Below are 72,089 nucleotides of genomic sequence, written 5' to 3'. Positions count from 1 at the left end.
TTCACTATCCTGAGGAGAAGAGAACGACGCCCCTTGTCACCACCCTTCATCTTTGCCAATTGGACCTGATATGAATGTAAATGCAGATGAATTACATATATGTATGCCTGCATGTCTCTTTTTCTGTTTCAGGTAGAGATTCCAGTTGGGCGAGCCCTGATGGAGTACGAGGTCGTACTCAGCTTAAAGCAGTGGGGTATGTAGTGTACGGGGACTGTAATGCCCGTCACTACAAAAGGGTCACTTGGTGTGCTGTCGTCCCCCCTTATTTATGGGGAAGTTGGTATATATCATCTTTATAAAATGTCATGTAATGTAATGCTATGTATTTCCCTGTTACTGTGAAACTTGCATGTACAGGCCTGCTAGGGGTGTCATTCCAGCTCTTAGTCACTAGAGGGAGCTAGGGAGCCCTAGTTTATATAAGGCCCAGTCAGGGAAAGGAAAGTGAGTCTTAAGTGGGAGTCTAAAGCTGCAGCCTGTAGTCTGAAGCTGGAGCTTAGACTATGTCAGAGACAAGTCCAGGCCTGAAGCCTGCGGACCAGGAGAGGGTATTGCAGTCCCTGTAACCGGGTTCCAGATCCAAGGAGAAGGTTCCCCTCCTGAATTTATATATGCAGAAGCAGAAAGACCACTGTTAAACAGCCTGGGAGTTCAGAAGTTTCTAGAGTCTGAGGAAGCTGAGAGAGAGACAGAGGCAAAGCTCAGAGAAGCAAGAGGTACTCAAGACAACAGGGGAGGTACTTTATAAAGCTAAAACCAAGGATATACGCCAGAGCTAGGGTATTGGGCCTTGGAGAAGATTTTCTATGTTCCAGGATCAGTCAGGAATAGAGTGCAAACCGCCTGTACTGCAAGTCCTGTGTTTAACACTCTGAAGTCACCTTGCTATGTCTATATTGCCTGCATCAAATGTACTGCAACAAACTGTCTGCAAAGGAACTGCGTTTCCAGCTGTGCCCATGTATGATGACTACTAAAGTTTGAGTTCTGCTTTAACATCACGTGGTTCCTCAGTTATTCCTGCTATCAGCAAACGGCGTGCCACTGTTTAATTGGCACTGGCGTCACGAACATTTCCTATCATCCCCTGCCCTTGCAGAGAGTCAGCCGTCTCAGGTTAGTGTCTATTGCACTACAACACCCAGGAACATTATTAAACACAACTTGAGTACGCTGCACTTACACACACTATGCAGAAGCCAAATGGTAGGAGATTTTTAATGGATACTGTTCAGATTGTTAATTTTGCATTTAGGAAGCAAATGAACAATAAAAAAAAAAATTCTGTGAAAAGGTGTCCGTAGTCTTTGACTTCAGTTGACCATGACTGCTATGGTCAAGGTCAGCAGGAACAGTAGGATGTGTGATGTGCCCCGATGCACCAGCTCAGCAGCAAAGAGTCCTTGAAAACTATTTTAGTGTTGGCACGTTGGCATCCACTCCCACATGTGTTTCCATTTCGTTAATTTGTGTCCTGCCGTATTACTCCACAGCAGTGCCCCAGTGACTGTGCAGAACATATTTTGGCTGCAGTAAAGTGACTGTAAGAACAGAGCTCTCATGTGACCGGTGGTAGAGCACATGGTTCATAACTCCTATGTAACCAGTTTTTTACTGAAGCAAATTAATCTGAGCCTGTACACCGCTGTGCTATGTCTGAACATGGCACAGTTAAGGTATACCATCAGCTGGCTGGTTGGTGTATATTCACACTGTGGGTGATTCATGAATTTACTATGTATATACCTCTAAGGGTGCCTTCATACGTTGCGGAATTTTCCACAACAAAATCCACACCATTAAGACTTCCCCTATGTGAACCTACGGGAAAAGTGTCAATACCTGCAATCTGTTCTGCTGCGGAATTAACGTTCCGCAGCGGAACAGAACGCAAATAAAGTTCTGTTGCGGATTTCCTGTGGCTGAATCCGCAACATTATTCACACACAAAATGCGCAGCATATTCCGCAATGAAAACCGCACCTGCGGATTTTGTCGCGGAAAATTAAAATTCCACAACATATGAAGGCACCCCAGGAGCTGTGTGCAGTGTCACAGATAAACAGAAGCAGCTGGACAGCGCCCTCACAACGGTGGCAGCCATGGTTCCCCTTGCAGACATACCAACCTGCAAAAACTCATTTCAGGGAGGTTTTCATTTTTTTTTCTTTCACAAACTTTTTATTACATTTTCCAGACATATGCAGTATCTGCACACTTTGCTCTATGGTGTGGAGGACGGGGCTCATTACCCTGCCCCATATTATCATATTTATGTATATGATTAAAGGGATTCTGTCACCACCTATAAGCCCTGTGAGCTAAACATATGCTCATGTCCAGGGTAGCATTCTGATTTCTAAGGTGGCCTTATAAAAGCTATTTGTGGCTTTATTCTGCGGAAAAACAGGTTTTACTAACCTGTCAATCACTGAATTAAGGTGCCCAAGCAGGGGAGGTCTGTGGATGCATGGTGCCCAGCCGCACCCATCGCCATTCGTGCCCAGCGCTGCCTTCTACTCCTCAGTGCCGCCTCTCCCTCCCTCCCCCGCCTCCCGCTTTGAGATCCCGCGTGTGCGCACAGGCTCAGCCTGATGCGCCGTTGCGGACTGCTGGCATCGGCTTCTTCTTGCACTGTACGCACCCGCCGAGAAGGGGACACTGCTACAGGTTGCCGGAAAGGTTTACTGCGAGTAAACTAGAGATGGGAGGTTCGGATATTTCACATGAATCGGTTCATTTGAATCAGTTCATTCAAATGAACCGATTCATGAATCCAATCTTCGGTTCACTCGCTGAGCTGACAAGAAGCAAATGAACCGAAGCTTAGGTTGCGCAATGCACATGCGCGGATGACGGAAGCTTCCATTCACTTGCTGACTCGCTGAGTCGGCTCTTGGTCTGAGTCAGGAAGTTTATTCTTTAAAACCCTGTGTGTAATTATCTACCCCACTGTAGGAAAAAAACAAGCATCCAGGGGGGTGAATTTCACACTGGGGTAAATAATATAATTAAAATGGAGGGTTAAATGTGTAAATGTATTTAAAAAAATATATATCTCTCTCAATAGTTCTATAGCTACTGAATGAGACAGAAGAAGAGATGCCTTTAACATATATATCTCCTTGAGAAGCCAATTTGACCCTAAAGGGTTAATTCAACCTGTAATCTAAACTCTGTCCTGTCACTTCTCTTATCTCTCTGCTCTGCTATCAGTAAACCTTTTGATATATTGTCTCACATGGGGGTGTCAGGGAGCCGCTATCTAATAGCGGGAGACTCCCTGAACGTCCGGGAGACTTGAGATCCCTGCCCTTGTAACAGTGACAACCACTATTTTGTGACAACCACAGTGTGGTATGCTTTAGTTAGCGGAGGACACATACACATTTGATAATCAGCCACTTACACCAGAATCGGCCGACATTAATCTAATGTGTGCAGACAACTTTATTTCTACCTACATCAGATTACTGTACAGCCGGTGTGCACACCGACCAGAATGCAAATCACTGAGCCAGTAGTAAATTCTGGAAGATTTCAGCTCTAAAACCTACAGACACTGCTGCTCTGGAGTATAAGGCAGACAATAACCCCGCATCAGTACAGGATAAGTAATGTATGTACACAGTGATTCCACCAGCAGAATAGTGAGTGCAGCTCTAGAGTATAATACAGGATGTAACTCAGGATCAGTACAGGATAAGTAATGTATGTACACAGTGATTCCACTAGCAGAATAGTGAGTACAGCTCTGGAGTATAATACAGGATGTAACTCAGGATCAGAACAGGATAAGTAATGTAATGTATGTACACAGTGATACCACCAGCAGAATAGTGAGTGCAGCTCTGGAGTATAATACAGGATGTAACTCAGGATCAGTACACGATAAGTAATGTAAATTATGTACACAAGGACTCAACCAGCAGAATATTGAGTGCAGCTCTGGAGTATAATACAAGATGTAACAGAATCAGTACAGGATAATAGATGTGTGTACATAGTGACTCCACCAGCAGAATAGTGAGCGCAGCTCTGGAGTATAATACAGGATTAGAGATTAGCAAATTTCTTGAAATCTGTTTTGTGTCTGATCCTGCAAAGCTTTTAAAAATTATGATTTGTGTCCGAATGGATTCTACACAAATCAACTATGCTCCAATTGACCTGAAAATTGGTATGACACTTAGGACTCAGATATTTTTTAAAATATATTTTTTTAAAATATTATCTCTTTTTTAAAATGTATTTACAAATTTTGCTCCCCCAGCCCTACACCTTTTAAGGTCTTAAACGTAATGACAGCAATAGCTGTCATACACTGACATACATAGCTATTTGTACACACAAGGTTGACAGCATTAACAAAGAGCTTGTTAAAAAATCCACTATAGCTGTATTACATAGCCTCAGTTTTCATAGTCCCTTTAAATTGCTATCCATTCCTAGCCATGCTTCTTATTTTACTTAATCTATGATTAAAACATGTACAGGTCGAAACGCGTCAGCTCTTATGTACAGGAGAAAACTTTGTACCTTTGCTTTTAATGGAAGAAATAAAGAATTTTTGGATGTTATTCGCTGGATCCTACGTCTGTTTCTGGAATTACTGCAGGGCCTCTTTAAAGGGCCTGAGTACGCAACACGCGTCTCTAATGAGCTGCCACTGCCTGACCTCAAAACAAGACAGGCTCCCTGCTGAGGCGGTCTGGTGCATGGCAAAATGATTAACTCCTTTATGCTACTCTTTACAGAAGCTTTAGCATATGCAAGGTGGAATTCAGCATGTGGGAAAGTCAGTGCAATTGCAGCACGCCAGACCTGCAGGGTATAGCGAAGCGAGGTCACGGTTATAGGCAATCGAGGGTTGCTCACTGTATTAGAGAACCCTGGGCAGGCATGCGGCAGTGAATGAGAGATAGACACAGTTCCTCTGGGGCACACTCTGTATATAGGGACCAGGCCTGATGGTGGATGAGGTGCCCTGGATGTTACAGGTATTTTTAGTGCCTGGGGCAAGGTCCCTGTTGGATTTGTGACGCCAGTGCCTGTAACGGTGGCACACCGATTTATAGGAGGAATAACTGAGTACTCAGTGGATAAACCAAACGTTGCTTTACTTGGTGAACACAGTCCAACTTTGTACATACAGTTACAGGTGATAGGGATGATAATGCAGTCCCTTGAACAATACTTCACAAGCAGGTAGACTTTAAATAGTGGCAGGTATTAATCATGCAAGAAACTTGGAGGGCATAACGGTTGATGCTTTACAGTGCAATGCTGCTCTAACCCCTTCAGCTATACTAGCTGGCTGGATCCCAAGGCCCGGATGCCTAAATGCTGGCTTTAATCCTTGGTATATAAATCCTTCCTCCAGTATTGGCGCTTGCTTTACTTTATAGAACCTCTGCCCATCAGGGTACTTATCTGACCTGGTATTGTCCTTACTCGGCTTGAGGGTAACTGCAGGTTTCTCCCAGGAGGTGCTGTCCTGCAACTGGGGTGTCTCTACTGAGCTAATCCTAGCCTCAGGAGCTTCAGGTGGACGAAGTAACTCCTCTAGTCCCCTGGAATGAACTACCACTCCCCTGTCTGGGCCTTCCTATATATATCTAGGGCTCTCTAGCTCCCTCTAACGTCTGGGAGGCTAAACTACACCCTGACAGGCCTGACACCCAGCTAACACAGGGAAATGCATACATATAACATTACAGGTAATACCAACACATTAACCCCTTTTGTGCAGTGCCCACCTTTACCTAGTGGGACACTACATACCACCACGCTATAACGTTGCCCGTCCTCGGCGCAACATGGAGGGGCCCTGCCTGGCTGGATACTGCAGCCTGAAAGACAAAATGAGAACCGGCATACACGGCAAATATCACAGCAACAATACAAACATTAAACTGAAGGAATGGTGAAAAGGGACGTCATTCTCTTCTCTCAGGATAGTGTGAGGGAACAGGGGCGCTGACCTGGCGCAGCGTATCATTATAACCAGGATAGTCCATAAATGCAAATTGTCCATAATATAACAGTAGAACAATATAAAACGATGTAAAGTTCTTGGAGGCTCAAGGAACAAATATGAGTCCGTACCCAGGCTTGCAACAGAGTTAAACAGGGGTTTCCCGTGAGGGGCTACCTGGGCTCATGATGTAGTCCTCAAACCTCACAGGTGGGTGTCCCCTGGTAGAACGGGTAGACCTCCTTAGTGGCGGAGATTCTTCCTGCCTGAACTCAGGAAGGTCAAGGGAGCCTCTGGAACTTCTTCAGGAACTCTCTGAGGTAAGGTCTCCTGAGACGGGAGACCAACAGGAACAGGAGCAGGAACCAGCAAATTCAACCAAGGCGTGAGGGCCCAGTGGAGTGACTCTTTATCGTGGATCAAGTTCTCCACAGCCTGCATAGGGTCCATAGGTGGAGCCGGCAATTCTTCCTCAGAAGGCTCAGGCTCCATCTCCTCTGCCGCTGGTTCTCCTTCGATACAGGGTTTGAGACGGTTCCTGTGAACGACTTGGGGACCTTTTCCTTCTCTGGAGACCTGGTAAATGTGGGCTGCAGCATTAGGTATGGCAGTGATAAGGTAGGGAATCCTTTCCCATTTGCTGTCCAACTTACTGGTCCGGTGGTTGTTTTTCAACCAAACCTTGTCTCCAAGAGCCAGGGGTCCCGCATGGGCAGTCTGGTCGTAGTCTTTTTGCTGATGTTCCCGGACATTCTCCATGCGTTCTTGCACAATCTCCTTGGCATTAAGAAGACGCCTCTGGTGCTCCACTACCCAATCAGTCCTGGGCAGTGGGTTGATCACATCCGGTACTTGTACCCCCAGGGAGTGGTCCGCAGGTAATCTCCCTTGTCGCCCAAACATCAGGTAGAATGGGGTGTAACCGGTGGAACAATGGATGGTGTTGTTATAAGTGTACATCAGTTGTGGCAACAGAGTAGGCCAATCACCCCTCGTATCAGGGGGTACTGCTCTCAGCATTTCAATGAGAGTTTTATTCATCTTTTCACAGAGTCCGTTACCTTGCGGATGATAGGCGGTGGTCCGGACTTTCTGGCAGTTGTGCAGCAGGCACATCTCATGGAACAGCTGTGACTCAAATGCAGACCCTTGATCGGTGAGGATCCTTTCTGGACAGCCGTAGGGCAGAAGGAAATGTTTCCAGAACGCCTCCGCTGTAGTCTTGGCTGTCAGGTCTTTCACAGGCACTGCTACGACAAACTTGGTGAAGTGGTCAATTATAGTCATGGCATATGTATATCCAGAGCGACTCGGCTCCAACTTCACATGATCAATCGCGACCAATTCTAGAGGAGCTGTACTTACAATAGGATGGTGAGGCGCCCTCTGGTCATGGCGTTCCGTCCGCCCCACAGCACAGGCAGTGCATTCTCGGCACCATTTCTCGATATCTTCTCTCATCCCAATCCAATAGAATCTCCTCCGTATAGTGGCCTCAGTCTTTTGCACCCCGAAGTGTCCGGACTGGTTGTGGTACATGTCCAGTACCAGGCTGGCATCCCGACGTGGCAGGAGAATCTGGTAGACTCTATCACAGGACACTGGATCCAGACTCCTTCTGAGCAACAGGCCTCTTTGAAGGAATAGTTGGTGGCGATGTCTCCACAGTCTTACTAGTTCTGGGTCTGCACTCTTCCTGCGGATTCTCTCAGGGATTTTCCCACTGGTAAGGAAGTCGAGCAGTTCACCGAGGACTCTACTTTCGGACTGGAGCTTAATCCATCTTTCTTGATCGCCTCTGGACTCAGGATCATCTGATGAGGGAGGATCAGCAGCAGGGAGATTTTCAGTACGGATATTATCCTGCTGGGCGAATTTATTGTAGAACGCAGGCATCTCCACTTCTTCCCAGGCATCTTTTAGCTCATCTGGGGCCTCTGTAGTGGGTAGCCGCGACAGGGCATCAGCATTATCATTGGAGCGGCCTGCCCGGTACTTCACAGTAAAGTCATAGTTGGCAAGGCGGGAGGCCCATCTTTGCTCCAGTGCCCCTAACTTGGCCGTGTTCAGATGCGCCAGGGGATTATTGTCCGTGAAGGCAACAAATGGTGTGGCAGCAAGATAGTCTTTGAACTTTTCAGTCACAGCCCATACTAAGGCAAGAAACTCCAGCTTGAAAGAACTATAATTCTGGTCATTCTTTTCGGCTCCCTTCAGGGATCTGCTGGCGTAGGCAATTACCCTTTCTTTGTTGTCTTGCACTTGAGCCAACACGGCCCCCAGGCCTCTTTTACTGGCATCCGTGTAGAGGAGGAACGGCTTCTGATAATCTGGGTAACCCAGAACAGGGGGTTCAGTCAACTTCTTCTTTAGGATTTGAAAGGCAATTTCTCGTTCTTGGTTCCATTCAACAGGAATAGGGGTTTTCGGGCTCTTCTTTGGATGCCCCCTCAACAGTTCCTGGATGGGATCCGCAATTTGTGCGAAGTGCGGGATGAAACGCTTGTAGTACCCTGCAAAACTGAGGAAGCTTCTCAGCTCTTTCACGGTCGTTGGAGTAGGCCAGTTGCGGACAGCAGCAAGTTTATCAGGATCAGGCTGTATTCCGTCGGCACTGACAACGTGCCCAAGGTATTTGACCGCTGGTTTCAGCAGGTGGCACTTGGATGGTTTGATCTTGATGCCATATTTAGCAAGAACTTGAAACACCTCACCCAGGTGCTTTAAATGGTCCTCATACGTCTTGGAATATACAATGACGTCATCCAGATATAAGAGTACAGTCTCAAAATTCCTATGGCCTAAACAACGTTCCATCAGCCTCTGGAACGTTCCTGGAGCGTTACACAGTCCAAACAGCATATAATTGAATTCAAACAGGCCCATAGGTGTAGTGAAAGCAGTCTTTTCTCGATCTTCTGGGGCCATGGGTACTTGCCAGTACCCACTGGTTAAGTCCAAGGTAGAGAAATAGGCTGATGACCCCAGAGCAGTCAAGGACTCTTCAATGCGTGGCAATGGATATGCATCTTTGTGGGTGATTTGATTAATTTTTCTGTAATCCACGCAGAACCTTATGCTGCCATCCTTTTTCCGGACAAGAACTAAGGGCGCAGCCCAGGGACTATGACTGTCCCGGATTATATTAGAGTCTTTCATCTCTTTTATCATCTCTTTCACAGACTGATAGGTAGTAGGTGGTATGGGTCTGTGCCTCTCCTTAATAGGAGGATGAGAGCCAGTGGGTATGGTGTGTTTGATTACACTGACCTCTCCGTAGTTCGTGGAGTGCTTACTGAAAGCCTGGTGGTGCTCCTTCACCAGCCTCAGGACTCCCTCTATTTGCTCTTTTGGGGTGGATTCGTTCCCCACATGTAGTTCTTCCCACCGGGATGTCGTAGGGGTGCTGCTGCTCTGTGTGGTCTGGAACACCTCCGTGGCAGGCAGACGGATTACATCCTGGAAAGACACCTGGAAAAGCTGAGCAACGGGGCAATGTTTAAGGAGAGTAACGGGATGATCACCAAAATTAATTAAGCGGACAGGCACTTTACCTTGAGACACAGTCACCATGCTCTTGGCTGTCCGTACGAAGGGATGATTTTCAAAGGGAATAGGTTCCACTAGGGCTTGATAGTCCTGGCCCTGGATCCCTAACACCGCACGGCACCACAGGATGATCTGGGAGTTTGGAGGCAGAATTACCGGTCGGTTATCCCGGATCCGGACAGTGCAAATTTCTCCTTTCTTATTGGCAAACTTTTGATGAGCACACAGCACACTAATAGTCTTTTGGATAACTCTTCTGGAAGCAGGTGAGGCTGAAGATATAGTTTGATTTAATGCGTCAAGCACTTCAGAGTAACAATTTTTCAGAACGTTAGTCCCTAAGATCACAGGGTGTCCTCCTTTATCTCCTGCTTGTACCACAATCACGCCTTGCTGTGGCAAGGCTATGCACTTTCACTGGCTTACCGTTGCTGGCAATGATATCTAGCCAGGACTCTGGTGGCTGGGTGAGAAGACTTGGATCCCAGAACTTGTCAAAGTCAGGCCGTTGAATGGTGGTGACCTGTGACCCAGTGTCCAGGAGGGCTTCAAAGGGTATCCCGTTGATGCATATATTAATTTTTGGACGGGATCCTACATACTTAGGCATCCAGCTTGGATCCTTTGGACCTACTGTTCTACCTCCCGAGGGGCGGTCCTCTGCCTCAGGGGTTGCCCGTTTAACTGCCAGCACATTGATTCAGTATGTCCATATTTCTTGCAGTGGTGGCAGACAGGCTGCTTTCTGCTCCTGGGCCGGTACCTTGGTCGCCCATCAGGCTCTTTTGGGTATACGTCCCCATATGCAGGTGGGAGCCTTGGAGGAAAAGGACTTTCATCTTCCAGTAACAATGGTCTCTCCCATTCCTCTATCTTTTTGCACACCTTCTCTAGACTTAGAGTAAGATGGTTCACTTGCTCCATGAGGGCTGCCACTACTTCCGTGACTGGAGCTTGGGTGGCCTGACTGACCCCTGCAGACCCCACATTCACAGTCTTGGGCTGACAAGCCTGGGGCTCATAGGAGGCTGCCGGCCCTGGAGCCGGGTTCTGGCCCAATATACTGATGGCCAATTCTTTAAAGTCCAGAAAGGCACAGTGGGGGTGTTGAGCAGACAACATGCGTAGCTGGCCCTTTAAATGCTCATTACTTACGCCTGCAATGAATTGCTCTCTGAGAGTCCGGTCCTGGTCCTCAGCTTCTTTAGGATCCACTTGGACTACCGCTCTCAGTGTCTCTTGTAAGGACAGGGCAAAATCGCGGAGCGACTCTCCAGGCAGGGGCCCTAGGGTCGGCTGGGGATACTCCAGAAGGCACGACTGGGGCCACCTGTCCGATTTCCTCAGGTGTGGACATGGCGTTGCTAGGTGGGTATGGCCCTTTAAATGTAGCAGAGCGGACCGGAGCGGCAATGATAATAACTTTTTTTTTTTGCCAGAAAAGTCTTTTGTCGCTAACGGGGCTCCCTCCGGTGCCCTGGCAGGGGTCGGGAACGTTCCGGTAAGGTAAATAGCAGAGCCGGCAACAGTTTTAAGTTGGTACTCACTCCGGTGGTGCTCGCTCCAAGTCTCGCGAGATGCGCGGCTACGGGCGTCGGACGTCCTGCGTACAGCGTCAGCAGGTGGGTGCGGCCTCTCGTAGCTCCGGGACTCAGGTAGGCGGCACCTTTTTCTTCAGACAGGGCGGCGTTCTTCCTCCTCGCCGGCTGGGTGATGACTCCGCCTGGTTCTTTTCGCGCCAAAGTCCTCTTTTTTTCGCGCCAAACAGTTCACCGGGCGCACTTGTAATCCACCTCAGGTTTAAGTGGCAAAATGGCTGTCTATTCACTGACAGCAAGCGGTGGCTTAAACAAGCAGCAAACAGTCCAGAAAACGTTATCTTCACACCGCTAATTATGACAGTTCTTTGGCCCAACAATTTTGAATAAAACAATAGGGCTTGGTCACTTTAAGGCAGTTTTTAGCACACAGTTTTATATCCGCAATGGCGCAGGAATGTTCCGTAAATCCTGTTCGTGACGCCAATTTATGCAGCACGCCAGACCTGCAGGGTATAGCGAAGCGAGGTCACGGTTATAGGCAATCGAGGGTTGCTCACTGTATTAGAGAACCCTGGGCAGGCATGCGGCAGTGAATGAGAGGTAGACACAGTTCCTCTGGGGCACACTCTGTATATAGGGACCAGGCCTGATGGTGGATGAGGTGCCCTGGATGTTACAGGTATTTTTAGTGCCTGGGGCAAGGTCCCTGTTGGATTCGTGACGCCAGTGCCTGTAACGGTGGCACACCGATTTATAGGAGGAATAACTGAGTACTCAGTGGATAAACCAAACGTTGCTTTACTTGGTGAACACAGTCCAACTTTGTACATACAGTTACAGGTGATAGTGATGATAATGCAGTCCCTTGAACAATACTTCACAAGCAGGTAGACTTTGAATAGTGGCAGGTATTAATCATACAGGATACTTGGAGGGCATAACGGTTGATGCTTTACAGTGCAATGCTGCTCTATCCCCTTCAGCTATACTAGCTGGCTGGATCCCAAGGCCCGGATGCCTAAATGCTGGCTTTAATCCTTGGTATGTAAATCCTTCCTCCAGTATTGGCGCTTGCTGTACTTTATAGAACCTCTGCCCATCAGGGTACTTATCTGACCTGGTATTGTCCTTACTCGGCTTGAGGGTAACTGCAGGTTTCTCCCAGGAGGTGCTGTCCTGCAACTGGGGTGTCTCTACTGAGCTAATCCTAGCCTCAGGAGCTTCAGGTGGACGAAGTAACTCCTCTAGTCCCCTGGAATGAACTACCACTCCCCTGTCTGGGCCTTCCTATATATATCTAGGGCTCTCTAGCTCCCTCTAACGTCTGGGAGGCTAAACTACACCCTGACAGGCCTGACACCCAGCTAACACAGGGAAATGCATACATATAACATTACAGGTAATAACAACACATTAACCCCTTTTGTGCAGTGCCCACCTTTACCTAGTGGGACACTACACAATGGTCAATCGTTCTGTCGCTAAAAGTCCAGGAGAGCGTTCCTCGCTACGTAAGAATGGCTGAAATGTAAATACAGTCTCCTGGACATGATCAGCATCCTATGCAAGCCAGTGTACTTTTTAAAAAAGAGTTGCACGACTAGGTTAATGATGTGCACCATGTACGGGGCATGTGTTATTTCCCATAGGTTTTGGGCCGCCACAATGTTCCAGCCATTGTCGCTGATCACCTTGCCCAGTTGGAGTCGGCGGGGGGACAGCCAGCAGGATGTTTGCTGCTTGATGCAGCTGATAGGCTGTGTGGCTACTACCCAGGCTGATCAGCTCTAACACCACATGGCAACGCTCTACTTTACACCTAGGAGGGATTGGGAGCGACGCTGTGTCATGCTGCTGTTGGGAACAGGAGGATGTCCATGGAGGAGGAGGTGGAGCGGGCGGATAAGCTCCTGGTGTGGGAACCAGAACCATATACAGTTGCAAGAAAAAGTATGTGAACCCTTTGGAATGATATGGATTTCTGCACAAATTGGTCATAAAATGTGATCTGATCTTTATCTAAGTAACAACAATAGACAATCACAGTCTGCTTAAACTAATAACACACTAAGAATTAAATGTTTTTATTGAACACACCATGTAAACATTTACAGTGCAGGTGGAAAAAGTATGTGAACCCCTAGACTAATGACATCTCCAAGAGCTAATTGGAGTGAGGTGTCAGCCAACTGGAGTCCAATCAATGAGATGAGATTGGAGGTGTTGGTTACAGCTGCCCTGCCCTATAAAAAACACACACCAGTTCTGGGTTTGCTTTTCACAAGAAGCATTGCCTGATGTGAATGATGCCTCGCACAAAAGAGCTCTCAGAAGACCTACGATTAAGAATTGTTGACTTGCATAAAGCTGGAAAGGGTTATAAAAGTATCTCCAAAAGCCTTGCTGTTCATCAGTCCACGGTAAGACAAATTGTCTATAAATGGAGAAAGTTCAGCACTGCTGCTACTCTCCCTAGGAGTGGCCGTCCTGTAAAGATGACTGCAAGAGCACAGCGCAGACTGCTCAATGAGGTGAAGAAGAGTCCTAGAGTGTCAGCTAAAGACTTACAAAAGTCTCTGGCATATGCTAACATCCCTGTTAGAGAATCTACGATACGTAAAAAACACTAAACAAGAATGGATTTCATGGGAGGATACCACAGAGGAAGCCACTGCTGTCCAAAAAAACATTGCTGTACATTTACAGTTTGCACAAGAGCACCTGGATGTTCCACAGCAGTACTGGCAAAATATTCTGTGGACAGATGAAACCAAAGTTGAGTTGTTTGGAAGAAACACACAACACTATGTGTGGAGAAAAAGAGGCACAGCACACCAACATCAAAGCCTCATCCCAACTGTGAAGTATGGTGGTGGGAGCATCATGGTTTGGGGCTGCTTTGCTGCGTCAGGTCCTGGACGGATTGCTATCATCGAAGGAAAAATGAATTCCCAAGTTTATCAAGACATTTTTCAGGATAACTTAAGGCCATCTGTCCACCAGCTGAAGCTCAACAGAAGATGGGTGTTGCAACAGGACAACGACCCAAAGCATAGAAATAAATCAACAACAGAATGGCTTAAACAGAAGAAAATACGCCTTCTGGAGTGGCCCAGTCAGAGTCCTGACCTCAACCCAATTGAGATGCTGTGGCATGACCTCAAGAAAGCGATTCACACCAGACATCCCAAGAATATTGCTGAACTGAAACAGTTCTGTAAAGAGGAATGGTCAAGAATTACTCCTGACCGTTGTGCACGTCTGATCTGCAACTACAGGAAACGTTTGGTTGAAGTTATTGCTGCTAAAGGAGGTTCAACCCGTTATTAAATCCAAGGGTTCACATACTTTTTCCACCTGCACTGTGAATGTTTACATGGTGTGTCTAATAAAAACATGGTAACATGTAATTCTTTGTGTGTTATTAGTTTAAGCAGACTGTGATTGTCTATTGTTGTGACTTAGATGAAGATCAGATCACATTTTATGACCAATTTGTGCAGAAATCCATATCATTCCAAAGGGTTCACATACTTTTTCTTGCAACTGTAAATCTGGATGTGTCAAAAGGACCAGGCCTTCTTGCTGCTCTGCTGCCTCATCGCTGCCGTGAAAAATATTGACCCAGTGGGCTGTGAAAGACATGTACTGTCCCTGCCCAAAACAGGTGCTCCAGGTGACCATGGGGCGGGCACCTTGCCGCAGAGTGAGAATTGCAAGGAGTGGCCACGTGACAGTGCAAGGGAGAGATGGATTTTTTTGAGAAATAATGGCTAGGTATCTTCCATTGATCAAAACCGAAAAACAAATTAGAAATAGCTATAACTAGGTCCCTTCTGCAAACTGAAAAGTCAAAACTGAAAAAATAGAACCCTTAAAATATTCTTTATTTGGTATTCTTTAAAAAGACCCTGATTGGTCACCCCTTATTTAAATGAACATTGGGTCCAGGAGACAGTGTGCATGAGGAAATGTCTTGTTCTTTCCCTGCAACGGTCCTAGTTAATCCTCAGCCCGGAGGCATCCCCTGATGGTGGGAATCCTCGTCCCCGTACCTACCCTGGAAAGCCCTAATACGCCCTAAAAGCCAATAAGTACCCTGTTATGCTGACGCGTTTCCCCCCAGCATATGGATTCATCAGGAGGTACATACAAGGTAAAAAAAGAGGGCTAGTAACAAAGGCGTAACTGTCCCACCCCCCACTTCACCAAACCTGTGGAGCACAGGGAACGCCTAGATATGGGGCTGGTTGATGCCTGGATAAATGGTGTGAACATGTGACCGGGTTCCTCACTTGTGTCCAGGTTATGATGCATCCAGCTCCACCAGAGGTGCCGAGATAAAGCGGCCATTTCCTCATGCATACCATCTCCTGGACCCAAAGTTAATTTGAATAAGGGGTGTCCAATCAGGGTCTTTTTAAAGAATACTAAATAAAGGATATATATTTTAAGGGTTCTATTTTTTCAGTTTTGTATCTTCCAGTGAGGCTGAGCGCACGCCATCAGCTCCCTAAAGACAGCAAACTCTACTAAATGGTACGGCAGAGACTACACCACCTGCAACTTGGCCAGTTGAGAATTAAAGGGGTTTCCCGGGCTTTTAATATTGATGACCTATCCTCAAGATAGGTCATCAATATCAGACTGGCGGGGTTCCGACACCCGGCCAATCAGCTGTATGATGAGACGGCCTGTGCAGTACACACGTGCCGTCTCCCTTCTCTCTTCCTGCTCACCGCTGCTCTCTATGGCAGAGCAGCAGTGAACAGGAAGAGAGACAGGAGAGGGCATGTGCACACCCCCGCCGATCTGATATTGATGACCTATCCTGAGGATAGGTCGTCAATATTCAAATCTCAGAAAACCCCTTTAATCCTTCAGATCTTGCACATGGTAATGCTTTTGTCTCCCGACACTGTGCAGAAGAACTGCCAGATGGGAGACACTCGCACAGAGCTAGCGGCAGCCGAGGCTGGCTTAAAGGGGTTCTCAGGGAATTAAGAAAATGAAAATACTTAAATATTACTTTATTATAAATATATTCACAAATACCTTTCATTAGTTATAATGGATCATTTTGTCTGGGGAGCAATCATAAGGGGAAATAAAATGACCGCCATCCTATTAGTACACACAAAACCTGTCCTAATCACACAGGAGGACAAGTTACTTCTCAATGCTAAAGAGCTGCCTCATCCTCCTCTCTGCTCTGCTTGTTAGGGATTATGATCCTGAATACAGTTTAATAAAATCTTCAGCTGAATCTGTGGGAATGGAGAGCATGCTGCTCTGAAGTAACTTGCCCTGCTGTGTGATTAGGACAGGTTTTGTGTGTACTAATAGGACGGCGGCCATTTATTTATCCTAATGATTGCTCCCTAGACAAAAGGAGCCATTATAACTAATGAAAAGTATTTTGGAATATATTTATAATAAAGTAATATTTGAGTATTTTCATTTTCTTAATTCCTGGAGAACCCCTTTAAGTCTGACACTTTTTGAGCCTGAAATCACAGTATCAGCAGTTTCCTAGCTGACCATGATAGAAGCATATCTGACCCTGGCGCTTTTTTTTGGGAGGTTCTGGCGATACGTTGCCTCTGCACTTTATTGCTGCTGTTGTCACCAGCCTCACGCAATTATTGCTATCATCATCCTCACCCTCAACTCCATTGTTGTTGGTCCCCCCCCCCCCAAATTTCATGCTTTATGTTAGTTCCAGGTGAGGAGGTTGCCTCAGGTGGCGAGACCTAGAGAGACAAGAGGGGGCAGTGGCAGCAGAAAGGCTAGGTGCACCCCATTGTGCCACTGCCCCTACCACCACCACTGTGGCTACAAGTGCCTCTACTACCACCACCACCACCACCTCCTTCTCCATAGCTACGCATGGGGTCCCCACCTCCGCCTGAACCTTCTCCTCATGGCATTCCAAACGCTGACTGCTCTCACACAAGTCAACAGGGAGACTCTCTTGACTATCTGACATGAGGGGGTGGTGGGGTTTGGTTTTCTCTTCTTAGGAAAAAAGTAGACACCTCACTAGGAGGGGGCAGTGAAGATAGAGAGAATGCAGCGGAAAGGCTTTTTTGGGGGTTGCAAGATGGAGGAGCAGGAGAAATGCTGTGATCCCTGGCTCCAAGGCACAGTGTCAGAATCAGAAGTGACCTCCACATTATCTTGCTGTGAGTAAGGAGAACTGAGCCATCCAATCCACAATCGTATCCTCTTTGTCCTCAATAATAATGTTGTGCCTATTGGAAGCAAGGGAGACCTGTGGCCTACTAGTAGTAATACTACTACTGGCTGTATGGCTGGGGCTGCTACTACATACATTCTGGGAGACCGAGGCATGGGTCTTTCTTTTTGCACTCTTCCATTTTCCAGACATTTTATTATGAGGCCTATAAATAATAGGTCACAGGTTACCTATAAATGAAAAGTTGTGGGTTTGGTATGCAGATTATTAAACAGTACTAGCTAAATTCTGTAATTTAAAGACAGAGGCACAATTAAATGTCCCTCCTCTTCTACAAAAACACTCCACACTAGTATTGACAATTTACTTTGGTAAAAATCCAGTATTTGCAGTAAAATGTCTTTGAAATACATGGTCTGATGCAGTAATGCATTCACTAACATGAGTATAACATTACATTTTTTGCTGTAAAATGTCTTTCAACTACATGGTATCTCGCAGTAATGCAAGTTATTTGTAATAACAATAAAGTGCATTCGGTAACACAGATATAAAAATGGCATTCCATTATTGCTTTTGCTGTAACTACCTGTTATTTTGCAGTGAAATCCAGCACATTCAGTAACATGGGTGTAATGGTGCAGAACCCCAAACAACCAGACAGAGTTTAAACAATGATGGATTTATTAGATTACGGCAGAACAGTCCAGAAATTATATGCAGGTAATCAATCCAAATAATAAGTTGTGCAGGAAATCTCACAAGGGAACGCCAGACCAGGCCAAAGTTCATATGCACAGAAATAGTCAGTGCAACGTAGTACCTAGGGACAAGACATTTCCAGGGTCCGATCCAAGGTCCAACACAAGACAAACTGTTCCGCATAGAAGTTTCCCACAGGCAGTCTCTAGAGATGGATTGAGGAATTCAGAGGTCATGCACAGGTAGTCTGGAAGAATGTGAACAGCAACATACACCCAGGTTGTCAAAGCAACAGTGGGCCCTGACCAGCCAGGGAGATGTCTATTCCTCATAGGCCATATGATTATCCTAATCCCTGACACTTGTGCGGCCTTGGCTGGTCATTGATAACTTAACCCATGCCTGCCCTCTAATCTACTAGAGTTTATGTACAGGTATATTCCCCGTCAGCGGCCGGCGTAGCGAATAATATGCGCGTACGTTCGGCCGCATAACCCTTTACGAACCTCTTCTCGAGCGTGCACGTGGACGCTCAAGCGGCCCAGCATGTATACGCAATCACGTCGGCACGGACGCTAGAACCGTGTCCACCGCAAAGAAGTCGGAACCGAAGATTCCGCAGGCACATGCGTGACCTGTCCCGCTACTCCAATGGGGTCCACCGCAGGCCAAGCCCCACGAGAATTCCTGGGGGCCCCAGTGGACCGCCAAACAGGAGAGTGCCTTACATTACCCCCCCCACCCTCGAGGAGGCGGCTCGGAAGACTCCAAACGGGCTTTCCCCGGATTCTCACGGTGGAAAGCTGCCACTAATTCATCCGCATGAAACTGGCGAGCAGGTACCCAACATCTCTCCTCTGGACCAAATCCTTTCCAGTCCACTAAATACTGGAGGGACCTCTGGACAAAACGGGAGTCCAAAATCTTATTAATCTCGAATTCAGGCTCCCCTTGAACCTCCACCGGAGATGGAGTTTGAATGAAGGGAGCTGACTCGACTGCAGATTTAAACAGTGAAACATGAAAGGTGTTCACTCCTCGAATTGATGGAGGAAAAGCAACCTTGTAAGTCACCCGATTGATCTTCTGTGTCACCTAATATGGACCAATGAATCTAGGCCCCAGTTTGGCAGATGGTTGGCGCAAGGGAATGTTCCAGGTGGAGACCTACACTGGATCTCCTACCTTAAACTCATGCTCCGCAGTGCGATGACGATCAGCAAATCTTTTCTGTTGCGCCACCGCACTACGAAGATTCCGCCACGCCAACAACAAAATGGGTTGCCTATCCTAGAACCATTGGTCTGCCACCGGTGAGTCAGTGGAGGCCCCTACCAGAGAGGAGAGTCTTGGATTTCTGCCCCTCACGCACCTGAACGGAGACATCTTGGTAGAGGCATGTTCGGAGTTGTTATAGGCCACCTCCGCAAAGGGGAGGTGAGCTGCCCATTCCACCTAGCAGTCTGACACGAAACACCGGAGATATTGTTCCAGAGTCTGGTTCGTTCTCTCTGTCTTCCCGTTGGTCTCTGGGTGAAAACCAGATGAAAATGACAACATAATCCCCAAATGAGAGCAGAAAGAACGCCAAAACCGGGAGATAAACTGGACTCCTCTATCTGAAACAATATCCTCCGGCGCCCCATGTAATCGGAAGACATGTTTGACAAACAGATCTGCCAGCTCTCCAGCCGATGGCAATCCCGGGAGTGGTATAAAATGGGCCATCTTACTAAAACGGTCCACCACTATCCAAATTACCGTACAACTGGAAGACCTAGGCAGATCTGTTATGAAGTCCATGGACACATGGGTCCATGGGGCCGAAGGAATAGGCAACAGAAGCAAAGTACCATGGGGAGCGGACCGAGCCGGTTTACATCGAGCACACATACTACATGCCTGAATGTAGGCTTAGATATAAAAAAAACATCTTAGGCCACCAGACATGACGTTTACAAAGGGACATGGTCTTTTTTATCACCAGATGCCCGGCCGACTTAGAGTCATGTAAATGTTGTATGACTCTGAGCCTGAAGTTTACAGGCACAAACAGCCAACCTTCAGGTTTGGTAGGAGGGCTCTCTGCCTCCAAAGGCAGAAGAAGAGAAGACAAATCCTCCATTATATCTGGGGTGTTCATAGCGGCTACGAAGCACCTCGCAGGAATAATGGACTCAGGCTCAGAGTCACGTACCAAAATGACCTCTGGGAAACAACGGGAGAGGGCATCTGCTTTGACATTTTTGGGTCCCGGTTTGTAAGTTAACCCCGGTTTGTAAGTTAACCGGAAAATAAAACAAGTGAAAAATAATGCCCAACGAGCTTGACGAGAATTTAACCTCTTGGCACCTTCAATGTATTTGAGGTTTTTGTGGTCGGTGTAAACCATAATGGGATGTTCCGCACCCTCTAGCCAATGTCTCCACTCTTGAAAGGCCAACTTAACTCCCAGAAGCTCTCTATTGCCGATGTCATAATTGCATTCGGCTGGTGAGAGTTTCCGGGAGAAAAAGGCACAAGGATGAAGCCTCTCAGGATTTCCAGAATACTGGGAGAGAACCGCCCCCACACCAACCTCAGAGGCGTCAATCTCGAGGAAAAAAGGACGAGAAGTGTCTGGATGAATGAGAATTGGAGCGGAGCAGAAGGCCTGCTTCAGCGTCTCAAAGGCTTCGCCAGCCTCTCTCGTCCACTTTGATTGGTTCGCCCCCTTCTTAGTGAGGTTCGTGAGGGGCACTACCACCGCAGAAAAGTTCTTAATAAATTTGCGGTAGAAGTTGGTGAAACCTAAGAAATGCTGTAATCCCTTCATGTCCTTAGGCGGAGGCCAATCCAGAACAGCTGAGAGCTTGGATGGATCCATCGGCAATCCGCGTTCAGGGACAATATACCCTAGGAAGGGCAATTCTCTCACCTCAAACAGGCACTTGTCAAGTTTGGCATATAGGCGATTCTCTTTCAGCTTCTGGAAAACCTGACACACATGATCCCGGTGAGTCTGTGGGTCCAATGAGTAGATTAGTATATCGTCTAAATAGACGACCACGAATCTACCCGAGAAATACCGGAGGACATCATTAATGAACTCCTGGAAGACCGCAGGGGCATTACAGAGACCTAAAGGCATTACAAGATACCCGTAATGCCCGTCCCCGGTGTTAAATACGATCTTCCAATCGTCACTCTTACAAATGCGTACCAAATTATATGCGCCCCGCAAATCGAGCTTGGTGAAGACTCGGGCCCCCGCCACCTGAGAGAATAAGTCCTCAATAAGTGGAAGAGGGTACCGATTCTTCACCATAATTCGATTGAGGCAGCGGAAATCGATACAGGGTCTCAATCCGTCGTCTTTCTTCCCCACGAAGAAGAATCCCGCTCCTGCGGGAGAAGGAGACGGTCGAATGAAACCCTTATCGAGGTTCTCTTTTATATAATCCCGCTGGGCCTGAATCTCAGGCCCAGTGAGATTATACAGATGTCCTCTGGGTGGCATGGTACCTGGCAATAAATCAATAGGACAATCATATGGCCTATGAGGAGGTAACACATCAGCTCCCTGTGGGCTGAACACGTCCTGGAAGTGATGATAATGTTTAGGTAACACACTCAGAACTTCCGTGGATGCCAGTGGCAACTCCGGACAAATGCACCTAGTGAGGCAATCAGAACTCCACTGGCAAATTTGTCCGGAGCGCCAGTCCACTACTGGATTATGAAGTCTCAACCAGTGGAGACCCAAAATCTTAGGAGTGGATGGCATGTCCAGGGTTAAAAGGTTTAAGACCTCCCGGTGACCATCACCCACCATTACCTGCAACCCGGGTGTCATCCACAACGACCGGCCTTCTTGAAGGGGAGACCCGTCCACAGCGGTGACGGAAATTGCTGCTTCCGGCTTAACGACTGGAATCTGTAACTGTCGATCCAGGAAAAAGTCGATCAAATTTCCGGCAGCTCCCGAGTCAAGTAAGGCGGAAAAAGGATGGTCCTTGCCTTGTCATTCAATAGAAATGGGTATGGGAAGCCGACTTCTTTTAAGAGGAGGCAGCAGAGCACCTACTGGGTTCCCCTCGATTCCCACTAGGCTTTGTCGCTTGCCGGCAGGAGTAATGGGCATCTCTTTTTTTTTTTTATTGAACATTTTATTTATTTTGGTACAAAACAAAATGTGTTTTACAGAACATTCTTATCAGGAATGAACACTATTAAAAGTATTACAGTGTTAACATGGCATCCATATAGCCAATTGGCAACATAAAATATTGTATAATAACAATTTACAATTCTAACCCTACTAAAGTTATTCCCAAACCTTATTGCAACTCAACCCCACCTCCCCCCCATTCCCCCTCTGGTCTGGATGTGCCTCCTCTATTCTACTAAGTCTCATAATCCGAAACAATGTGATAAAGTATCTATAAAACGATGTCCCAACTGTCCTTTGATATGCTTTGTCGGGTACCATTCTGTGTGTTGAAAATTACGCATGAGATTTTGTATTTCTACATTTGTCAGATGTTTGGCAATAAAGATCTGCCATTTGTTTAGGAAGATAGTTGAAATATGGTTTTTCTTTTTTTCTGCTTCCAATTTGTCCATTAATAAAAAGTACTGCATTTGCCCGTGGAACTCTCTGTCAGATGGTGTATGTGGCGTTAGCCATTTGTTTAATAGGCATCGCAAAGCTACCAATAAAACCCTATCTATCAGTCTCGGTATCTTTTTCCCTTCAGGATAACTATGAAACAAAACCACGAGTGGCTCAGGTGGTAGTTCTATCTGCCAAGTCCGTTTGATCCAAGATAATATCCAACTCCAGTAGGTTTGTAGCATTGGGCAGGACCATATACAATGATCCAAATCTGCCCTTGATTGGTTAAATTTTGGACACGCTGTTATCCTTTCGGGAGCCACATTCGAGGCAGGTAGATTAAACGCAAATATTGCTCTGTGTGTGAGCCTAAACTGCGTCTCTCTCCGTCCCTCACATGTGACGGCCTTTCTAACTCTTATCCACCCATTCATCCACTTTACAGAAAACCATTACTTGGTAGAATTGTAGAACGTGACTCTGTGGAAGCGGATATTTGTCCTGGAATTCCGACAGAGACAGGTTCCGAGCATCCTTGTCATGGAGTATATGTTTTAAGGAGTATATTCCTCTAGACTTCCACGTGCGAAACCATTTATTGTTATTACCTGCATTGAATTCTGGATGATTCCACAAAGGTCATATGTTTGGAAGACAAAAATGTGAGCCCAAATAATTTCCTCACTTCCTTCCAAGTCACTACCGTGTCCCTAATCATCACTGATAATTTGATATCTGAAGGTAGAGATGCCAGTCTGGGATGCAATAGAGCTCCCAAGTCCCATCCTGCGGCCAGTTCCTTTTCCAATAAAGTGTTTGAATAATGAGAGGTCTGATGTAGCCAATCTCTACAATGTCGAAAGAGGCTTGCTAGATTATATCTCCTCAGGTCCGGAAATTTAACCCCCCCCCCCCCTTCATCCGATGGAGAACACAGCGTTTTCATAGCTATTCTCGGTTTTCTACCGGCCCATACAAATCCCGAGAATCTTTATCAGAGCCCTCTCAGTAGGGGTAAGACAAGAGGACCCCAGTTCCATGGGTTCCTTAGCCGACGATCAGCGTTGATTGCCTGCTGCTGGATTTCCCCATCTAGTGATGGTGGGGATGGTAGAGATAATAACAAGTCTCTGACAGGGTCAGATAGTCCCAACCGGAACCGGTGCTGGAAAGCGCCATCCCCCCAGTTGGTAAAAGTAGCCCAGCGATGGAACTCTGAAGATAATTCCTCCGCTGGGCGTCGTCCTTGTTGGAGATGTTCCAGCTGGGTCTCAGCAGTACGAGTGCGGTCTGGATCATCATATAATAAACTCATGGCATGAGCCAAACGCGGAACTCCCGCCAGGAGATTAAAGTCCCAATGTTGCGGATCCTTCCTCAATAGGGACATAACAATGTCGATTTTCTGTTTGGTATTCCCTGAAGATGCAGGACGTAATTCAACATATAAATAGCAGGAATCACGGAAGTTGAGAAACTTCATGCCTTTTTCCCGAAAAAAACTCAGGTAGTGATATCTTGGGTTCCACTCGGGGTTCTGCTGGAGTCGGGTCGGGCAACCCCTGAACTACCTGAAGGAGGAGTTTAAGCTCGTCCCCGACTGTTGCCAGTTGTGCGTGGATCTTGTTGAGATTTACAGCAGAGATGTTCATCCTCTGTTGGACCAAGAGATTGGTCAGTTGCATTAATTGCTGCTGGATATTATCCATGAAAACTGGAGGTTGGGGCTCACTGTTCCGTAATGGTGCAGAACCCCAAACAACCAGGCAGGCAGAGGACCTGCCTGCCTACTGACCCCTGATCGGCTGATCAGCCCCTCCCCCAACTTCCTCCTAGGATCATGTGCTCCTCCATTTTCCTACTGCCTCATTGCTTTCCCCACCAATTGTCATAGTAAAATAGTTATTAGTAAGATAAAAAGTCAGAAAACTCATTCGGAAGTTATACTGAGCACATGAGCAGTAATAGGGCCATGTCCATGAACCCTTATCTTTAAAGGGGTTGTGTTATCAGAAATAACTTCCTTCACATGACTGCCGCCTCTGTAAGGAAAACACAAGCTGCTACAATGCAGAACCCACACAGTACAGTACTGGAGGGGTTACATACAGTCCCATGTAGTGTGAATGGAGCGGCAGTGCCCATGCTCAACCATTGCTCTATGAAAACAAGGACTTGGGACCCCCTGTTCTCATAAACACTGGGGCCCCCGTGGTTGGACCTCCACCAATCACAGACAGTTGTCATTCCGGGTTAATATTCACTGATGTGAGAGGTGGGAATGTGACAATGTCTTGAGAAATAAACAACCCTCCCCCACCTTCCCTTCACATGACACAGTTCATGGGTTAGTCACTCTGTTAATATTTACCCGTTATCAGTTGTCACATACCATGGACTAAACCTCTTCCTCATTTTACATATCCGGGGGCCGCACACCTCATACAATATCTCTCTATCTTCGCTCTCGCTCTCTCTCTCTATCTCTATCTTATATGTATCTTCTATCTAGCTCTCTATCTTCTATTTATCAAAAAAAAATGAAAATGGCAGCACCGGGCCAAACGTAGTAATGTGAGGTGCAAACCCAAAGGGACAAGACAATAGCTAAAAAATAAAATAGAAAAAAGGCATCACACTCAAAAAGGAAACTTAAGTGTGCAAAAATTCTTACTAACACATGCTGGATGTGACATTTCGGTTCCATACCTTTCTCTATCTCTCTATATTCTATCTATTTATCTATTATCTATCTTTTATCTATCTATCTATCTCATATCTATCTATTATCTATCTATCTATCTATCTATCTATCTATTATCTATCTAATATCTATCTATCTATCTATCTATCTATCTATCTATCTATTATCTATCTATCTATCTATCTATCTATCTATCTATCTATCTATTATCTATCTAATATCTATCTATCTATCTATCTATCTAATATCTATCTATCTACAGATGTAGTAGGGTTAACACTCATACTTTATGAGACGTGTTATCTAAACTAAATGCGTTAAGTAAACACCTTCAATTGCTTATCAATGGCTTTTGTTTCAAGATAACGCGATGAGTCAAGAAATTTGAGTTAAAGGGAACCTGTCACCATGATTTTGTGCATAGAGCTGGGGACATGGGCTGCTAGATGGCCACTAGGACATCCGCAATATCCAGTCCCCATAGCTCTGTGTGCTTTTATTGTGTTAAAAAATAGTTTTGATCCATATGCAAATGACCTGATATGAGTCCAGTGTCCGGAGATGAGTCCAGCGGAAAGGAGCCCAGCACCGCCCCGCGTCCTCCGAATCTCCTCCTTGCTGGCTGACGTCACAGAGCTGGAGCGCCGAAATCTCGCAATGCGCGAGCTAGCGCATGCGTAGTTTGTTCCCTGTGCTGATGCCAGTACAGGGAATGAACATGAAGCCGACACTGCGCATGCGCTAGCTCGCGCATCGCGAGATTTCGGCGCTCCAGCTCTGTGACGTCAGCCAGCAAGGAGGAGATTCGGAGGATGCGGGGCGGTGCTGGGCTCCTTTCCGCTGGACTCATCTCCGGACACTGGACTCATATCAGGTCATTTGCATATTGATCAAAACAGTTTTTTAACACAATAAAAGCGCAGAGAGCTGTGGGACCTGGGTACTGCGGATGTGCTAGCGATCATCTAGCAGCCCATGTCCCCAGCTCTATGCGCAAAATCCTGGTGACAGGTTCCCTTTAAGAGTTTGTGTGCCAACCCTGCTACATCTGTATCTATCTATCTATATCTCATATTTATCTATCTATCTATCTATCTATCTATCTATCTATCTATCTATCTATCTATCTATTATCTATCTATCTATCTATCTATCTATCTATCTCTCTCATATCTATCTATCTATCTATCTATCTCATATCTATCTATCTATCTCCTATCTATCTCTCTCATATCTATCTATCTATCTATCTATCTATCTCATATCTATCTATCTATCTGACTATCTATCTATCTATCTATCTATCTATCTATCTCATATCTATCTATCTATCTATCTATCTATCTATCTATCTATCTATCTATCTATCTATCTATCTATCTATCTATCTATCTATTATCTATCTCATATCTATCTATCTATCTCTCTATCTATATCTACCGATCTATCACAGCAGCAGCTGCACAAATCTCTCTGCCAGTCGTTACAATGTATCAGTCTGCAATCTGTGTAGCTCACAGAGCATTGTCTACACTGGATACAATTGTATCCACTACTCAGCTGATAGCAGGTCCAGCTGTGTACAAGATTACTGCCTCTGAATGCTCTAGTTTACTGACAGCAAGCAGAGATCTTGAAAATGGTGAATAATGAAAACATAAAGGACATTAGAAAATGTATGTATAGAAAAGACTATTATGTGCTGTCCATAGTGAGACCCCTGCTGCTGCCCCTACGTCCTCCGAACAGCCGCCCTCGCAGCAATCCGAGCGCTGACACATGTGACACTGGGATTATGTTCCTGTTTACCAGCGTACAAGGGTTAATGTTACAGTTCCATGTAAACCCCACAATTAGGGGAACATCGGGGAGTGATGGCGGGTCAGAGTGCCTGCTACAATGTGACGAAGCTGCAGCTGTTGCTCTCAGGATGCAGCCTACGGATTGAGTTTCCAATTTTGCAATAACAAAGCTGAGGTATAAACAAAGCCACATGTCAGAGTCGGAGGCCGGGCCCGGGACTTCCGGCAACAAAGCCTGCCCTATAAATAGCATAGAAGAGGCTGGGAACAGCAGAGAGAACAGCGCCAGCGCAGCAGAGATACCCAGGACAATAGCGCCCAGCACACAGGACCATGCCTTTCCTAGGACAGGACTGGAGGTCTCCCGGCCAGAACTGGGTGAAGACTGACGACGGCTGGAAACGCTTCCTGGAGGAACACAGCAACTTTGTCAGTGACATCAACAGGTCAGTAATGACAACTACAATCCTTCCATCTATAAGAGGTGGATTATCTACGCCATAGTCAAGGACATAGCTCCGTCTATAGATGTAGCAGAGCTGGATTTGTAATCCATCTCTAACGAGCTGCGTTGTTCGTGTATTGCGTAAGACAACAAACAACACACACGGCTCTGCTGCCTCCGATAAAGACGACGCTACTCAGCTCTGCTACATCTAATAGTCGTCTGGTCATCAATTGTCCTACATCGCGCAGAGGGATCGCTCTTTCCATGGTGCTCCTAAGAGCTTACAATCTAGATTGGAGTACAACCCATGTCATCTAGAAGGGCTGTATTAGGGGCATAGAGCCTGCTGGGAGTTGTAGTTTTGCAACAGCTGGAGAGGAGATGAGACTGTTTCAGTTTGGTGCAATGCAGTTACATCGTATCCGCGCAGCAGCAGCAGAATGTCCTGCGACTCTTCCAACTACAAGTCTCAGCATCCTCAGCCCCTGCTATTTGTACGGGGATGCTGATGGGGCAGGCAGTGACGGCCGCCTCCGGAGCGATGTAAACAGTGACTTGGCCGCCCGAGCTTTCTAGAGATCCGTTTCTTCCCTGTGATCCCAGCTATGTTGTTTTTGTTTCCCTTCAGAAAAAGCATGTGACCTGCGATGCCCACTGCCGCCCTGCAGGTGGCGGCAGAGCGACCGCTGACAGAACGCCTGGCACAGCGCCCGCAGGGTGACATTGCCCAGAACGGTTGGCAGCTGTTGTCACCCTCTATGCACACAGGGACGGGGGCTCTGGAACGTAGGAGAGCAGCGCTGACATTGCGCAAATGTTTTCATTGAAGAGAATATACGTATAATTTACGACATCCTTTATGAGCAATAGATTCTAAGCAGTGTCCTCGGCTCACGCAGCGTACCGTATTCTACGACGAAACGCTGCGGGACCCCTGTGCCAATGATCCCAGACATAGGATCCCCATGCGATACATAGGACTATGGTCACACGTCCCATTAAAGGGGTATTCCGCTTATAGAGACTTATCCTCTCTCCCCTCAGATTGGTGGGGGGGGGGGGTCTTCCATAACTTTCTATAACCAGAATACCCCTTTAATGACAATGTATTCCCATTTAGGACGATGCTATATCGTGAACGAGTCGACCATAACCCACGATAATCAAATAAAACAGGAGCGTCATTTAGATTGCAAGCTCTTGGGGTCAGGGAAATCACAGAAATGGTTATACAGTACATCGTATTACAGAGCAGCAACTGTTCGGGGAACTACAACTCCCAGAATCCTCCTTTCACTTCTATGGGAGTTACAAGTACGGCCAAGCAATTGTGCATGCTGGGAGTTGTAGTTTCACAGCAGCCTCAGTGCTGGAGGCTCTCAGGATCCCTAATGGACATCGACATATTCTAAACTGACTCCATCGGCAGAACAGTTCTCTTTCCCGTCCTGATAGTTTGCTACAATGGGTCAGCGCAGTTAACATGGAGTCCAATCACAGAGGATTGTCTAGACTGGATGCAAGGGTCACAAAACCTCAGCTGTAAAAAACAACAACATTCGATCGGTACCGGTATAGATTGTGGATGCGAGCAAGAATGTTTCCATTCGCTGACAAAAGCAGAGATCTTGAAACATAAACTATGTGAGAACGTTTCGCAATGTTTCATTATGCAGTGATAACGGTGATCACCGCCCGTAAATCATTAGCGCCATGTCATGGTCGGGGATACGGGGCCTCATGTATGCAAACTGCCCCACACCGGCATCGGTTCCATAACAGCCAATCACAGTCCATGTTTCATTTTTTGGCAGCAGCTTAAGAAATGAATGCTGATCTCTGATTGGTTGCTTACTACCCTTTATTAGAGAGCAGTAGTCGGCTATTCAGTTGTTGTAAAACTACAACTCCCAGCATGGAGCTGGCCGTGAATGATTTTTTTTGCAGGAGTGGGTATAGTTTTCCATAGGGAAACTACAGTCATAACTCCCATCATTGTAGGTGTCTTAAGGACCAGCCCAGCCGGCGGGGGCAGATCTCCCGGATTCGTCACTTTCTGGCCACACTACATGTTATTTATAGACCTCAGTGCCTAGGGTTGATCCTGCTGGCAGTCCTTGCCTCTGGTGACCTGCCTTTGTGTTGTGTAAGAGATGACGTGTGACAATGACAATGTTAAAAGTGCTTTTTACTGGGAAAGCTGGGTGACAACCACTACGGCTGCCGTCCCAGCGCTCACCCAGCTTTCCTAGGTGCCCGAATGATATATCCCCTCTAGGCAGTGATACATTCCTGATGTCGTCTCATTCACTTAAAGGGGTTTTCCGAGACTTAAATACTGATGGCCTATCCTCTGGAAAGGTCATCAGTATCTGATCGGCGGGGGTCCGACACCCGAGAAGGCACCGGCACTTGCAGTAGCGCCGCCGCGTGTGATGTCACGTTCCTCGGTCACATGGCCTAGGCGCAGCTCGGCCCTATTGAAGTGAATGGGGGCTGAGCTGCAATACCAAGCACTGCCACTATACAATGTACGGCGCTGTGCTTGGTTTGCTGAGAAGAGGCCGCTGATTAGCAGGGGTCCTGGGTGTCAAACCCCCACCAGATACTGATACCTATCCTTTGGGGGAAAAAACTAAAGTAAAAAAACTCTCGGAAAACCCCTTTAAGTGAAAATAAGCTGCAATACCAGACACAGCCTGTGGACAGTGGCGGCGCTGTAAGAAAGGAGCCATGTTTTTTTTTTTTTAAACTTCATACAGACCCTTTAAAAAAAAACTTCACGCCAACTCTGATCCTATGTGTTTCCACCTATAAATCGCAGAGCTGAGCTTTCCCCCTATGCGGGAAAGGCCTATTATGCTACTCATCCTGAGCTTACTGTTTCATGAATAGAATTCTAGAATTACAGGTTGGCTGTTTGCTACCAAACTTACATTGGCGGCACAGCAGAATAAGGCAGCAGGGTGCATAATGGGAGTTTTACCACTAAACCTGAAAAAGACGCCGTTTCGGCTGTGCCCCCCCCCCCCCCCCCCCCGCCCATTCTTTGTGATGTAGTGGATCTGCCTCCTAGTGCTATTGGCCTTGTTACAAAAGAAGGGATAAACCATTTGAAAATTAGGGGTGTCCACAGAATTTGCTTTATGTGAGGGATGTGTAATCCTGTCAGGAATCCATCTGGCTCTGACATATCGTTCCCTCTCTTATGTAACCTATTGTTGGGCAATATTCGGGATAATAGAAGAATTTGCGTGCACGGCAGGAGCGCGGTTGTTGGCCCCCATGCCGCTGTCAAGAAAGGATCCTTTTTAGGACTGTATTCGCAGTAACGATTTATTTATTTATTTACTTATTTATTATTTAAAGGGCATCTCCATATTTATTACATTATATCTATTTATCTAAAGGCATCGTACATGATAATACTTAGGGTTCTGCAGCAACTTGCCGGGAGAACTTAAACTATCTGGAGTCCCGATGCAAAAACTGTACAAGGACCCCACAAGGGCAGTGGGGACACTAAGAGCAAGATGTGATTGCTGGCTCCTCACCCCCTATCATTATGCCCCTGGGTTTGCCCACAGTCAGTGGTACTGGTGCCTGTTGGTACATATCCCTTTAAAAGGCACTATGGGGGATACATAAGCAGCATCTGGTTGCATCTCCCACCAGTGCTTGCAAATTTTGGGCAGGAGGTGCAACTATTAGATTGTCATACCGTCTCTTTAAATCAGCAAGAAATACCGACTCAGCTCTGCTACACCGGCAGGTCGAGGCTTGTCTGCGTAGAAGCATACATTATTACTGCCCTGTATTCCTGTGCTGTGAGTCATTGCAAGCTATTACAGATTCCAGGATTTCGTACCCATAGAGCGCCCCTGGCACCATGCCAGCGCTCAAGGATCCGCAGCATACCAGGGGATTTAAAGGGACAGTGCTTTTGAGCTTATGGAAACAAACACTGTGTGTGCTCTCCCCTCTCCAGTCCCCTAAAAACTAGGAAGTCTTCAAATCCTGCGCAGAACCATATAAAATATGCTAAGATCAGCCAACGTGAATGTTTCCATTCACCGACAGCAAGCAGAAAACTGTGAGGATCGGCATGCTATTTGAAGCAAGTCCAAGGGTGGCTTAGGAACTAGGAGTAATCTGCAGGCAGATCCCCTACACAGTCAGTGGACGGGCTCTCTTACACATTTTACTGTCGCTGATACATTGAAGCAAATTACCAGGGCAGGAAGAGAATTTGTGCTGCCATGTTTAGCTCACAGAGGAAGGCCCTGACTGGATATAGTTATAGCAAACCCTCAGCTTTGAGATGTTGCCATTCACTGACATCATGCAGAGATCTTGAAAATGGCGAGGCACTGAATTTCATAGTTGTATCATTTTACATTATAGAAGGATCAAAGGGGTTTGTGCCACCCGGACAGATGATACGTGATGGATGGTTGGGAGTAGCGGTGCTGGGAACCCCCACCATGAAGACAGCGGGGGTCATCTGAGTGGCGGGACGGTGGCGCATGCGCAGGCGCTACATTCATTTTCCATAGGACTGCCAGCAATAGCGCTGTACTCAGTCCCATAGAGAATGAATGGACAGCAGCGCACATGCCTGACTGTCACGTCATGGGGGGACTCGGGGGCCCCTGTTCTCATGATCAGTGGGGATCCCTGCAATCAAACATTTAAGAAGTTATGGAGGGACAACCCCTTTAAACTCTATTAACCTACAACATGTCCTCCCCCCTCCTCCATATTGTCTTGTATATGGTCCGGTCTGACAGATGGATCTCTGTGTCTTTCCAGCTATTGCCATGTGGAGAACTACGTGGAGAACAATAAGGAGAACCTCATTACTAACCTCAACTACGACAGCGCCGCCAAGAAGAGAAAGAAGGACCTCCTCAACAACAATACAAAGACACGATGTAAGTGACCGTAAAGCAGGGCGCGTCCACCCGTCTATGAGCAGGGTTCTCAGGGTTAGTCATACAGAAGCCCATCATACCGCACTGTATAGGACTGATACATGACTATTATACTGCAGTGTATAGGACTGATACATGACCATTATACCGCAGTGTATAGGACTGATACATGACTATTATACTGCAGTGTATAGGACTGATACATGACCTTTATACCGCACTGTATAGGACTGATACATGACTATTATACTGCAGTGTATAGGACTGATACATGACTATTATACTGCAGTGTATAGGACTGATACATGACCTTTATACCGCAGTGTATAGGACTGATACATGACCATTATACTGCAGTGTATAGGACTGATACATGACCTTTATACCGCAGTGTATAGGACTGATACATGACCATTATACCGCAGTGTATAGGACTGATACATAACTATTATACTGCACTGTATAGGACTGATACATAACTATTATACTGCAGTGTATAGGACTGATACATGACCTTTATACCGCACTGTATAGGACTGATACATGACTATTATACTGCACTGTATAGGACTGATACAGGACCATTATACTGCAGTGTATAGGACTGATACATGACCATTATACTGCAGTGTATAGGACTGATACATGACCATTATACCGCAGTGTATAGGACTGATACATAACTATTATACTGCACTGTATAGGACTGATACATAACTATTATACTGCAGTGTATAGGACTGATACATGACCTTTATACCGCACTGTATAGGACTGATACATGACTATTATACTGCACTGTATAGGACTGATACAGGACCATTATACTGCAGTGTATAGGACTGATACATGACTATTATACTGCAGTGTATAGGACTGATACATGACCTTTATACCGCAGTGTATAGGACTGATACATGACCATTATATCGCAGTGTATAGGACTGATACATGACTATTATACTGCACTGTATAGGACTGATACATAACCATTATACTGCACTGTATAGGACTGATACATGACAATTATACTGCAGTGTATAGGACTGATACATGACCATTATATCGCAGTGTATAGGACTGATACATGACCATTATACCGCACTGTATAGGACTGATACATGACCATTATATCGCAGTGTATAGGACTGATACATGACTATTATACTGCACTGTATAGGACTGATACATGACCATTATACTGCAGTGTATAGGACTGATACATGACTATTATACTGCAGTGTATAGGACTGATACATGACCATTATACTGCACTGTATAGGACTGATACATGACCATTATACTGCAGTGTATAGGACTGATACATGACTATTATACTGCAGTGTATAGGACTGATACATGACCATTATACTGCAGTGTATAGGACTGATACATAACCATTATACCGCAGTGTATAGGACTGATACATGACCATTATACTGCACTGTATAGGACTGATACATGACCATTATACTGCAGTGTATAGGACTGATACATGACCATTATACTGCAGTGTATAGGACTGATACATGACTATTATACTGCAGTGTATAGGGCTGATACATGACCATTATACTGCACTGTATAGGACTGATACATGACCATTATACTGCAGTGTATAGGACTGATACATGACTATTATACTGCAGTGTATAGGACTGATACATGACCATTATACTGCACTGTATAGGACTGATACATGACCATTATACTGCAGTGTATAGGACTGATACATGACTATTATACTGCAGTGTATAGGACTGATACATGACCATTATACTGCAGTGTATAGGACTGATACATGACCATTATACTGCAGTGTATAGGACTGATACATGACCATTATACTGCAGTGTATAGGACTGATACATGACCATTATACTGCAGTGTATAGGACTGATACATGACTATTATACCGCAGTGTATAGGACTGATACATGACCATTATACTGCAGTGTATAGGACTGATACATGACCATTATACTGCAGTGTATAGGACTGATACATGACCATTATACCGCACTGTATAGGACTGATACATGACCATTATACTGCACTGTATAGGACTGATACATGACCATTATACTGCACTGTATAGGACTGATACATGACTATTATACTGCAGTGTATAGGACTGATACATGACCATTATACTGCAGTGTATAGGACTGATACATGACCATTATACTGCAGTGTATAGGACTGATACATGACCATTATACCGCAGTGTATAGGACTGATACATTACCATTATACTGCAGTGTATAGGACTGATACATGACCATTATACTGCAGTGTATAGGACTGATACATAACCATTATACCGCAGTGTATAGGACTGATACATGACCATTATACTGCACTGTATAGGACTGATACATGACCATTATACTGCAGTGTATAGGACTGATACATGACTATTATACTGCAGTGTATAGGACTGATACATGACCTTTATACTGCAGTGTATAGAACTGATACATGACCATTATACTGCAGTGTATAGGACTAATACATGACCATTATACCGCAGTGTATAGGACTGATACATGACTATTATACTGCAGTGTATAGGACTGATACATGACCTTTATACTGCAGTGTATAGGACTGATACATGACTATTATACTGCAGTGTATAGGACTGATACATGACCATTATACTGCACTGTATAGGACTTATACATGACCATTATACTGCAGTGTATAGGACTGATACATGACCATTATACTGCAGTGTATAGAACTGATACATGACCATTATACTGCACTGTATAGGACTGATACATGACCATTATACTGCAGTGTATAGGACTGATACATGACCATTATACTGCACTGCATAGGACTGATACATGACCATTATACTGCAGTGTATAGGACTGATACATGACTATTATACTGCAGTGTATAGGACTGATACATGACCATTATACTGCACTGCATAGGACTGATACATGACCATTATACTGCAGTGTATAGGACTGATACATGACTATTATACTGCAGTGTATAGGACTGATACATGACCTTTTTACTGCAGTGTATAGAACTGATACATGACCATTATACTGCACTGTATAGGACTGATACATGACTATTATACTGCAGTGTATAGGACTGATACATGACCATTATACTGCAGTGTATAGGACTAATACATGACCATTATACTGCAGTGTATAGGACTGATACATGACTATTATACTGCAGTGTATAGGACTGATACATGACCATTATACTGCAGTGTATAGGACTGATACATGACTATTATACTGCAGTGTATAGGACTGATACATGACCATTATACTGCAGTGTATAGGACTGATACATGACCATTATACTGCAGTGTATAGGACTGATACATGACTATTATACTGCAGTGTATAGGACTGATACATGACCATTATACTGCACTGTATAGGACTGATACATGACCATTATACTGCAGTGTATAGGACTGATACATGACTATTATACTGCAGTGTATAGGACTGATACATGACTATTATACTGCAGTGTATAGAACTGATACATGACCTTTATACTGCACTGTATAGGGCTGATACATGACCATTATACTGCAGTGTATAGGACTGATACATGACCATTATACTGCAGAGTATAGGGCTGATACATGACCATTATACTGCACTGTATAGGACTGATACATGACCATTATACTGCAGTGTATAGGACTGATACATGACCATTATACTGCACTGTATAGGACTGATACATGACTATTATACTGCAGTGTATAGGACTGATACATAACCATTATACCGCAGTGTATAGGACTGATACATGACCATTATACTGCACTGTATAGGACTGATACATAACCATTATACCGCAGTGTATAGGACTGATACATGACCATTATACTGCACTGTATAGGACTGATACATGACCATTATACTGCACTGTATAGGACTGATACATGACCATTATACTGCAGTGTATAGGACTGATACATGACCATTATACTGCACTGCATAGGACTGATACATGACCATTATACTGCAGTGTATAGGACTGATACATAACCATTATACCGCAGTGTATAGGACTGATACATGACCATTATACTGCACTGTATAGGACTGATACATAACCATTATACCGCAGTGTATAGGACTGATACATGACTATTATACTGCACTGTATAGGACTGATACATGACCATTATACTGCACTGTATAGGACTGATACATGACCATTATACTGCAGTGTATAGGACTGATACATGACCATTATACTGCACTGCATAGGACTGATACATGACCATTATACTGCAGTGTATAGGACTGATACATGACTATTATACTGCAGTGTATAGGACTGATACATGACCATTATACTGCACTGCATAGGACTGATACATGACCATTATACTGCAGTGTATAGGACTGATACATGACTATTATACTGCAGTGTATAGGACTGATACATGACCTTTTTACTGCAGTGTATAGAACTGATACATGACCATTATACTGCACTGTATAGGACTGATACATGACTATTATACTGCAGTGTATAGGACTGATACATGACCATTATACCGCAGTGTATAGGACTGATACATGACCATTATACTGCAGTGTATAGGACTGATACATGACTATTATACTGCAGTGTATAGGACTGATACATGACCATTATACTGCAGTGTATAGGACTGATACATGACTATTATACTGCAGTGTATAGGACTGATACATGACCATTATACTGCAGTGTATAGGACTGATACATGACCATTATACCGCACTGTATAGGACTGATACATGACCATTATACTGCACTGTATAGGACTGATACATGACCATTATACTGCAGTGTATAGGACTGATACATGACTATTATACTGCAGTGTATAGAACTGATACATGACCATTATACTGCACTGTATAGGACTGATACATGACTATTATACTGCAGTGTATAGGACTGATACATGACCATTATACCGCAGTGTATAGGACTGATACATGACCATTATACTGCAGTGTATAGGACTGATACATGACTATTATACTGCAGTGTATAGGACTGATACATGACCATTATACTGCAGTGTATAGGACTGATACATGACTATTATACTGCAGTGTATAGGACTGATACATGACCATTATACTGCAGTGTATAGGACTGATACATGACCATTATACCGCACTGTATAGGACTGATACATGACCATTATACTGCACTGTATAGGACTGATACATGACTATTATACTGCAGAGTATAGGACTGATACATGACTATTATACTGCAGTGTATAGGACTGATACATGACTATTATACTGCAGTGTATAGAACTGATACATGACCTTTATACTGCACTGTATAGGGCTGATACATGACCATTATACTGCAGTGTATAGGGCTGATACATGACTATTATACCGCAGTGTATAGGACTGATACATGACCATTATACTGCAGTGTATAGGGCTGATACATGACCATTATACTGCAGTGTATAGGACTGATACATGACCTTTATACTGCAGTGTATAGGACTGATACATGACTATTATACTGCAGTGTATAGGACTGATACATGACCATTATACTGCAGTGTATAGGACTGATACATGACTATTATACCGCACTGTATAGGACTGATACATGACTATTATACCGCAGTGTATAGGACTGATACATGACCATTATACCGCACTGTATAGGACTGATACATGACCATTATACCGCAGTGTATAGGACTGATACATGACCATTATACCGCACTGTATAGGACTGATACATGACCATTATACCGCACTGTATAGGACTGATACATGACCATTATACTGCAGTGTATAGGACTGATACATGACCATTATACCGCAGTGTATAGGACTGATACATTACCATTATACTGCACTGTATAGGACTGATACATGACCATTATACTGCACTGTATAGGACTGATACATGACCATTATACTGCACTGTATAGGACTGATACATGACCATTATACTGCACTGTATAGGACTGATACATGACCATTATAGTGCAGTGTATAGGACTGATACATGACCATTATTCCGCACTGTATAGGACTGATACATGACCATTATACCGCAGTGTATAGGACTGATACATGACTATTATACTGCACTGCATAGGACTGATACATGACTATTATACCGCAGTGTATAGGACTGATACATGACCATTATACCGCACTGTATAGGACTGATACATGACCATTATACTGCAGTGTATAGGACTGATACATGACCATTATACTGCACTGTATAGGACTGATACATGACCATTATACCGCAGTGTATAGGACTGATACATTACCATTATACTGCACTGTATAGGACTGATACATGACCATTATACTGCACTGTATAGGACTGATACATGACCATTATACTGCACTGTATAGGACTGATACATGACCATTATAGTGCAGTGTATAGGACTGATACATGACCATTATTCCGCACTGTATAGGACTGATACATGACCATTATACCGCAGTGTATAGGACTGATACATGACTATTATACTGCACTGCATAGGACTGATACATGACCATTATACCGCAGTGTATAGGACTGATACATGACCATTATACTGCACTGTATAGGACTGATACATGACTATTATACTGCAGTGTATAGGACTGATACATGACCATTATACTGCAGTGTATAGGACTGATACATGACTATTATACTGCACTGTATAGGACTGATACATGACTATTATACTGCAGTGTATAGGACTGATACATGACTATTATACTGCACTGTATAGGACTGATACATGACCATTATACTGCAGTGTATAGGACTGATACATGACCATTATACTGCACTGTATAGGACTGATACATGACCATTATACTGCACTGTATAGGACTGATACATGACCATTATACTGCAGTGTATAGGACTGATACATGACTATTATACTGCAGTGTATAGGACTGATACATGACTATTATACTGCAGTGTATAGGACTGATACATGACCATTATACTGCACTGTATAGGACTGATACATGACCATTATACTGCAGTGTATAGGACTGATACATGACTATTATACTGCAGTGTATAGGACTGATACATGACCATTATACTGCAGTGTATAGGACTGATACATAACCATTATACCGCAGTGTATAGGACTGATACATGACCATTATACTGCACTGTATAGGACTGATACATAACCATTATACCGCAGTGTATAGGACTGATACATGACCATTATACTGCACTGTATAGGACTGATACATGACCATTATACTGCACTGTATAGGACTGATACATGACCATTATACTGCAGTGTATAGGACTGATACATGACCATTATACTGCACTGCATAGGACTGATACATGACCATTATACTGCAGTGTATAGGACTGATACATGACTATTATACTGCAGTGTATAGGACTGATACATGACCATTATACTGCACTGCATAGGACTGATACATGACCATTATACTGCAGTGTATAGGACTGATACATGACTATTATACTGCAGTGTATAGGACTGATACATGACCTTTTTACTGCAGTGTATAGAACTGATACATGACCATTATACTGCACTGTATAGGACTGATACATGACTATTATACTGCAGTGTATAGGACTGATACATGACCATTATACTGCAGTGTATAGGACTAATACATGACCATTATACTGCAGTGTATAGGACTGATACATGACTATTATACTGCAGTGTATAGGACTGATACATGACCATTATACTGCAGTGTATAGGACTGATACATGACTATTATACTGCAGTGTATAGGACTGATACATGACCATTATACTGCAGTGTATAGGACTGATACATGACCATTATACCGCACTGTATAGGACTGATACATGACCATTATACTGCACTGTATAGGACTGATACATGACCATTATACTGCAGTGTATAGGACTGATACATGACTATTATACTGCAGTGTATAGGACTGATACATGACTATTATACTGCAGTGTATAGAACTGATACATGACCTTTATACTGCACTGTATAGGGCTGATACATGACCATTATACTGCAGTGTATAGGGCTGATACATGACTATTATACCGCAGTGTATAGGACTGATACATGACCATTATACTGCAGTGTATAGGGCTGATACATGACCATTATACTGCAGTGTATAGGACTGATACATGACCTTTATACTGCAGTGTATAGGACTGATACATGACTATTATACTGCAGTGTATAGGACTGATACATGACCATTATACTGCACTGTATAGGACTTATACATGACCATTATACTGCAGTGTATAGGACTGATACATGACCATTATACTGCAGTGTATAGGACTGATACATGACTATTATACTGCACTGTATAGGACTGATACATGACTATTATACCGCAGTGTATAGGACTGATACATGACCATTATACCGCACTGTATAGGACTGATACATGACCATTATACTGCAGTGTATAGGACTGATACATGACCATTATACCGCACTGTATAGGACTGATACATGACCATTATACCGCACTGTATAGGACTGATACATGACCATTATACTGCAGTGTATAGGACTGATACATGACCATTATACCGCAGTGTATAGGACTGATACATTACCATTATACTGCACTGTATAGGACTGATACATGACCATTATACTGCACTGTATAGGACTGATACATGACCATTATACTGCACTGTATAGGACTGATACATGACCATTATACTGCACTGTATAGGACTGATACATGACCATTATAGTGCAGTGTATAGGACTGATACATGACCATTATTCCGCACTGTATAGGACTGATACATGACCATTATACCGCAGTGTATAGGACTGATACATGACTATTATACTGCACTGCATAGGACTGATACATGACTATTATACCGCAGTGTATAGGACTGATACTTGACCATTATACCGCACTGTATAGGACTGATACATGACCATTATACTGCAGTGTATAGGACTGATACATGACCATTATACTGCACTGTATAGGACTGATACATGACCATTATACCGCAGTGTATAGGACTGATACATTACCATTATACTGCACTGTATAGGACTGATACATGACCATTATACTGCACTGTATAGGACTGATACATGACCATTATACTGCACTGTATAGGACTGATACATGACCATTATAGTGCAGTGTATAGGACTGATACATGACCATTATTCCGCACTGTATAGGACTGATACATGACCATTATACCGCAGTGTATAGGACTGATACATGACTATTATACTGCACTGCATAGGACTGATACATGACCATTATACCGCAGTGTATAGGACTGATACATGACCATTATACTGCACTGTATAGGACTGATACATGACTATTATACTGCAGTGTATAGGACTGATACATGACCATTATACTGCAGTGTATAGGACTGATACATGACTATTATACTGCACTGTATAGGACTGATACATGACTATTATACTGCAGTGTATAGGACTGATACATGACTATTATACTGCACTGTATAGGACTGATACATGACCATTATACTGCAGTGTATAGGACTGATACATGACCATTATACTGCACTGTATAGGACTGATACATGACCATTATACTGCACTGTATAGGACTGATACATGACTATTATACTGCACTGTATAGGACTGATACATGACTATTATACTGCACTGTATAGGACTGATACATGACCATTATACTGCAGTGTATAGGACTGATACATGACCATTATACTGCAGTGTATAGGACTGATACATGACTATTATACTGCAGTGTATAGGACTGATACATGACCATTATACTGCACTGTATAGGACTGATACATGACCATTATACTGCAGTGTATAGGACTGATACATGACTATTATACTGCAGTGTATAGGACTGATACATGACCATTATACTGTACTGTATAGGACTGATACTTTGCTCCAGAATGTTCTTTCAGCTGACTTTATTTTCTTTCTCAAACAGATTTCTACCAAGAGAAGTGGATCTATGTGCACAAAGGAAGCACCAAAGAGGTAAGAACAGGATTGCCGGACCTGCACAGACGCTGATCATCATGGTATTCACTATTTATCTACTCTTTGTGATACCAGGCATAGAACTGCAGTCAGGTTGTATGATAACAGCAGAAGTGGAGTGTGCTGATTTTGTAAGGAGCAGTGACTAGTTACTAAAGTAATTATAGAGGAGGGGGAGGACTATGGTGCAGGTGACAGGAACCATGGCATGAAGTTGGTGTGGATAGAAAATTCTGTGGCTAATTATATCATTGGAGTGATGATGATAACAGCAGGAGAAGAGTGTACTGATCTCATGGGAGGCAGTGACCTGACCACATGATTATTCTAGTGAGGACAATGCTGAATGCTGCATGTAAAAGAAGCAGTGTCATGATATAGGCAGAGATACAATTCATAGCCATCCAGATGAAAAGAGAAATGAAAGCAGCAGGAGAGAGGTGTGCTGATCATGTAGGAGACAGTGACTTTTGTGAATGCTTTAAGCAAAGACTGGGTTGCAGATTGATTTTGTGGGAGGCAGAGACCCATCCAATGACTTGGTTATATTGGAGAGAAGAGGGCTCCAGGTGATACTTTGAGCATCTTAAATTGTGGGTTTACAAATATAGTAGCCTGCTATAAGGGCATAACTAAACAGTAGTTATGCCTCTTTAATGCCCCCTCACAGTAGTGAGCGGGCATGATGATAGCACTGAATTGCACTTGCTGGAGAGAGGACAGGCCATGGAATGAGGCCCAGGTCATAATGGATGATAGACTTCCATCCCGGCCTCACCTTGACACACACATAAGGTGGTAATCGTTATTACTGTGTGTGTGTACTGTCAGGCAAGGTACAGACCTAAAGGCCTGGGCCACCATGCTACTGTCAGTCCTATAGCAGCCGCTGCTACAGCAGTAGCTCCCTTCCTGGCCTAGTAGATAATTGGAATCATAACTTTAAAAGGAGAGGAGTGTGTTGATTTTGTGGAAGGCAGTGACCTGCCCTTTGATTATGAGTTAGGGCTGGACAGCGTCATTGCATATGTAAAGGAAAGTAGACGAGCGGATGTTACAAATGAAGGGCTCATGCACACGACCATATCTATTTTACAGTCCGCAAATATAACAGATGACATCCGTGTGATGTCCGTGTTACATCCGTTTTTTGGGGCGGATCCATTGTATCAATGCCTGTCCGCAAAACAAACATGTTCTATTTCTTTGGCGGAACGGACTTGCAGACACATGGATACAGAATGCCCATGGAGTCATTTCCCTTTTTATTGAGGCCCCTTATTGAAATTAATGGTTTTGCATACGGACCGCGAATATAAACGATACGGACGCAGACAAAAAAATAAGTTCATGAGCATGAGCCCTAATGGTGAAATACGGGACAGTCCAGGAATTTCCAAATTCTTCTCTGTCTCTACAGCGTCATGGGTACTGCACTCTGGGTGAAGCTTTCAACCGCTTGGATTTCTCCACTGCCATCTTGGATTCCCGGAGCTTCAATTACGTAGTACGAGTAAGTATCCATCGGGGGAATTGGATGGCGAAAAATAAAAAAATGTCTCCTGTTAGCAGAGGCATCACTAACCTGAGTCTATAACAGGGCCCCTCCACTTACAAAACTGATGTCTATATATGCAGAAAAGTGGTGGACACCTCAGGGACCAGGAACTGGGTCCAACGGGTAATCTCTGCACCCCGTAGAGTTACACCCATGCCTGCCAGTATGCATTATGGGGACTGAGGAGCAGCAGGGGCATATCCTGAAGTGGCCCTAGCAAAAAATCAACTAATTGATGAGTTTGTTGACTATTCCATTGTCCAAGCAGCCTCCATTATAGACCAGGGGCGACCATTATTTTGCCCGGCACTTTCCATAATAATATTTACCTTGGTCTTGGCAGGCACGGTGGCGCGTGTGCCACCCTAGGAGCATCTGTGTAATCCCACTGAGTAACCAGAAGCTTTGTGTATTCATCTCAATAACAAGAATCCAATGTGTCCTGGCAGCCGCGCCGGACGGGCTATAAATCACATCACCGTGCCCTGGCCGGCCGGCAGAAGAAGCCTTAAGTATAACTTATATGTGGCGCCCGGGCAGGTCGTTATAGGGGTTGGATAACCCCTTTAAGGGGCAGATAATAATCTTACATTAAAGGAGTAGAACTTTGATGGCGTATCCTCAGGAGAGATTACCAATATCTGATCTGTGGGGGTCTGACACCTGGCAGACGCTGCGGTTCTCCAGTGAGAGTGCTGCGGCCTCTTCCTAGACCAGTGACTCTATTGAATGGGCCTAGACTGCAATACCAAACACCACCACTATACAATGTACGGCACTGTGCTTGATATGCTGTGAGGAGGCTGCAGCGCTCATCGGAGTACTGCAGCCTCTTCAAACAGCTGATGGAAGGGGTGGCGGTGTTGGGAGTCGGACCCCCACCAATCAGATATTCATCACCTATCCTGAGGCTAGACCATCAATATTCTACTCCCAGGAAACCCCCTTTAAAAAGCACCGTCATGCAAAACACACATTTTCTTACTCATCGTGAAGTCCGTGTCTCTGAGTTGCAGTACCGAACACAACCTGTGGACAGGTGTGGCGCTGTTATAAGTGAAAGGCAGCCATATTTTTCTAATCCTGCACAACCCCTTTAAGGTGAAGCAGTTTCTGAACTGCAGAGATAACAGCACTCTATCCACCCCGAGGCTGAGGAAACAGGAATTGACTACATGACTCTATGCCAGTTCCCCATATTAATCCCCATGGCACTGGGGAAAACATCTGTGTAAATTTTATTTTTATTTTTAAACGTACTTTTTTGACTGACGAAGCTGAGGTGATGAATCATCCATCCGGTGCGATCCACGAGCCTGTCCACCGTCCACCTCATCAATCTAGAAGCCAGAACGAATCCATCAATATCTCATCGCACCTCTGGATATAATAAAACGGCCATCATCCTCTCCAAGATCCCATTGAAGAGCGCTGTAATTAAATACTTGTATTCCCCATGAACTAACAGTGCTGGAGCCTGTTCTCTCAGAGCTCTGCTTTGTGCCGTCCCTCTGTTATTCCTCCTGGAATTGGATGCCTGACGGCTGGGCAGCGTCATTCCCCTCGTCCACAGGGCACGTCCCTATGCAGCAAGACTGCCAGCACTGCTTTGACCGTATCAGACTCTGTGTGGACACCCCTCATCAGAAGGGTAAATGGTAACACCCATTTGTCAATTTATTCATACAGTTCCAGTAGGTATAACAGAGGAACAGCACAAGTATTGACGAACACAGCTCCTCTTTAGCCACAGGATCCTGACAGGTGCGGGCCCCACTTCTGAGATCTGACATCTCCTGAAGGCCACGTCCGCAGGTTGTCCCCAAGGTTGTGCTTGTGTTCTCTGGTGTCAGTCACAAATCCGGTCGCTGACAACCCGTAGGGTAACGCATTGCAGGAATGTTTTTTTGCTTGTTTGGTCACCGCAGATGTAAGACAAGGAAAAATATTTTTTTTTAAACTCTCATTCTGGTGGGTAGCCGGGGGGATGGGCAGCTGACCGCCCCTGGAGGGAAAACTTGTACTGGCTTGTGCAATGGAAATGGAACCTGATCGTGCACTGAGTCACGGTGCTGGTGTCCCGGTGACAAGTCACATGCGTGTGACTGTGCAGAGTGACGGCTGCAGGTGGACGACACTTGGCGATGGGGCTGCCAGGTGCACACAGGAGCTAAGCCTCTCGTAACGGAACTATTTTCCATGTGACTTTAGGCCGCGCCGGGTGCCCACGCCGTAATCTCAGGAACTTTCAGTAGTAAATAAATAGAGTCCGACGCGTCCCTCCCTGTGTCCTACTGCAGCGTGTATAAGCCTGGTGCCATGTGCCAGTGTTGTGCCGCACTGCGGTGCACTGGGTCACATAAGGTTCAGGGGGATAAAGTTGCTTAATATCATCCGACATGTTGGAAACCCTTTTCTAGCACAAAGGTATACATGGGGGGATGCCAGGGCCCTTTGTGCTTTGGGGAACAAGAGAGGGTCGGGTACTCAAGTGGTGGAATGTGCAATTATAAGCAGATGTTACCCTGAAAATTGAGATAAGCTTCTGTCTATGCCCACCATAAAAGGCACTTGTCAATAAGATCAACCCTTTTAAACCAGGTATACTGCCTGGAAGGGTTGATCCTGCTGATTAAAATGATACCTGTCTTGTAAAAATCGGATGCAGCGTTCCTGAGAAAAAAGACCTTTATTCTTCATACCAACTGGGCCTTTAGTGCACCGAGAGGCGTGGCCAGCACTGGAAAAAGGAGGAGCACTGTGGGGATAGACTCCGCCCCTCGGTGCTCCGATGTCCTCGTTTGTATAAAGAGTAAAAGTCTTTTTTCTCAGGAACGCCACAACCGATTGCCACAAGACAGGTATCATTTTAATCAGCAGAATGAACCCTACCAGACAGTGTGTCGGGCTTAATGGGGTTGATCCTGCTGAAATGTGCTCTTTAAAGGCGTACTTTCCCCTCTAAGATCAGTTGAACCTCAGGTGGGAGAGGCAAGCATTGATTTCGATAGGGAATGTAAACTATTTCAACCTCTGGACCCCTGTCTTATCGATAATTGAGGGTCCCGAAGGTAGGACCTTCACTTACCAGGCATTTACGCCATATTCTGTGGATGGTAATGCCCTTTTAAAAAGCATTTCCCCCTTAAATAAAATAAAAATATATAATTTATTAAATGTATTTTCTGCTTTTTCTTATATGTCTTGCTTGGAAAGCTGGGTGACAACCAAATTGACCATTATTACAGTGTTTGCATGAGTTGTCAGCTAGCTTTTCCTAGCTGTACTGCAACATGCGGAATGGATCACTGCATATGTGACCGCTAGTGTTGAGCGAATCAAAGTATCCGAATTTGATTTGTCACAAAGCTGTATTTCCTCGCGCTTCGTGGTAACAAATCAATTTTTCCTAAAATGGTGGCCGAAAATAAAAAAAAATTATACTCCCCTCACCCACTTGCTCGCGGAGAGGCCGTCTTGATTGAAGAAAACCCGCCAAAGGACCTGCAGTGAGTGTGATGACCTCACCACGTGATCACGCTGTGCGTGCAGTGACATCATCAGTAATGACATCACCGCACACGCCCAGCGTGATCATGTGGTGACGTCATTATGCTTACCGCAGATCCTTTGGCGGGTTTTCTTCAAGACTGGTGTGGACTTTGAGCAAGTGGATGAGGCGAGTATAAATTTTTTTTTTAACCCCTGAAAGGCTTAATGTGAGTCACAGATGCCGCAATCAGCATTGAATGTGGCATCTGAGTGGTTAAATGACAGGGGGGGGCGGCGCGATCGCTGTTTCCCGTCATTGCACCCGCTACATACAATGGAAAGCGATTCGTGACAAAGTAATTTGTAACAAATCAAATTTCTTGTCGAAGTTCAACGAAGACAAGTTTTTCAAAACTCTATTGATTAGATGGTAATTTGTACGTTTGTGATATTTTTTATATTTCTCTCTCCTCAGCTCTTAGAACTGATTGCTAAGTCGCAGCTGACGTCCCTGAGCGGCATCGCCCAGAAGAATTACATGAACATACTGGAGAAGGTGGTGCTGAAAGGTACGGGCTCAATAGCTGCCGGGCTGAAATGAGCGCCAATCGGCAATGCAACGAGCCAATCATCGAATGCCGATCGGTGATGATGATGTAACAGGTCGATCAGCCTGAAAGCGGGCAAATGTTTGTACGATCATTTGTTTCCTTCAGTTTTCACATTGTTGGCAGCACAATCGATGATTTTACGTCATCTTCAGGGAAACCATCAGCAAGTGTTCAATTCCCCTGCAGTGCCCCCGCAGGTGAAAATAAGCATTACATACTGTCCAGTAGTTCTCATTAAAAAGGATGTGCCGGGTCCTCCAGAGCGATGGACACTCTCTACTCTGGCTGATAGATGGAGATCCTGAATCGGGACCCCTTCCTATTAATTCAGAATTTCACAGGACGGTATCTGAATATAGAATTTTTAACCCAGAGAAACCCTGAAAAGAGGTTTTACATCTTTATGTCATGAATGCATTATCACTGCAACATATCTTGTGCTTGAATTAACATTCTAAGATATCTGTTTGCTGTCAATGAATGGGAACATTTTTTGATTGAAAATCCAAACAGACCTTGTAGGCAGTTTGATACAATGTATCAGTGCAGGCAAAATGTATCAGCCTGGTGTCCATGCTGTGACGCTCACATGGGTCTTACCTACAATTGCTCCCGGCCTAAACTTTGCCAGGTGCCTACAGGAGGTCTACCCCTTAGTGACAGGACTGACCTGTAGGAGACTTACATTACATCAGAAGCTCCTACTGGAGGAAGAAGTTACATTTCCTCAAATACTAAATCTTATGCCCTTATTTCATGGCAGTTCTTGAAGATCAGCAGAACATTCGTCTTATCAAGGAATTGCTGCAGACCCTGTACACGTCCCTGTGCACACTGGTGCAGGGGGTGGGCAACACTGTCCTGGTGGGCAACATTAACTTCTGGGTTCACAGAATGGAGGCCATCCTGGACTGGCAGCAGCAGCTCAACAACATCCAGATCACCCGGGTAAGATGGAGATACTAAAATATGGCAGATAGATAGATATGAGAGATAGATAGATAGATAGATAGATAGATAGATAGATAGATAGATAGATATGAGAGATAGATATGAGATATATAGATATGAGAGATAGATAGATAGATAGATAGATAGATAGATAGATAGATAGATAGATAGATAGATAGATAGATAGGAGATAGATAGATATGAGGATAGATAGATAGATATGAGATAGATAGATAGATAGATAGATAGATAGATATGAGATAGATAGATAGATAGATAGATAGATAGATAGATAGATAGATAGATAGATATGAGGATAGATAGATAGATAGATAGATATGAGGATAGATAGATAGATAGATAGATAGATAGATAGATAGATAGATAGATAGATATGAGATAGATAGATAGACAGATACAGTAAGGAACAGAAGTATTTGAACACCCTGTGATTTTGCAAGTTCTCCCACTTAGAAATCATGGAGGGGTCTGAAATTCACATTGTAGGTGCATTCGCACTCTGAGAGACAGAATAGAAAAAAATAATAATTCAGGAAATCACATTGTAAATGCATAAATATTTGAACACCTGAGAAACATCAAGAATTCTGGCTCTCAAAGACCTGTTACTGTGCCTTTAAAAAGTCCACGTCTACTCCGCTCATTAATTTAACTTAGTAGCACCTGTCTGAGCTCTTTAAAGGGAACCTGTCACCTGGATTTTGTGTATAGAGCTGAGGACATGGGTTGCTAGATGATCGCTAGCACATCCGCAATATCCAGTCCCCATAGCTCTGTGTGCTTTTATTGTGTAAAAAAAAAACGATTGGATACAAATGCAAATTAACCTGAGATGAGTCCTGTATGTGAGATGAGTCAAGCACAGGACTCATCTAAGGTTAATTTGCATATGTATCAAATCAGGTTTTTTACACAATAAAAGCACACAGAGCTATGGGGACTGGGTATTGCGGATTTGCTAGCGGCCATCTAGCAACCCATGTCCTCAGCACTATACCCAAAATCCAGGTGACAGGTTCCCTTTAAAGACACCTGTCCACCCCACAGTCAGTCAGACGCCAACTACTACCATGGGCAAGACCAAAGAGCTGTCAAAAGACACCAGAGACAAAATTATGGACCTCCACAAGGCTGGAAAGGGCTACGGGGCAATTGCCAAGCAGCTTGGTGAAAATAGATCAACTGTTGGAGCAATTGTTAGAAAATGGAAGAGGCTAAAGACGACTGTCAACCTTCCTCGGACTGGGGCTCCATGCAAGATCTTACCTCATGGGGTATCACTGATGATAAGAAAGGTGAGGAATCAGCCCATAACTACAAGGGGGGAGCTGGTCAAAGACATGAAGAGAGCTGGGACCACATTTTCAAAGGTCACTGTCGGTAGAACACTACGCCGTCATGGTTTTAGATCATGCATTGCACGGAAGGTTCCCCTGCTCAAGTCACCACATGTCCAGGCCCGTCTGAAGTTTGCCAATGACCATCTGGATGATCCAGAGGAGGCATGGGAGAAAGTCATGTGGTCAGATGAGACCAAAGTAGAACTTTTTGGTCTAAACTTCACTCGTGTTTGGAGGAAAAAGAAGGATGAGTTGCATCCCAAGAACACCATCCCTACTGTGAAGCATGGGGGTGGTAGCATTATGCTTTGGGGGTGGTTTTCTGCGAAGGGGACAGGACGACTGCACTGTATTAAGGAGAGGATGAATGGGGCCATTTATTGTGAGATTTTGAGCAACAACCTCCTTCCCTCAGTCAGAGCATTGAAGATGGGTTGTGGCTGGGTCTTCCAACATGACAAAGACCCGAAGCACACAGCCAGGATAACCAAGGAGCGGCTCCGTAAGAAGCATATCAAGGTTCTGGAGTGGCCTAGCCAGTCTCCAGACCTAAATCCAATAGAACATCTTTGGAGGGAGCTGAAACTCCGTGTTGTTCAGCGACAGCCCCGAAAACCTGACAGATCTAGAGGAGATCTGTGTGGAGGAGTGGGACAAAATCCCTGCTGCAGTGTGTGCAAACCTGGTCAAGAACTACAGGAAACATTTGACCTCTGTAACTGCAAACAAAGGCTTCTGCACCAAATATTAACACTGATTTTCTCAGGTGTTCAAATACTTATGTTCAGCAGTGCAAGACAAATACAATCATACAATGTGATTTTCTGAATTTTAGTTTTTTCATTCTGTCTCTCAGAGTGGGAATGCACCTACAATGTGAATGTCAGACCCCTCCGTGATTTCTAAGTGGGAGAACTTGCAAAATCGCAGGGTGTTCAAATACTTCTGTTCCTCTCTGTAGATGGATAGATAATAGATAGATAGACAGATATGAGATAGATCAACACAGAAACCCTATAACAAAGTATCCGCCAAGTTTCTCAGTAGCTTTAATCTGTGAAATGTGACTAGAAGCAGAGTTTTGTCTTAGAATCTGAGAGCGCGGTGCGGTGTCCTCATCCATTGTCTCTTCCATCTTCAGCCCGCGGGTAAAGGAATGACCTTAACAGATCTGCCCTTGTGTCTGCAACTGAACATCATGCAGAGGTTGGCGGACGGCAGGGATATCGTGTGCCTGGGCCAAGTGTCCTCCGAGCTGCAGGTTCTCAGCGAGGACCGTCTGTTGTGGAAAAAGCTCTGTCATTATCACTTCACCGAGCGGCAGGTAACTCTATCCGCCGGCACAAAACACCTTCTGTCCGTCCTTCACAGCGTTCCTTCCCTCGTTACAATAGCTGCGGTGTCCTGATCCACGATGAAGTCTCCCCAGACACCGCATCCTCGCTAACACTCAGTTTACACTGCCTGCTCCGGAAAAAATGTACCCATCAAAGCAGATGACAATTAGCTGTATACTGTTAGTGCTCAGGGGGCATGTTTTTTTCTCTCAATGGGTGTGCCCTTTTCAAGGGGCATGTCCTTCTTGCTGCAGCTCTCTACCTATCACAGCTCAGGCGGTGTGTCCTTTCTGCTGCAGCTCTCTACCTATCACAGCTCAGGCGGTGTGTCCTTTCTGCTGCAGCTCTCTATCTATCACAGCTCAGGCGGTGTGTCCTTTCTGCTGCAGCTCTCTACCTATCACAGCTCAGGCGGTGTGTCCTTTCTGCTGCAGCTCTCTACCTATCACAGCTCAGGCGGTGTGTCCTTTCTGCTGCAGCTCTCTCCCTATAACTGTCACAGCTTCTAACAGTAGACAGAGCTGGGGGCAGCTAAAGGATGGAACTGGGCATGTGCGACCACCTTAGTCCTGTTACTAAGGTGGACAGAGAAATAAGGAAATGAACAAACAGCAGGTGGTGCTATACAGATAGATTTAATTAAATAACTAAGGGGCTATACTACATTTTTAATTACATGCAATTACAAAAGTATTCAGATCCATGTGCTGGTTTGAAAAATGTAGACTATTTTTCGTGGGACAACCCCTTTAATGAAATCTATGCCCATAGAATGTGATCAGATAGGAATCCGAGCCTATATAATAAATATAATACATTCATATAATATAATATAATATAATATAATACTACTATAAGATGTTTCCTGACCTTTCCTGATACATTTTGCCCTGTTATTTGTAGATACGCAAGAGGCTCATCATGTCAGATAAGGGGCATCTTGATTGGAAGAAGATGTACTTCAAACTGGTCCGGTGTTACCCCAGAAGAGAGCAGTATGGGGACACGCTGCAGTTCTGCCGTCACTGTCACATCTTGTCCTGGAAGGTAAGGTGCAGAGGTGATGATGTCTGGGCGCAGGAATTCAGCCGCAACCGCCACCCAACTTCATAGGCGCACTGCATTACATCATGGCAGATTGTACGATCAGAATAATTACATTTATTAAAAGTGTCCAGGGAGACCACACCCTAATAACTAGAGTGCCCCCATAACAAAGCCAGAGTGCACTTCTAACACTGCCAGCCAGACTGCAAACAAATTGCCAGGATACCCATCTAACAGTGCTAGCCAGAGTGCCCACGTAATCCCAAGACAAACAGACATCTAACAGTGCAAGCTAGAGTGCCCAACAAATGCCAGGATACCCATCTAACAGTGCCAGCTAGAGTGCCTCCATAACAGTGCTCTCCAGAGTGCCCACATAATGCCAGGATACCCATTTATCAGTGCCAGCCAGAGTGCCTCCATAACAGTGCTAGCCAGAGTACCCACATAATGCTAGTATACCCATCTAACAGTACCAGCTAGAGTGCCTCCATAACAGTGCTAGCCAGAGTGCCCACATAATGCCAGGATACCCATTTAACAGTGCCAGCCAGAGTTCCTCCATAACAGTGCTAGCCAGAGTGCCCACATAATGCCAAGATACCCATCTAACAGTGCAAGCCAGAGTGCCTCCATAACAATGCTAGGCAGAGTGCCCCCATAATGCCAAGACCAAGATACCATCTAACAGTGCTAGCCAGAGCACCCACATAATGCCAGGATACCCATCTAACAGTGCCAACTAGAGTGCCTCCATAACAGTGATAGCCAGAGTGCCCACATAATGCCAGGATACCGATAACAGTACCAGCCTGAGTGCCTCTATAGCAGTGCTAGCAGGAGTGCATACATAATGCCAGGATACCCATCTAACTGTGCCAGCCATAGTGCCCCTAAAACAGTACTAGCCAGAGTGCCCACATAATGCCTGGATATCCATCTAACAGTGCCAGCTAGAGTGCCTCTATAACATTCCTACTCGGACTGGTAACAGAGCAGAACCAGACAAAGCCTGAATGTCGTGAAATACTGCCAGCTAGAATGCCCCCCTAGCAGTGCTGGTCAGATTGGTAACATAAAAGAACTAGAGTGCAAAAGTCTCAGTATTGTGTAATAGGGCCAGCAAGAATGCAGTCTAGCAGTGCCAGCCAGTGCCCCCAGAACAGTGCTGGCCAGAGTGCCCACATAACAAAGCTGCAGTGCCTATTTAACAATACCAACAAGAGTGCCCACTTAAAGGGGTTATGCCATGAATAATGTAAAAAATGAGACTCAGACATCATATAGAACATAACAATCTCTTTCTAACAAACCTAGAACCAGCCCTGGACCTCACATGGATCCAGAGATCTCCACATTCATTGCTCTGCTAGATTTATATCAAACTGGCAGCTCAGGGGAGTGTCTGTTCTACTGCAGCTCAGGGGGCGTGTCTCAGCTCTCCCTATCACAGCTCAGGGGCGTGTCTCAGCTCTCCCTATAACAACTCAGGAGGCAGTTAAAGGATGGAACTGAGCATGTGCATTTTATTGAATAGCTCAGTAGCTATACAAAAATTTTAATTACATGCAATTACAAAAGTATTCAGATCCAGGTGCTGGTTTGAAAACTTTTTCATGGGAGAAATCCCTTTAAATGTTATTCAGAGTGTGCACATAACCGAACCAGAGAGCCTAAATTAATAAAACAGCGCCAGCTAGAATGCCCCAATAACAGAACCTGAGTGCCTAAATGACAAAGGTTGAGGATCTTACACAGTACCAGCTAGAATGCCCTCATAACAAGTCTGAGTCCCTATATAACACAGCCAAAATAGCCCCATAACATAATCAGAGTGTCACATAGTGGATCCAGCCACGATTTGATGATTACAGTGCATGTCCGCTAAGTTAGTCACACTATCACGTTTGCAAGCTGGTGTACAAAAGTTTCAGATTTTGGTGCAAGTGCTGCTTTTGCACCAAAATGTGTGAGACTTTTTGCTGTTTTACTCCCCCCTCATCACTCGCCAGTGCTCTCTTCAGTACAGTGCAGATCCCCATTATAAGGAACAGAATGAAATATTGCTGCTTATAATATCAATGCATAAAGACTGACCCCTGCTGGCCAAGCTCTGGTATTACCATTTTTGCAGAAGATAATTAAAAGGGGTTTGTGCCAAGTTTAACTTTATCCCTTATCCACAGGATTGGGGATAAATTAGGCTACTTTCACACTTGCGTTGTTGTTTTCCGGTATTGAGATCCAGCAGAGAATCTCAATACCAGAAAAAAAATAAACGTTTCCTTTAACTCATGCATTCTGAATGGAAAGAGATCAGTTCAGGATGCATCAGGATGTCTTCTGCTCTGTCAGCATTCCGTTTTGTGACCGGACACAAAACTGCTGCAAGCTCCAATGATGACGGATCTGTTTTTTTCACCCATTGACTTTCAATGTATTTAGTCGCGGATCCGTTTTTTTTAAATTTAATTTCACACAACCACATCCTAACGGAATGGATGCCTCCTGATGTGCAAAATCAAAACGGATCCGTTTAATTGCGCTATTGAGATCCTCTGCCGGATCTCAATACCGGAATTAACAACGCAAGTGTAAAAGTAGCCTAACTGATCGGTGGGGATCTGATCGCTGGGGACCATTCCCCTAATCTGATGGAGCAGCAGGTCGAGCATGTGCCCTGCCGCTTCATTCATATTCTGCGGGACCGCAAATTCAGCGGACCTGATGCTCCATCAGATCTGGGGGAACAGGACTCCCATTCTCAAAATGGGTGGGGTTCCAGCTGTCATTCCCCCACCAATCAGTTAGTTATGCCCTGTTCTCTGGATATGGGTTAACTTATTATAACTCTGATAGGTGGGGGTCCGACACCCGGGACCCCGTTGATCAGCTGTTTGAGATGGCACCGGTGCTCGCAGTCCTTCTCTCAGATTTCCCTAGGACACGTGGCCTAGGGCCAGAGGTGCAATACCAAGCACAGCCACTATACAATGGATGGCGCTGTGCTTGGTGGTCTGAGAAAAGGCAGCAGTTGAACCATGAGCGCCAGTGCCTTCTCAAACATCGGATCAGCGGGGGTCCCAGATCCCCAACGATCAGATCAGCAGAAAAGTCTCAGAAAACCCCTTTAAAGGCAAACCAGACTCACCCACCTTTATTCACAGCCACTTACCCTCCTTTTCTCCTCCCTAGGGAACAGAGCACCCCTGCACTGCAAACAACCCAGAGAGCTGCCTGGTTTCCCTGTCACCACAAGATTTCATCAATTTGTTCCGATTCTGAACCTACTGACCGGGACTTACCAGACTGAACTCCTCGGGGGCTGAGCTTAAGCTGTACATAGTGTAAATATGACACTGATCGCTGCCTCTGGAAATGGCGACATTTAGCGTAAGAGCATGTGTGTGAAGAAAAGAAGAACCTGGCAGATCTGGATCCAAGAAACTGAATTGGAGGGGCTTCTCTTTATATAAAGTGCCCCAGTGAATGTGGACCCCCATGAATGAGGTCATAACTGAACCATTATGGGATCTACTCCAAATGGTCCGTTTTTTTTTTACTGTAATCTACTAGAACCCCCATCCAGAGAATTTTTACACTACAGATATTTCTACCTCTTCTTCTCCTTGAATCAACATAACTCACCCCTCTTAGAAAGGACCGAGCGCTCAGGTGTGAACAGGTGACCAACAAGAGACATTTCAAAGAAACGTCGCTGGAAAGAAATTTGGACTTTGCGTCGCCTGTTGTATTTGTTGCGTGGTTGCTCTCACACTACGTTCTGTGGTTTGGACTGTTGCATAGCGTTGTAGTGGTATGCATTTCCTCGGTGTCTTAACCTATTTAAAGGGGAAGCTTTGATTTCCATAAAGAAGAGTTATAGAGCACTTTTTTTTAGCACAAATAGTATGTATGTGTTCACACAAGATGCACTTTTTTACTTTTTTATATTGGTTTGTCTGTAAGCACAGGATAGCAGGTTTATGTATATACAGTATTTGGAAGGGTTAAAGTTAGGATGGTTTAACAAAATGGTCAATAATCCACTTTACCAGGGGGGATTATCAGTAAATAGATATAGCAGAGGTCCTATGGCTGAAGGTTGGGTGAGGCCGGGGGTCTGGGGGCTTCATCCAAGCTTTTCATTGATGCAACGACAAGATAATGCAATGGTGTAATACACCAGACATTACTATAATATATATATATATATATATATAGATTATGTACAAAGCAACTCCATCTAGTGGTTGGTTGTGAATCCAGGTATAGCTTTTGTTCCGGGGCCCAGAGACTCTAGGTTATGGCTTTGCCCTTGGTCACCCCCAGTCTAAGACATGTTGGGGCTCTTTGTTTCCTGCATGTCATAGTCATGAGTATGGTGTGACCTGAGTTCTTCCTCTAGACACCTTCAATAATGGTCTCATTGTAGATCAGATTACAGTTCTTCAGGACTCTAGGAGTAGGCAGCGTCCAGACATTACTGGGGGTGGCTTATCTTCCAGGAGAACAAAAGGATCGGCATTACAATTCAACATGCACCGGACAGGGAAGAGTCAGGAGCTCCCTCGACACATTAGATCATCAGCCAGTCCTTCCAAAAATGGTAGGTTTGGCTAAAAATAGCCTTATGTGTATGGGGGCCTTTAGATTTCAAAAGATAGAGAGTTATTGGATCTTATTAAAGAGACCTAGCGGGTGCATAGAGATTTATTTTCAGGCAATGCTCCATGGGGAAAAAAAGTATGCAAATAATGTCAGCCAACCTAGAGACTCCTCCAAAATGTCTCTGGTTTTGCTGATGAGCCAATTTGCAGACTTCAAGTCACACATATGGGTGAATAGACTCACTGATTGACCTTTAGAGAGAGTGGGTGGTAGAGGTCTTCAAGGAGATAGTGGCAGAGATCCTCAAGGAGATGGTGGTAGAGGTCCTCAAGGAGATGGTGGTAGAGGTCCTCAAGGAGATGGTGGTAGAGGTCCTCAAGGAGATGGTGGTAGAGGTCCTCAAGGAGATGGTGGTAGAGGTCCTCAAGGAGATGGAAGCCTAAGACATGTCTCCCTATAGCTGTACGGTTGATGGGGTGAAGGGATCAGTCATGGTTTGCTGCACAGGATCTTTGGAGAAGGTTAAAATAATTTCCTAGGAAGTCTCCTTAACTTTACTTATGGGCTCAAGAGTTGGGCAAAAGCTGTATCTGGACATGTCCTCACCTGCTGATGCGTCGATAATGGAAACCTGAAGTGCAAATGGAAGAACATGTATATGTATATTCCGCCAGGAGATTTGAAATTTTTACTTTGCACATGACGAACATTTTTTTCTGTAAAATTGAAAATACAATATGTAAGGTCTATAGACTGGTTTTATGGTGTGCTGATGACGTCTTCTACATTTTGGGACGCTGCGGCCCTGTGATTCGTTTGGTACAGTAATTACTATGTATAGTGGATTCTGAATGTAGAAATGTCTACAAAGTGTTTCATGTTTTTATCATGTTCCTATAGTGGCATATAAGGCCATACCATAGAGTGGCTACTATGGGACCCCTGGAGAATGTGGACCCAGCCCTGATTGGATTGGAACCCAGCCCTGATTGGATTGGAACCCAGCCCTGATTGGATTGGGATCCAGACTTGGTTGGATTGAGACCCAGCCCTAGTTGGATTGGGACCCTACCCTAATTGGATTGAGATCCAGACTTGGTTGGATTGGGATCCAGACTTGGTTGGATTGGGACCCAGCCCTGGTTGTATTGGAACCCAGTCTTGGTTGGACACCCAGCTTTGGTTGGATGGGACCCAGCCCTGATTTGATTCGGATCCAGCCTTGGTTGGACTGGGACCCAGTCTTGGTTGGATAGGGACCCAGCCCTGATTGAATTCGGATCCAGCCTTGGTTGGATTGGGAACCAGTCCTGGTTGGATTGGGGCTCAGCCTTGGTTGGACTGGGAACCAGCCCTGGTTGGATTGGAGCCCAGCCCAGGTTGGATTGGGACCCAGCCCTGGTTGGTACCATCTCGTTGGGTGGCCATAACCTGTTCAGGACTGCCCTCTCTAGTAAAAATACACTGGAAAGGGGTACTGGCCCAAGTGTCACGGATGTGGCAAAACAAACACTAGGCCATTTTGTCCTAGGTGACAATACCTGGCACCATAACACAGGGCTCATTTTGATATGTGGCATCTACTATTGTTATAGGGCAAATGAGGGGGTGCTGGCCCTAAACCACTGCTTACTCTAGTGCTGATTACTAGAGCTGGAGGTAAAGAGGTCCTGTTGCCTCTCCTAACATGTCTGTTTAAGTAGCTACTTGCACTCATCATGTAGAGAATTCTGGAGCATCTATTCTTATGACTCTAGGTTGTGCCATTCCTTTAGTATTCCTGCTAGAAGTAATGAATGTACTGCTAGCAGTCTGCAATCAAGGTCCAGCTGGGTGTTAGCAGTTGGGGGTGTGTCCCTAAACAGTCTGACACTGACATCACTGATTGGAAAGTGTCAGATTGTGCAGGGACACACCCACAACTGTTAACACCCATCTGGACCTTCATTGCAAACTGCTAGTAATTCACTCACAACTTCTAGAAAGAAAAATAGAAGGATGCCACGTCATAAGAACAGATGCTCCAGAATTGTTATTACATGGGGGATGCAAGTAGTTACTAAAACAGGAGAGGTTAGAGGTTCTCTTTAAGAGAGTAACATTGACGTTACCTAGCAACCACCCTACTTCCTGTCTGGGTGACCACCATTTGAGGTTGGGTTCATGTCACCGTTGTGATGTACTATTTTTTTGCACCTTTTTAAGAAGATTTTTCTCCAGATCATGTCAGACTTTGGAGGTATATATCATATATATTCTGCATCCTTAATAAATTAGCTTTTTATTTTAAAGCAGCCAAGAGATACGGCTTCATTATATTTACTATCCACCTTATTTCTGCTGCAGCGCACAGGACTGTTCATTGGGACTGATGGTTTCCTGCTCCGAGGGTACGATAATGACACGGACCATAATGCTGTTCACCCGCCGTGACCTGTGAAATTTTTACTGTATGAACTCATACACTGCAATAAAACATAACATGTTTACATTCTCTGCGATGGTGTCTTCATTAACACTGACGGGTATGGGAAAAAATCGTTGGTTTTTATTTCCCTATGAAACAGCGCCACTCTTGTTCAATGGGCCGTGACTAGTATTGCAGCTCGGACCTATTCACCACATTCATCTATACCAAACATAGTCCACAATGAAGAGAGCGCCTGGACTGAATAGGGCTGAGCTGCAATACCAATCTTGACCCATGGACAAAAGGCAGGCACTTTATGTTTTTGCTGTGACTATAAGAAAAACTTGGCCAAGAAACATGTAATCATACGCATTTCCTGCTTTCACCACTGTCTAGACACAATCCTATCACTGAATGAATCAACGAGACTCAAACTCAATGTCTCACAGAATAACACCCCAACAACATCAATGCAGCCCCTGCATTTTAAGGGGGTGTCCAATTTGGAATGGTTTAAATTACTTGTCCACCGGATTCACGTTGGTCCAGGGGATCTATCTAAATTGGCGTCCATTGTTTTCAATGGTTCCATGTGATCCCTTATAATTTAGCTCAAGGCAATATGGCAAACCAACACCTCCCTAGCGTAAGCTCAGGACACCCGCTTTAAGAGAGTGGAGTAGGAGTGGCCACCCTGGTCTTCACCCTTTAACTCCCATACAGGGATCTGGACTCTGCTGCAGGGGAACCACCATGCCACCAACTCTTGGAGTAGTCTCTGTACAAGTGAGTGCTGACCCATGTTCATGAGACATCGCTGCCGGCACTGAGGGAAAAGGAAAACCTTTGATAAGGAACAGGTCAAGGTCAGGGTCAGCAGTGAACATGAAATCCGGTAAAACAGTCCAAGGTCGTGGCAGGCAGCTCCGGGTTAGAACAGAGATCAGGCAGAGATCAGGCCAGGCAGCAAAGGGTCAAATATGGGAAACAGGCAGAAGTCAGTATACGTGCAGATGAATGTATAAACAGCACACCTTTGCAGGACTCTAGTGAACTGGAGCCTATAGTGTAGTGCCCTGGAGCAAGGAACTACTGTGAATTCTGGACATTTGTGAACATTTGCCCCTGTTTCGCCTATGCAAAGTTATAAACTTCTTACTTAGTTCACTTGAAAGGGTTAACAGATACTGTTTAATACTGTTTAACTGCATTTTATATGTATGTTGTGATATATATTCTGTTCATATGCACTGTATTTGCAAGGCTCTGTGGAAAGGGTTAATGAATACTGAGAGATCTTTGGGACTTTGAATGAGAAGCTGGTAATGTTCCACTGCTGCCATAGGGTTTCATAAAGTGCATGTTTTGGAGGGAAAAGGCCAGGCTTGTTTACCACCAAAACCAGACAGACTGAATGTCTGGTTTTAGCTCTGTTGTGAGTTCCTGAATCTTGTCTTGTCTTGTCTGGAAAAACTGCTGTGTCATTGCCATTGAGTATCATTGAAGCTCTAATGTATTCTATGCCAGACGGGAGTTGTAACTTTGTAACTGTTTGTGCTGAGCTTCTCCACTCTACCCCTCCCACTAGAAGGTTTCAGTCTAGCTAGATTTGGTATATAAGGAGAGCAGTCAGAGCCCCTAGTGTCCTGCAGTTAGTGACCAGTGCTTGGAGGGGAGACTCATGCCAGTCTGCTAAGATGGGGACGCTGAGCAAGAGACCATGAGTCACCAGCCCTGTGACCAAGAAGCCACCTGGACTACTGAGCTACAGTCTGTGGGCCTCCAGCCTTCTGAGAGAGAGAGAGGCAGCTAGCTCAGGCCTTTCCTCAGCATCAAACCCTTCTTCTGCCAGGGAGGAGACTGGAGAAGCCAGCCCTATGCCTCGCCTGTATTGTTTTGCCTCTAAATTCATACAGTAAAGAAACACCCTGGTTTACTGCAGAGCCTGACTCGGTGGACTTATTTCCCATTGGGGTGCACCACTTCTTATCTCCCCTTCCGGAGAGCAACATGTGGTGACACCTTGACAGTGTCTAGGGGACCCAGCGTAGCTTTGGGGCTGCCCCAAACCTGGACACCGCAATTTCTCAGGCACCCTCCCACAGAGGAAGGTGCCTTAACTACCCCAAGGTGGCAAGCCATTGGCTGGTGAAGATTAGGGTGCATGCACTGGCCACTTAAGAGGTGGAGAGCAGCGGGTGCCCTACAGACAAAGCAGGAGCAGGCCTCATCCTGCATGAAGGAAAAGAATGCCGTCAAGAAGCAGGCCGCAGCCTGTGGGGAGAAGCAGAGCTCTTCTGGCATTTGGGCCTGCTGGGAAGGACGGGCCTGAGATTAATTTACTGTTACCAGCAGTGTCGGACTGGGGTGCCTGGGGCCCACCAGTAAAATTTATTTTGGTGGCCCACCGTATGGATACATCCAAATATTACCTGCTCGCACAGCAGCAAGATGCTACCCGATGATTGAATATGGGCGTCCCTGCAGTGACTTTGAGAAGGTAGGTCCTGGGGAGAAGAGAACACTGGTAGCTTTCCTCTATACCTAGAAGTCATCTCAGCTCTGATCGTGTCTATACTGTAATAATACACTGGGGAGTTTCTTCAATAATCTATCAAGTTTTTTTTCTATGAACATAGGCTAGTTGGGGGATGTTGGACCCTCACTAATCTGATATTAATGACTAAGTATAGTTCATCAGTGTCTATAACCCCCAAAAAACCCTAAGGGTATATTTATATTTAGCGGTTCAGGTGTGGTTAATGCAGCGTGCAAGTCCGCAGGGGTAGAACACGTGAGGTTCACGGTGGGCCGGAATGTACATACAGTTCAAAGGTTACTCACGGTTTAGCAGACGCCTCCCTGGGCCAGCAGTGCAGTGAAGGGGAGAACAGCACTGGATTCTCCGGGGCACACTCAGTTACAGGGGACACCGGCCAGGTGGTGATTGAGGTGCCCTTGATAATGATTGGGTTTCTGAGTGCTTGTGCGGCTGGGACCCTGGTTTAGGTAGTGTCGTGACGCCAGCACCTTGATGGTGCAAAATGTTGAGGGTAATAGTGGTGTGGAGTTGGAAGAATGAGACAGGTTTAAATCCAACTGTAAACTTTACTATAACCAGGTTCTTGATAACAGTTTACATCCAGCAATAAGACAGTCTCTGATACACATGCAGGTTGGATGTGATGAATCCCAGTAACAGGCTGTACTTGTAGATATGCCTCAGGCTAAGGTGATTAGTTATGTACTCACTGATATTCAGCTCTTTACCTTGCTCCAGTCTCAGTTGAGGTAGTTCAAGTCTTAATCTTCTACACACAAGTGATGCAACAGAAATCTTATCTGTCCTTAGAATATCGGTGAGGCTGCCAGAAGCTAATAAATCCTTCACCTACATACAAAGGCGCCTAGAGCCTAGAATAACGGCTTTGTCCTTCCTTTGTCTTTATCCAACAATAAACTTGACCAAGATTCACTTGCTACTCCTGAGGAGTGAATGGTAGAATAGAGACTTTCCTTCTGCCTGTCTTCCTGGTTTGATACTGAGATCCAATGATGGCTCCTCTGGGCCGTGGAGCCCAAGAGAGAGCTGAGAGGAGAGGAGACCTCTCCTGCCTCCTCCACACTCCTATACCAAACCACTACATCTTCCCAACTAAACTCCCTTAGCTAGGCCTGAACTGTCCTATATATACTGTGGTGCTACCCCCTCTAGTGGTGGATGTATGTAGTGCACCTGACAGCCTGGTACAAAAGGATTTCACACAGTAGTACAATACAGCATGATACTGCAGATGACAACAAAAAGCTTTTGCAGTTCCCACATAAGCTAGTGGGACGCTGCATTAACCCCACACCGGGGAAAAAAAATCCATGCAGTTGGATGCAGCTGTGGTTTTTAGAGGTGGAACACTTTAATTAAATGCACGCTCAACATAACGGCGGAGACCAGAGAACTGGCATACAGTTTCAGTGAATGCGCCCTTGAGTTTCTGACAAATCTACTGCAAACAGACACATAAAATGTCACACACAGTCATCTCACTGGAAACCTTCCATAAACATGCATTCTTGGCTGAGTGTGCATGTGTTCTGAATAGGAGAGAGCATTATGCCCCTTTCCCTGTAACTGCCACAGCTTCTAACAGAGCATATGGCTGGTGGCAGTTAATTTAAACTGAGCGCGTGCGACCATCTCAGTAAGATGGATAAAAAAAATAAGGAAAAGAACAGACAGCAGGTGGCGCTATACAGATACATTTTATTGAATAGCTCACTGGCTGTACTAAATTTTTAATTACCTGCAATTACAAAAGTATTCAGATCCAGGTGCTGGTTTGAAAAATGTAGAATATGTTTCGTGCCACAACCCCTTTAAGAGGGGCATTTTCAGCTAATCTGAAGGGATGGGAAGGGACTGGCCTTAATTAGGATTTAAATGTAAGTATGGAAATATCAAGAGGGATCTCTATGCTTCTTGTATAAGCCCTACCACCTGTGTCTGGGGTTGTGGTAGGTGCCATACTATCAGAATTTCTGGATGATCAGATGCCGGATATTTGCTACTATAAGGGCTCCGTATCCGTGCTGCAGACCGCGATCCGCGGCACTTCCGCGATCTGCATCCGATGGTGCATTCACTACTTTTTTTACGGTGCGGAGGCACGGCCAGAAACACCACAGAAGCACTCCGTAGTGCTTCCGTGGGGTTCCAATCCGTGCCTCCGTTCCGCATCTCCGTGATTGCGGACTCATTGAAGTGAATGGGTCCGCAATGCGTGGTGCGGGGTGCACACGGCCGACGCCCATTTATTGCGGACCGCCTGTATGCGGGCCGCAATATGGCCACGGCCGGGCCGTGTGCATGAGCCCTAAGGCTGGATCACCTCTTGGGTGTCTGTAAGAACTCGGCTCATGTGATCTATCATGAAGCGCAGATATTTCAGTATTTCCCCTGAAAATGAACCCGCATTGACAAAACATCATTCACACCTGACAGAATGTCTATTTCCAGCTCCGCAGAGGTCGTGTCCTGTCTATAATGGCCCCGGAACGTCCCAAGGTTCCCATAGAGAGCTCTGGCAGGTCAGAGCGCTCCATTAAGGACGCAGCGCCGCGTAAATCAAGATTTCACAACACGTTTGTGTCTCTCCCAGGATCAATCTTTCAACTAAAGTTGTTGGGATTAAGCGGCGAATCCCAAATATTATCCAAAAAATGAATTCAAACCATTTTATAATAACATTAGAGGATTATTCGCAGCATTCCTTCAGCATTATGGCGCACATTTATCAAAATCGAGTAACTACGGAGAGTGACACTTCTTGAATCTGGCATCTGATAATCCAACATGATGTGGAATTTTACAAGTTCATAGTGGCAGATCCAGCTATAGCTGTCCGATAATCCAGACTATTCAATAATTCAGCACATGATTGATGCTGGATTGAAGGAATCTTACCGTATATTTCCATTTTTTGGCTGTATGGTCCCTCAGTACTAACAGCTCCGCACTGTTATTATTATTTTTTCATAAAAAAGGGAAGATGGCGGCTGGATAGTGTCCGCATTGTGGCACTCAGTATTTTAAGAAAATGACATAGTTGACCTAATTTTCAGCAGCATGATCGTTGGGGGAACCAACCACTGGGACCCCTACCGATCACTAGAAAAGGGTGTCACCCAAGTCCCCCGTGTAAATGTAGAGGTGACGCCCATGAAGAACCACCGTTCCATTCACTCCTATGGGACTCCAGGAGACTGTGACCACTCTATTCAGCAGTGAATGGAGTGGTGGTCATGCATGAGAACCCCCCACTCCATTCACACAAGCCCCTTCTCCTGACTGATTGGATTTCCAGTGGTCAGACCTCCAGTGATCATACGTTTATCCCTTAGACCAGTGATGGCTAACCTCCGGCACTCCAGCTGTGGTGAAGCTACAACTCCCAGCATGCTCCATTCATTTCTATGGAGTTCTGAGAACAGCCAAGCAAGTGTGCATCTTGGGAGTTGTAGTTTTACCACAGCTGGAGTGCTGGAGGTTAGCCATCACAGGCTGTCCTGTGGATAAATGATAAATGTTGGTTGGGGAAACTACTTTAAAGAGGACCTCTCCCCTCTCCTGACACGTCTGTCTTAGTAACTACTTGCATCCCCCATGTAATAACAATTCTACAGCATCTAGTCTTATGACTCTATGTTGTACCATTCCTTTATTATTCCTTCTAGAAGTTATAAATGAATTGCTAGCAGTCTGCAACAAAATGTCTACAATGAAGGTCCAGATGGGTGTTACCAGTTGGGGGCATGTCCCAGTCTGACACTGGTAGCACTGATTGGATGGTCTCAGACTGTGCAGGGGCACACCCCCAACTGGTAACACCCATTTGGACCTTCATTGTAGACTGATAATTTAGTCATAACTTCTAGCAGGAATAATAAAGGAATGGCACAAGGTAGAGTCATAAGAATAGATGCTCCAGAATTGTTTTTATAAGGCTGATGCAAGTAGTCACTACAACAGACATTTCAGGAGAGGTGACATACACAGAACATTTGCAGTGCAGCGCCATAAATGATGACAATTGCACAAAGTTTTTTTTATTTATTTTTTTAGAAAGGGTAAATACTAAGTTATATGTACCCCAAAAATGTAAAAAAAAAAAAAAAAAAAAAAAAGCCTTTAAAGGGAGGGTCATCTAATTTGGACACCCTTTTCCAGGTTTCTAGAGGTCATAGTAGAATGAGTCCCTCTGACGGAATCTAATGAAGACGTGCTACAAAGGATAAGAAAGGGTTGATCTTTGGGGGTCCAAGCAGTGAAAGCTGCAGCAATCTGATATACAGGGCCGGCGTTAGGGGGTGGCAAACTGGGCAATTGTCCTGGGCCCCGTCACCAAAGGGACCCCCTTCCAGTCAGTGGCGGATGACGTTCGGGTTGGCAGCCCCTGGCACAGCACCGCTGGGGGCCCAACGCCTTACCGAACACCCACATACTGCGGTGGGGCACGGGAGGGCATAGCTCCCTGCCCCGCTGCCGATCACCGCCATAGGCTTCTGGCCTAGTAGGCCTGAGGCCTATGCGGTAGTGAAATCGCGCGCGCGCTTGTGTGCCCGGATGCAGTACAGTAAAGTGTGCATGCCTGGACATAGGTGAATGAAAAACGCACCATATAGAACATAAGCTGATGGTCGGTGTGAAACGGCGCTCATGTGCACAGACCTATTGAAATGAATGGGTCAGGATTCAGTCCGAATGCTGTCCGTTCGCATCCTGACCATGTAACCTGCTCATGTAAAAAAAACAACAACTGTAAAATCCATAGGTTAACAGTTTTACTATGCCAAATGACAAACTCAGCTCTGCTGCATCTAATTTTTTGAACAAGAAAAGTTCACAATGTATTCCTTCACTTCAATGATGAAACACATTTGGCTCCTGAAGGACATTGCTTCGGTCATCTCCCAAAGTCCCCAGCAGATTAGCATTTATCGTGGGGTGGGAAGGTTCCCACGATCGCAGCTTCATTCCTGCTGGATGATCAGCGCCAGTCTACGAGGTCGGCCGCTCCAAGTTTCTGTTCGTGACAACCTGGGCAGGAGGACATAAACGTGTTTTATCAGTGACATATATTTCATAATCTCAATAATTCATGAAGCTGCTGAACTTCAGGAATCATCACATTACAGACAGATTGGATAACTCTTAAATTCTAATATTCTTCTTACCAGAATCTGGCAACACGTAGCGGGACGAGCTCTACCAGCCAGAATCAACATCGAGGGCCACACAGCTGCTAAAACATGATTATTCGGCGGAGCCCTGCATGTGCCGTCTATACACCAACTTTACTAGTTCACTTGAACCCCTACCCACTGCCACCAATGTCTGATTCTATCCTCAGGATCGGTCATCAATATTAGATTGGTGGGGGTTCGACACCTAGCACCGCCGCCGATCAGCTGCAAGAAGTGGAGGTGGCGCTTGTGCGGGCACTACTTCCTTTTCAAAAGTCCCGGCGGCGCAGTGTAATTACAAGTGCTTGTTCCATTCACTTGATTTTTTTTTTCAATTTCACCCCTCTAAGATTTTTTCAATACATGATTTGGAATATTAAACGGTGCCATTAAAATTTCCCCCAAATTCTTGAATGGCCGTTTCTTGACAATCCTTTCAAGACTGAGGTTATCCCTGTTGCTTGTGCACCTTCTTCTACCATACTTTTTCCTTCCACTCAGCTTTCCATTAATATGCTTGGATACAGCACTCTGTGAACAGCTAGCTTCTTTAGTAATGACCTTTTGTGGCTTACCCTCCTTGTGGAGGATGTCAATGACTATCTTCTGGACAACTGTCAACAGTCTTCCCCATGATTGTGGAGCCTAGTGAATCAGACTGAGGGACCATTTAAAGGTTTAGGAAACCTTTAAAAGGGGTTTTGTGTTGATTAGCTGATTAGAGTGTGACACCGTGAGTCTACAAGATTGAACTTTTCACATGTTCTAATTTTCTAAGATATTGAATTTTGGGTTTTCATTAGCTGTAAGCCATAATCATTAACTTTATCAGAAATAAACGCCTAAAATAGATCCGCCTGTGTGTAATCTATGGAATATATGAGTTTCACTTTTTTAATTGAATTATTAAAATGTATTAACTTTTTGATGATATTTGAATTTATTGAGATGCACCTGTATAATCCTTGATTGATCAGTATTAGAACTGAACACAGAACCTATGGTGTTAAACCATAGAAGGATTGGGGGGACCTCTAATCATTTAGATCCAGGCTTCTGCAGTGATATCACAGGCACGACTTGTGTATCTTCACGACAGGATGTTACCATTACATCTCATTATATTATTATATCCTAGACTACAATTAGGGTATAATCACCTTCTTTCCCCAGGTGTGGCTATTAGGGTCATTTAACCTTCTCTATTTTTTGTTGCTTCTCCCACAATGCTGTGCGGTTTATAGCTTCTGTTTGGACCTTTGGATAGATTGTGGTTGGATCTCGTCCGAGTTCCTGGTGCTTCCATAGCTCCTTCGAAGTTAAGTCTTTTCTTTCCCTTTTGTATTTTGTTTGGGTTCTGTTTGCTACATTTCCCTATTGTTTGTATTAGGCCTGTCGGAGACTCCTGTTCGTCCTCCCTTTTGGAGGAACAGGTAGTCTAGTCCCTGCCATTAGTACCAGAGTCCTATAGGGCTTGATAGGACTCTAGGTATTCCTGCGTATGAACTCACCTACCTTTGGGGTCTGTTCATACTGGTAGTCAGGATTTTGGTTAGGGTTTTCACTAGGAGGTGTCCATTTTCCTTCCCTAGTTCTCAGGCCTGATTCCCTGTTCCCCCCTTCCCTCTTATGCTCTGTGTGGTGTTTCCCTCCCACATCGAAGCGTGACAGTATTTTTTTTTTAAACTGGCCTAAGGAGCGCCCCTGATGGTGGAGGTAGATAATTTCCTAGGTTGTCCATGTAGCACAAAGACAAACAGTATCAAGTCCTCCAGATCGAGAGAGGCTATTCGTAGTGCTACTAACACATGAGGGTCCTAATGGGGTAAGTAACACTGTCAAAGTATGTCAACTCACATAGTTGATGAGTCGCATGCAACTAGAAACACAAGCAACAAAAATCAGCACAAAAATAAAAATAATCCTGTTGTCAGACTCTCGTTGGTCATGCAGAAAGTCAATGATGAATGGAAAGAATGAGACACAAAACCAGACTTGTGGAATAACAACTGAGTGTAGTGGAGACATCAATGGAGCAATTCTTCATGGTGTGAATGGTACAGAGCGGAGATGTGATCATTCGGGAAGTATAGCCGCATGATCGCTTCATTCTTGGACTAAATGCTAGATCAAAACAGGGACCTACTACTGGGACCTCCACTGATCTCCAGAATGGGGAACCCCTTTTGCCCAGGTGGTAAGTCTGCAGCTAGGGGTTTAATAGGAGCTGTGATCAAGCAAGCGCCTTAGAGCTCCACCGAATGAACTGGATCTCCACTGATCTGGCATTTTATCTCCTATACAACTACTTGGCTTTCCACAGCCATGTCTTTTTCAACTAATGGGACATAGAAATGCATGGTTGTATCCGGGTGGTTGGAGGCCGTGACTGATCAATAGAATGGGCAGCATGGTGGCTCAGTGGTTAGCACTGGTGCCTTGCAGTGCTGGGGTCCTAGGCTCAAATCTGACCAGGGACAACATCTGCATGGAGACTGTATGACATGTGTTATGGACTATTGATACAAAATGGATACTTGCTTGTTGAGGACTATGTTTAGCTAAGATGGCGGCCAGGCATTCAGCCAACACCTATAAACTAGAATCTTACTTTGTGTTTTATCATGTGTTTCTTTGTGGTTTCCGTTCAGCTCAAGCAAGCAGTTACAAAGAGGTTTCAGTTAAGCTCAAGCAAGCAGTTATAAAGAAAGAATAAGAAGTAACGGTTTCTCCCACGAGCAAGGGGGGAGGGGGGAGGAATTCCTCTGAGCCGTCAAGGTTACAGAAAAAGTATAATGTTCGTAGCCAATAGAAAAGATATACTCTATCTTTCACCCTCCCCCTCCCACTTCATCCCGTCGTAAAACCTATGTATTGTGTGTTGTTTTCAGAAATAAACTAGAGATCCTGTTTAACTCCTTGCTGTGAGTTGTCTCAGTCTGATCTCTCCGTGCACGTACATTAATTAATTTGGAGCAGTACATCAACCGAACTGGCAGCTTGGCCAGAACCAGAACAATTTTGGCGCCCAACGTGGGGCTCGAGGATTGGACCCTCTGTTCCCGTACCCCCGGAGACCAGACGAGGAGAGGCGCACTAACGGACACCGGGATCGCAACCCGTGATATGAGGTGAGAAAATTGAGTCATCTTGCCTATAAAGTGTCCCCTGGTGTAGCCTCTTGGAGTTCGTCTGAGGGAGGGGTGCGGAAGCAGTCTGGGACGTCCTCGAGGGCATGAAAGTAAGAACCCCATATGTTTTTTAAAGTCTTGATGTACTGTGTTGTGCCTATAAGTTGTGAAGACCCTGTTGACAAGTATCACTGACTGAGACACGGAGTTCTCCTGTGTGCCTGTATCGGAGTTCAGCCCGGCGTCTGACTCAAATCTCCATAAAGGGGACGATCACAGATGGGTGGAGAGCGGTTCGGGGTAGCCCAGAGTGTGCTGCCGGGACTCAAAGGTCTTCACGTCCAGTGATTACTTTATACAGAGGTCTTTAGGCGGCTCCAGTAGGTGCGAGAGACGATTAGACAGTACGCAAGGGTTCTTCCTTGATGTATTGTGGTTTATTGTTTTTAATGTGCGACCCTTTGTAACGGAAACACAGACTGATAGAAACCCAAAGGTCTCCTAAAGTGCCTGTGTCAATCGGTCACCCTGGTGTTGTGACCGAGAGACGACAGAAGGGAGGAGACCGGCCAGTGTCTACCCAGAGTGTGTGGGACATTAGGCTCAACGTGTTATATCGGGTTTCTGTGTTGTCCAGAACAAGGTGAAGGATCCAGAAGATGGGAAATGAGGAAAGTGTCCCGAAGGGTTACTGTTCACCTGAACAGTACGTGGCGGACAGGAGAGGCAAACGTTTCATAAAAGGATTAACTAAGTTGGAGAAGAGTTATAGTGTCTGTAAAGGAGGCATCCTTTGGAGTGCCACCTGGCAAGTGTTGTTAAACGAGAAAAGAGAGAAGTTAGAGGATGATAAATTGACAGACATGGTCCGTGTGTGGTTGGACTGAAGTAAAGAATTTGAACAGACGGGGGGGAGAACAAAATTTTGATGAGAAAAGACAGAGATATTTCTGTAAACCTGGTGTTGCATTGATACATGACTTGCCAACACCCTATAATGGCGCCGGGAAGAAAGCAGGTGGGTGGACCTGCAAAACATGTGGTCAACAGAATCCCTCCTCCCGAAATACGTGCCTTGCCTGTGGGGCTCCCCACCCACAAAACCACACCTTGGTAACTACTCCCCGGCACGTCCCATCACTTCCCGTGTTAGCTACAGCGCCATCTTGTCCCCAGGCAACGCCCATGAACGGACCTTTAATATCATTCGGTCCGGACCCCCCCGTCACTCCTATGTCACCCTTGCCCCTTCCTACTACCTTGTACCCCATGGTTAACCCGGACGGTACATTCATGCTACCACACTCACCTGCCACCCTTA

The 72,089-nt window shown here is 45.0% G+C and overlaps 1 protein-coding gene and 1 long non-coding RNA gene across 2 annotated transcripts; one reads left to right on the top strand and one right to left on the bottom strand.

Moving 5' to 3' along the window:
• Window positions 1-27,177: 27,177 nt before the first annotated feature.
• FBXO32 (F-box protein 32) lies at window positions 27,178-57,471 on the top strand. Its single transcript, XM_040434202.1, has 9 exons — window positions 27,178-27,520; window positions 32,335-32,456; window positions 42,467-42,516; window positions 43,940-44,032; window positions 48,045-48,138; window positions 48,944-49,128; window positions 51,634-51,816; window positions 52,733-52,876; window positions 56,072-57,471. The coding sequence occupies exons 1-9, from the start codon at window positions 27,408-27,410 to the stop codon at window positions 56,159-56,161; spliced, it is 1,074 nt and encodes a 357-aa protein (XP_040290136.1). The 5' UTR covers window positions 27,178-27,407; the 3' UTR covers window positions 56,162-57,471.
• LOC121002722 lies at window positions 56,428-59,342 on the bottom strand. Its single transcript, XR_005779317.1, has 2 exons — window positions 58,793-59,342; window positions 56,428-58,555 (listed from the first exon to the last, which is right to left on the bottom strand). It is a non-coding gene; the product is annotated as an uncharacterized LOC121002722 (long non-coding RNA).
• Between the last annotated feature and the right edge of the window lie 12,747 nt (window positions 59,343-72,089).

Source organism: Bufo bufo, chromosome 5 (assembly GCF_905171765.1).
Source record: "Bufo bufo chromosome 5, aBufBuf1.1, whole genome shotgun sequence".
In the NCBI taxonomy this organism is placed as follows: domain Eukaryota; kingdom Metazoa; phylum Chordata; class Amphibia; order Anura; family Bufonidae; genus Bufo; species Bufo bufo.
The sequence above is the reverse complement of the archived record's forward strand: the minus strand, read 5'-3'. Positions and strand labels throughout refer to the sequence as shown.

What these genes read in the sequence shown, in the direction of transcription:
- FBXO32 (XM_040434202.1), top strand. Translation starts at nt 27,408, where the DNA reads ATGCCTTTCCTAGGACAGGACTGGAGGTCTCCCGGCCAGAACTGGGTG. An exon ending in GCTTCAATTACGTAGTACGA is followed by an intron (nt 44,033 to 48,044) that starts GTAAGTATCCAT and finishes CTCTCTCCTCAG; the next exon opens with CTCTTAGAACTGATTGCTAA. An exon ending in ATCACTTCACCGAGCGGCAG is followed by an intron (nt 51,817 to 52,732) that starts GTAACTCTATCC and finishes TGTTATTTGTAG; the next exon opens with ATACGCAAGAGGCTCATCAT.